Genomic DNA, 53,766 nt, shown 5'->3' on the forward strand with positions numbered 1-53,766 from the left:
TCCTTGTCTGAGAAAAAGGAAAAGTTAGGTCAATATAAAATCCAAATTGGTAGTGGAACTTGGACGGTTTGAATCCAACTTAATTAATTTTGCATGATACAAACATATTTGACGATATAATTTGCAATTTATGTTAGGAGCGTTTAATAAAACTTAATACTTATTGTTTAATGACTTAAATTAACTTTAAGTTAAATTATACTTAAATCATTTACTTAAAACTTATTATTTGATTACTTTAAGTATTAAGATTATTTAATAAAATTAAATTAAAATTTATTTTAAATTATCAAATTGACATATTTATTCTTATAAATTATAATTAGAGCAAAGGAGATCGCATAATAATAAAAATCGTGAAGTAATAATAAAAAAAAAAATCATTGAGACAATTAGGGTAAGTGAGATAAAAATTAAAAAAAAATAAAAATAAAAATATAAAAATAAGTTAATTATTTTTACTTATTACTTAAATTTGTTTTTTATTTTTAAGTTATACCATTAAATTATTTTACCAAATATAATTAATTCACTTAATAATTTAAATTAAATTATTAAATTACTTTAAGTTATTAATTTAATTTATCAAACGTCCAACCAGTGTCAAAAGAAAATCATTGATTTGAACTAAATCCTGCTTCTCAAAGCCTAGAAATAACATTTGAAGGGCAAATATAACTTCTAGAAATCGGTAGATATAATTCTGAGCATCACATTTTTTTACCTTACTTCTTAATACAACCTTTTAAGAATTTGTTTTAAAACCTACTTTTTTTTAGAACAAGTTTGAAGTGTTTTTAATTTTCATTTTTTTCTATAAAACATTGATGGTGTTTGTTTTTTTACTTAATTCTAAATAGAACTTTAATGCTTAATAGTGTTAAATATTAAGTTGTTTGTTTTTGTAGTATTTTATTTCTATTAAATATTAAAAAATAAAAAAAAAACCAATATATTATTTTTTCTATTTAGAAATAGCTATATATTTTGGTTTTTTTTATTTAGTAAAAAGTTTATAATAAGTTATGAAAAAATAGAAAAACAAACAACCTAAATTCTGAAAACAAATTATTTTCCGCAAAAAACCAAAAAAACAAACACCACCGTCGTCTTTTAAAAAGGAAGAAACAAAAATATAGATTTATACAGTTTTTTTTTTTTCGATAAAATTACTCGTCTTTAGAACAGTTTTCAAGCTGCCAAAAAAATGTCAAGATTCTGCATCACATTGTGAAGAACCTAAGTCTTCAAAATTTTCAACTTCCATCATTTTTCCTGTATTTCTCGGTAGCCAAACAAACAAACTACCAAGCTTACCAGCATGGTTGCAGCAGCATGAGTTTATACAGCTAGGGATCTAAATTCTAATCAAAACTATCATTCAGCAGCAAACTTAAGAGGCAATCATCCGAGAAATCGATCATTAACCTAGAAAATGTTGAACATACATGTTGGGGCGAACCTGTGAATCATCCATGTAGACCTGGAAATTGAATGCAGACTGAGCAAGCAGAGTTTGCTGCATTTGTAAAGTTGGATCGAGAATTATGAACAAGACAACCCCCAGAAATGGAAATGGAAATGGCCGCTACTGTCTCGGCCGCTTCTGCAATGGCTCTGCAGAGGATCCCACCTGCAAAAGAAATTGCCCGTGAAAAAAGAAAAGAAAAAAAAAAAAAAAACCTGGTTATCTTATTTTTCATAGATGCCAAAGGTAAAGTGCAATGGAAAGAAAATAGAAGAAAAAGTACAAAGAATGAAAAAAATGAAAGAAAATAAATAAATAAAAATTAAGCTTTATTTATCTTATTTTAATTCTTCTACATAAAGATTAAAAAACTTGAAAATGTATAAGTTCCCGACAAATTTTAATTATATTTTACTTTTTGTATTTTTCATAGTATTAAAATTTTAATTAAAAAAATACCGAACCTAAAAATTATTTTTCTCAACATTTTTTTTTCCCATTCCTTAGTACTTTCCTAAAACCAAATAGAGTGCTTATAGTTCTATTACCATGCAGCCCAAATTAAGGAAAACAATATAAGCTAATAACATCTAACATCTTTCATCCCAAGGAAAGTCATTACAACTTTCCTTAAATTAATGTCCTCGTACAACATTCTTCCCAGGACTTTGATAGAAAGGAAAACAGCTTGTTTATTTTTAGAATTCTAGCACATATGGTCTCATAAATATTGTCTATGAGGGTGTGTTTGGTATGCGAGAATATGAATGAAAATGGAGGTGAATCAAAATAGCCGATGCAATAGAGGAATCAAAGTCTTTACATAAGTGGGTTTTGATTTTCACATGAATGAATTTTTTATTCATATTTTTCATTTATAATTGTAACCTAATCATATTACTGAATGAGAAATAGAATGAATTTCTCATTCCCATTTCCTATTCAAATGTTCCAAACACACTATTACACCCCGTTTGGTACGTGGAAATGGGGAATGAGAATGAATATTTTGTTGTCACTCTTATTTCTCTTTGAATGAAACTGAATTTGATGATTCCAATTCTTATGTTTGAATACACCTCGAAATATAAGGTTGGAATGATTATTTGTTTCTATTTCAACATTTAGTAACAATAGGAATGGAAATAAAATATAAAAAATAAATTGACAATAATACCCTTACACAGTTCAAAATATATATATATATATATATATATATTAAAAGAACATCCTTTGAGATTTTTTTAGCTAAATAATAAGACTAAGAAAAAAATAACATTTACTCATTAAACAAAAATTAAACATAAAAAGTCATACAAAACTCATGGAAAGGAAGGGGTAAAATGGTATTTTTCACACATTCTATATCATTTCTTGCACCATCAAAATATCTACAGATAAAGATCAATTGAAGTCTCACTTATTTAAGTTATCCTAACATAGGAATAAATGAGAATGATTGAGATGTCCATTCCTACTTTTTATTCCCACGTATATCAACTCAAATTAGCAAGCCTTGAAACTTTTTGAATATTTTTCTTCTCTTCACACATTCTCAAAAACACAAATTATAAATCACATGCATATATGAATGCAACAACACTCCCAAACAATATTAAAATGTTATTCACATGCACATGATCCAACACTCCCAAACTCAAATCAACTCAAATTACTTTCAGATAAATGCAAGATTAATATACCTCAAAATGCCAATGATCAACAATCAGAAACAGCTTCAAAGATGATTCATAGTTATTTCTCTTCATCAATCAATCAAGTAGTAGACAATCAAAATTCTAATAAATTGTTGAAACTGAATAAATTGATGCTATGAAGAGAAAGAGAGACAATGTGACACCATATATTTACGTGGAAAATCTCCAAAGAGATAAAAAAAACCACGGGCCTACCACCGATTGAGAAACTCCATAATGAAGAATAAAAATTGAGTACAAGGTATTACCTAGCTCAAGCCAACCAATCCTTCTAGGACCACTTGACTAGTACCTTCACTTTTAACTTCTCACCTTCATCTTCAGGAGCACACTTGGAATCCGCTCCAAAGCTCAATCTTGGCCTCTTCTTGAATCCTCACAAGAAGAAAATGGGTTTTTGCACAAAACCAAGAGAATAAGAGATGAATGTTTCAAAAATTAACCCATGTTCATTTTTAGAAAATCCATTTTAAGAAAAATTTCTAGGAAAAACTCATGGGATTTTTTCTTAGGAGGCAAACACACTCAAAATTAAGAGGAAGGAAAAACTCTCACACGACTGCAACTCTCTCAGCTTCCAGAGATGGGAGAAAGTTTGATTTTAAATGAGAATGAAGCCCTTAATCCAAGGGCTGGAAATTGATCTTAGAATCAGATTAGTTGGATCGATCTGCCCCTGCACCTAGATCAATCCAGAAACAGGGGAATAAAAGCCTTGCACCAAAAACTATTTCTCCCAACTTTCTTAACTCATTTAAAGATGAAAAATAGGGTTGATTCATATTCAATCACCACACACTCGACTACATAGCTCAGCCTCTTAGCAAAGTCTTAGTCTTCAAAGTCGAGTAGTCCGAAGAGGGATTGGTAAACCGAGTTAAGGGACACTTAGGAATTTTGTCCGGAATTGCCAACCTAGCTAAACACTCACAATCTCCCCCTTTGGCAATTTTAGGACAAAACCTTTTACAATACAAATGAGTACAATTAAGTAAGCCCTACCCAACTCTCATGCAAGGTCACTCACTCACTCAAAACCTCACCAAATGTACTACAATACCTACAAATAAATCTCAAGAAAAACATTAGTAGCACCTGCACATATTACCAAGGCGCTTCCACAAGTTTCAAATGAATTGACACACAAATATCCACATATATCCACAAAGATCACTTGTCTAAAGATAGTCAATATGCATTCATGAGTCCAAAACCATGTCCAATATCCACAAATACACAAAAAAGTGATCATGATCAACATATCAAATATCCAAAGCAACAAAACACAAAGAAATTGTCATGATGAACTACATGTCATATCACCATCCATGTAAAGTGTAAAATGTCTCCCCTTTTTTGTCCCAGAATGAGACAAAGAGTTATTCAAAATAAACAAAGTATATAAGACTAGCAAAATGAACATGATATAAAAAAAAAAAACTATCTAAAAAGATAACTAGCTGCTATATGGCTAAGAGAGATGCTTATAGACAGTCTTCAAGAGCGTGTAGTTGATCCATGTTGCAAAGCATTTGTCCATCAATTAATGAGAAGCCTCTCTCCATATGAGATTGGAGTTGAGAAATTTGCTCAAATAACAAAGTGGATTGAGCAGAAATTTTCTCATCCAATGTATCAAACCTAGCACAAAGTTGAGCTAGGACACTAGAATATACAACTAAATCTGAGTCACTTTCACCAATTTTGCTCTTAGCTCTACTATGGCACACCTTCTTCTAAGAACCAAGGGCACCCTTAATTTGTCCCTGACTTCGATTCCAAGATGAGGTATCAATGGGACCCATTGGTTCAAGAAAGAAAGAATTTACAGGAAATTCAACCCCAGCCCTTTGGCAAATTTTTGTGATTAAAATGTCATAGGAAAGAACCTTCTTCTTAGACACGGAAGGATCTCCTTGAACAATCATCTCTTCTAAGATGCAACATGCTAGGTTGATGGGTTCTCGATGAAGAAATCGAGACAAGACAATGCAACCCTTCTTACAAATATCTGCCCGATGAGAAGAGGGATAAACTGAGAATATTAGAAAAGTCACCAACACCCATGCAGGACGAGATATGCTACCAGTGTGTACAACTGAACCTAGCTGACCTCGAACCTCTCCCCATAAGTCAATAGACACTCTATCCGATAACTCAAAGGTAATTTCCAAATCACTCACAGAGGGTGCTTCAAGCAATGGGATGCCTAAGACTTCAGCAATCACCTCTAGAGTGACTTTAACAACAATTCCAAAGAGACTTGACTTTAGGTAAGACTCATCCAAGTCATGTTCAATAACATTCGAATAAAACATTCGAACAATAGGATCACACGTAGTCCCAATGAAGCTTGCTAGAGGAAGCCAATCTAGTTCTACAAACAGTGCAGGAATTGGTGTGTCAAGAAATGATTCTAGATGAAGTTGTCTCTCAAGAACAAGAAACCTTTGACGATAAACCTTGGTGTATAGGTTTCCACAGAACTTTGTCGGGAAAGCATTGAAAGGAATCCCATCAATGGAAGTTTTCGCAAGAGCCTTAGGGATACTGGGAGGCTGGACAGGTGGATTGATGAGTAAATTCTCATCTCGAGCACTTTCTGGGGTCCTAGAAGATGACCCTTTAACAGGGGTTTTGCTCTCACGACCTTTTAGAGGCATAGTTCTAAGTAAAAATACAAAGAACCAAGCAATCAAAGATTGAAACAGTATTAGATATAAAACAATCCACTCAAACAGCCTACTGTGAGAAAATCTCACATAAAAACTAACAAGCAAAACCAGTGGAGGATGAACAAACCTGAACACAGAGGAATAGGGGCTGCGAGAGCAGAGATCCTGTGACGGAGAAGACATAGACACGGCTACAAGAAGAAGAACTCGCCAAAAAAAATGCCAATAGCAACAGATTGAGCACCAATATGCGACAAAAGTTGAAACATAGGCCGATGACTAACACCGAAGATGTTGACAGAAAGAAAGAAAATAAAGGTCAACGATAAACAAAAAACAAGAAAAAAAAACGACCTGAGCAAATCGAGATAGAATGAAGATCCTGTCGGAAATAGTGGAGAACTATAAGCCGACGGCAGGAGCTAAAAACAACAGGCAGAACAGGATGTGCTGACTGTGCAAACCTGGGGGATGAGTTGTGCTGAATGACAATGAGAGTGGAATGGGAATGACTGGAAGAGAACACCGACAACGATGATTTCCGACAATAGTGACTGGAATTAACAAACGGCGGTGAAAGCTAAAGAAGATATGCAGAGAAGAAAGGTTCTCTTCTCTGGAACAAAAGCCTTAGGGTTTTGAGAGAAATGAGAAAATTAAAATGATTTTGGGATTTTTGACTTTTACAATTTTTTTTTAACTTTTAATTATGAAAATGCCTCTCATCCATTAAACCATGTGAGTATAACCTGCTGGGGACAAAAAGGGAATTTTTCACGAATGCATGTTTAGGGATTTGGAATTTCTCTTATTGCATTTCCTTTCTTTTTGTCTGCATCTTCTCCAGTGTTAGTTGTTGGCCTATGCTTCAGCTTTTGTCGTCGACTGATGCTCCATCTATTGCTACCGACATCCTTTTTGGCGAGTTCTTCTTATAGTTGTATCTATGTCTTCTTCGTCGCAGGATTTCTACTATCGCAACCCCTATTCCTCTGTGTTCAGGTTTGTTCATCCTCCACTGGTTTTGCTTGTTAGTTTTTGTGTGAAATTTTCTCACAGTAGGTTGTTTGAGTGGATTGTTTTATATCTAATACATTTTCAATCTTTGGTTGCTTGGTTCTTTGTATTTTTACTTAGAACTGTGCCTTCAAAAGGTCGTGGGAGCAAAACCCCTATTAAAGGGTCATCCTCTAGGACCTTAAACGGTGCTCGAGATGAGAATTTACCCACCAATCCACCTGTTTAGCCTCCCAGTATCCCTAAGGCTCTTGCGAAAACTTCCATTGATGGGATTCCTTTCAATGCTTTCCCGACAAAGTTCTGTAGAGACATGTACACCAAGGATTATCGTCAGAGGTCTCTTGTTCTTAAGAGACAACTTCATCTAGAATCATTTCTCGACACACCAATTTCTACAATGTTTGTAGAACTAGGTTGGCTTCCTCTAGCAAGCTTCACTGGGACCATGTGTGATCCTATTGTTCGAATGTTTTATTCGAATATTATTGAACATGACTTGGATGAGTCCTACCTAAAGTCAAGTTTCTTTGGAATTGTTGTTAAAGTCACTCCAGAGGTGATTGCTAAAGTCTTAGGCATCCCATTGGTTGAAGCACCCTCTGTGAGTGATTTGGAAATCACCTTTGAGTTGTTGGATAGAGTGTCTATTGACTTATGGGGAGAGGTTCGAGGTTAGCTAGGCTCAGTTGTACACACTGGTAGCATATCTTGTCATGCATGGGTGTTGGTGACTTTTCTAACATTCTCCGTTTATCTCTCTTCTCATCGGGCAAATATTTGTAAGAAGAGTTGCATTATCTTGTCCGGATTTCTTCAAAGAGAACCCATCAACCTAGCATCTTCCATCTTAGAAGAAATAATTGTTCGAGGAGATCCTTCCGTGTCTAAGAAGGTGGTCCTTTCCTATGACATTTTAATCACAAAACTTTGCCAAAGGGCTAGGGTTGAATTTCTCGTAAATTCTTTCTTTCTTAAACCAATGGATCCCATTGATACCTCATCTTGGAATCAAAGTCAGGAACAGATTAAGGGTGCCCTTGGTTCTAAGAAGAAGGTGTGTCGTAGTAGAGCTAAGAGCAAAATTGGTGAAAGTGACTCAAATTCAACTGTAAATTCCAGTGTCCTAGCTCAACTTTGTGCTAGGTTTGATGCATTGGATGAGAAAATTTCTGCTCAATCCACCTTGTTGTCTGAGCAGATTTCTCAACTCCAATCTCATATGGAGAGAGGTTTCTCACTAATTGATGGACAAATGCTTTGCAACATAGATCAGTTGCATGCTCTTGAAGACTTTGTCCATAAGCATCTCTCTTAGCCATATAGCAGCTAGCTATCTCTTTAGATAGCTTTCTTTTGATATCATGTTCATTTTGCTAGTCTTATATACTTTGCTTATTTTGGACAGCTCTTTGTCTCCTTTTGGGACAAAAAGGGGGAGACATTTTACATTTTACATGGATGGTAATATGACATGTAGTTGATCATGACAATTTCTTTGTGTTTTATTACTTTGGATATTTGATATGTTGATCATGATAACCTTTTTTTTTTGTGTATTTGTGGATATTGGACATGGTTTTGGACTCATGAATGCATATTGACTATCTTTAGACAAGTGATCTTTGTGGATATTTGTGTGTCAATTCATTTGAAACTTGTGGAAGCATCTTGGAAATATGTGCAGGTGCTACTAATGTTTTTCTTGAGATTTCTTTGCAGGTATTGTAGTACCTTTGGTGAGGTTTTGAGTGAGTGGTCTTGTATGAGAGTTGGGTAGGGCTTACTTAAGTGTACTCATTCATGTTGTAAAGGGTTTTGTCCCAGAATTGCCAAAGAGGGAGATTGTGAGTGTTTAGCTAGGTTGGCAATTCCAGACAAAATTCCTAAGTGTCCCCTAACTCGATTTACCAATCCCTCTTTGGACTACTCGACCTTGAAGACTAAGACTTTGCTAAGAGGCCGAGGTATGTAGTCGAGTGTGCGGTGATTGAATACGAATCAACCCTGTTTTTCATCTTTAAATGAGTTAAGAAAGCTGGGAGAAATAGTTTTTAGTGCAAGGCTTTTATTCCCTTATTTCTGGATGATCTAGGTGTAGGGGCAGATCAATCCAACTAATCTTATTCTAAGATCAATTCTCAGCCCTTGGATTAAGAGCTTATTCTCAATTAAAATCAAACTTTCTCCCATTTCTAAAAGTAAGAAACTGCAACAGTCGTTCTTGTTCTCCTCATTCCCTTTTCTCTTTGAGGTTGCTTGCTCCAAGAAAATCTCATCCAAGTTTTCCAAGAAATTTTGTCTTAATGGATTTTCTAAAAATGAACATGGGTTGATTTATGAATTCTCTTAGTTTTGTGTAAAAACTCATTTTCTTCTTGTGTGGATTCAAGAAGAGGCCGAGATTGAGCTTGGTGTGGACTCCAAGTATGCTTTGGGATAAGAAGGTGAGAAGCTGAAAGTGAAAAGTACTAGTCAAATGGTTTGGGAAGGATTGGTTGGCTTGAACTAGGTAAAACCTTGTATTCAGTTTTTATTTGATCGGTTGTAGGCCCATGGTTTTTTATCTCTTCGGAGGTTTTCCACGTTAAAATCCGGTGTCTCATTGTCCCTCTCTCTTGTTAACATATTTTGTTCAGATTCAGCAATTTATTAGAATTTTGATTGTCTACTACTTGATTAATTGATGGAGAGTAATGGCTATGAATCATCTTTGAAGTTGTTTTTGATTGTTGATCATTGACATTTTGAGGTATATTGATCTTGCATTTATCTGAATTTAGTTTAAGTTGATTTGAGTTTGGGAGTGTTGGATCATGTGCATGTGAATTGCATTTTAATATTGTTGGGGAGTGTTGTTGCATTCATATATGCATGTGATTTATAATTTGTGTTTTTGAGAATGTGCGAAGAGAAGAAAAATATTCAAAAAGTTTCAAGGTTTGCTAATTTGAATTGAGAATTTTTTTTATTGGTCAAAACACCTATTCACCCCTCTTCTAGGTGTATTCCACTTTAAAAAAAAAACATTATTTTCGTTCCTTGAATCTCAATCATGGAACCTCATCAAGAGGGAACTTCCATTGGGAGACCACCATTTTTAACAGGCGAAAATTATTCTCATTGGAAAGTGAGAATGCAAAGTGAAAAAGTTTGGAATGCCGTTGAATTTGGTTGGTCTCCACCTAAGGTGTTGGATAGAGAAGGTAGACCAACTAATGTTATCAAGCCTAAGTTGAAATGAGATAGAGGTGATAATGAAGCTAGTGAGAACAGTGCTAAAGCCATGTATTCCATCTTTAATGTCATTAGCACGGATGAATTCCGTAGGATAACCACATGTACTTCGGCTAAGGAGGCTTGGGATATCCTCCAAGTGACTCATGAAGGCACTAGTGCTGTGAAAGTGTCCAAACTTCAAATGTTGACATCTAGGTTTGAGACCATTAGGATGGATGATCATAAAACTTTTAGAGAATTTCATGCAAAACTGATGGACATTGTGAATTCTAACTTCAATCCAGGTGAACCCATCTCTAACTCTAAGGTGGTTAGAAAAATTTTAAGATCTCTTCCAAAGAGATTTAGAGCTAAGGTCACCGCCATTGAAGAGTCTAAGGATGTGGAGTCCTTGAAGATAGATGAACTTGTAGGTTCTCTCCAAACCTTTGAGATGACCCTTGTATCACCTAGGAAAGCTAAGGAAATTGCTTTAAAAGCTATTAAAGAAGAGTCCCTAAGTTCCGAAAGTGAGGATGATGAGAAAATGTCGGAGGTTGAACTTACTAAGTTTGCTAAAAACTTCAAGTACATGAAATTCAGAAAAGCCAAGAAATAATCAAATGATGGTAAAAAATGGAGGAACTCAATTGGAAAAGAGAAAAAGATGGAGAAAGGTGTGAAAAAGGAGTTGAAATTTGAGTGCTTTAAATGTGGGGGAAAGGGTCACTATGCATTTGAATGTCCTTCAAAGAAAAAGGATAAGAATGCCATGCAAGTTACTTGGAGCGACTCCGAGTCTAATCAATCAAGTGAAAAAGAATCCAATAGAAGTGACGAATGCACTAACTTCATAGCCTTTGTTGCAAGTGTCAATGAGGAACCTTTTTTAAAAGAAGCTTCAAGTGAGTCAAGTGACTCCAATGATGATGACATGAGTTTTGACACAACATATGAGACTTTGCATTAGGAGTGTTTGAGCCTTAAACAAGAAAAGGTCAAGTGGAAGGCTTCTAAGAAGATTTTAATCAATGAGGTTGATGTTTTAAAGGGAGAAAGGAAGGCTTTGCTTGATAAAATTGCATTTCTTGAAAATGAACATTTGGAAGTGAAGAAAAAATGTGATGTGCTGAAAAGTGAAAATCAAATGTTTAAGGATGAGTTAAGTCTTAGAAAGGAAGAGTTACATCCTAGCTCTAGACTTAATGAGTTGATTAATTCAGGGCATGAACCTTTTGATAAAAGAGGCTTAGGATTTCTTCGTGGAAATGCTACTTCAAGTAGTAGTAAAACAATTTTTGTTAAGCCTTGTGAAAAAGAATTTCCTAAGAAAACTCATTCTCAAATAAAGTTTCATTGCAATCATTGTGGAAAAATGAGACACTTTTGATAAATGTTATGCAAGATTGTTTGATAATTTTCAAAGGAAGTTGACCAACCTAATGAATGGATGTCATACTTTGAAGAATAGGTTGTTGAATGAGAATAAGAGAGTATCTAAGAAGAGCTCAAAGATCCCTCATAATGGTGAGTTGAAAGGAAACACTTTAAATGAAAAGTCAAAAGTCTCAAATGTTAAACAAATTTGGGTGAAAAAGAATGAGTTGAAGTGTTTTGTTGTCCATACTTATAGCTAGTGACTCACACTCATAGTATCTTGATAGTGGATGTTCACATCATATGACTAGAAATAGATCTTTGTTCACTTCATTCATTGAATTTGGTGGAGGAAATGTGACATTTGGAGATGGTAATGTGACTAGAGTAGTAGAGTGAAAGGCAAAGGTACCATTTATGCCCCCAACATTCCTAATCTTGAAAAGGTCTTGTATGTTGAAGGTTTAGAGGCTAACTTAATTAGCATAAGCCAAATGTGTGAGAATGAGTTCAATGTCTAATTTTCACAAAATCTTTGCAAGGTGTTTGACTTGAATGATGCATGTGTGATGATTGGCTTGAGAACTTATGATAATTGTTATGTTGTTAGTCAAAAATCTCCATCATTTTCTCTTGTGTGTGGAAGTTCTAAAATTACATGTGTTAATCACTTGTTGCAACATAGACTGTTGCAAAATGAAAAAGAGCATCCCATTGTAAATGTTAGGATTGATAGGGGGGAGAAAATTTGATGATGCCAATGTTGTTGATAGGTTACAGAACCATGTTCTTCATTCTAGATCAAAACATGTGGACATTAAGCATCACTTCATTCAAGACTTGGTAGAAGACAAGGTTGTTTCACTAGAGTTTTTCCCTATAGAGGGTCAAATTGCTAACAATCTTACTAAACCTTTGGACGTTTCTAGGTTTGAATCACTTAGGAGCCCCATAGGTTTATATACTCTCTGTTAACTGCCTCTAGAACTTGTCTAGGACTCTCTTCCTGCATATCTTTGAGTCCTAGGTGTCTTCTCAAGTTCCGAAGTGTCCTTGTGGTGGTGTTCTTTTTGCTTTGGTTCAATCTTTTCTTCATTTTTCATAAATTTTCAAAAATTGTTGAGTTCATGAGAGTGACATGCTTATTCTTTTGTTTAAAAGTTAAATTGACTCATAATGATCTTAAAAGCTTCAAGATGTTTTTATCTCCATGGCTTGATTGATAAACATGATATTGAATCCTTGCTATTTTGATTTGATTAGATAAACCATAAAAGGTTAGCTTCATTTCTTTCAAGTGAGCAACAGCTCATGGTTGAACCTTGTGATTGCATAAATGTTGAGTAATGCTCTTTATAGTCTAAATGCAAACTTACGTTTATCTAATGAGCATTAAAGAGTGATTAAAGTCACCCGGAATATCCTTGAGTGTTGGAGATTGTTCTTCTTGATTGTTTGCCCTCTCTTTGAAATTTAAAAAAAAAAAAAAAAGAGGAAAAAGAAAAAGAAAAATATTAAGTTTCCCGGAATAGTTATGGCTCTTTGGCAATATTTCAAGTGTGAAAAGCCTCCATTGCAAAATTGGGACATCCCTTATGTTATGTTGTTGTCAAGGCCACCTTAGTGATCCTCAAGTAAAAAATTGATCCTAAGGGTGAAGCTCATGTTTGTGTAATCATTTCAATGCTTTGATACCAATTGAAAAAGTGAATCTCAATGGGGGAAGGGGGGGAGGGGAGGGGGGGGGGGGGAGGGGAATAGGTGTTTTGACCAATTAAAAAAAATCCTCAACTCAAATTAGCAAACCTTGAAACTTTTTGAATATTTTTCTTCTCTTCACACATTCTCAAAAACACAAATTATAAATCACATTCATATATGAATATAACAACACTCCCCAACAATATTAAAATGTTATTCACATGCACATGATCCAACACTCCAAAACTCAAATCAACTTAAACTACATTAAGATAAATGCAAGATCAATATACCTCAAAATGTCAATGATCAACAATCAGAAATAGCTTTAAAGATGATTCATAGTCATTTATCTTCATCAATCAATCAAGTAGTAGACAATCAAAATTCTAATAAATTGTTGAAACTGAACAAATTGATGTTATGAAGAGAAAGAGAGACAATGTGACACCATATATTTACGTGGAAAATCTCCGAAGAGATCAAAAACCATGGGCCTACCACCGATTGAGAAACTCCACTATGAAGAATAAAAACTGAGTACAAGGTACTACCTAGCTCAAGTCAACCAATCCTTCCCAGACCACTTGACTAGTACCTTCACTTTCAGCTTCTCACATTCATCTTCCAGAGCATACTAGGAGTCAACACCAAGCTTAATCTCGGCCTCTTCTTGAATCCTCACAAGAAGAAAATGGGTTTTTGCACAAAACCAAGAGAATGAGAGATGAATGTTTCAAAAATCAACCCATGTTCATTTTCAGAAAATCCATTTTAAGAAAAATTTATGGGAAAAACTCGTGAGATTTTCTTAGGAGGCAAACACATTCAAAATGGAGAGGAAGGAAAAACTCTCACACAGCTGCAGCTCTCTTAGCTTCCAAAAATGGGAGAAAGTTTGATTTTAAATGAGAATGAAGCCCTTAATCCAAGGGCTGGAAATTGATCTTAGAATCAAGTTAGTTGGATCGATCCGCCCCTGCACCTGGATCAATCCAGAAACAGGGGAATAAAAGCCTTGCACCAAAAACTATTTCTTCCAACTTTCTTAACTCATTTAAAGATGAAAAACAAGGTTGATTCATATTCAATCACTACACACTCGGCTACATACCTCGGCTTCTTAGCAAAGTCTTAGTCTTCAAAGTCGAGTAGTCCGAAGAGGGATTGGTAAACCGAGTTAGGGGACACTTAGGAATTTTGTCCGGAATTGCCAACTAAAAACATTCTACTTCTCTAATCCTCAACCTATTATGATCTTTAGCCCATCATCCAAACACCTGAAACCCAATTCAGGCGTTTACCAGAAATTTCAGCAACCTACTTCCAAGAATTCCAGCAATTATGTACCTTAAAAAGACATTAGCCTTAAACCTTATCAATTGGATTCCATATTCAAATATCCTAAACCATTACTTCTACTAAGACGCTTGACCCACCAACTACAAAATTGTAAACTGAAGGTTTTAATTATTGTGACGCATCAATTTTGGTAACAATCCACTTAAGATTTCCCTTAAGCGGATACTACAATGGGAGGCAGAGACATAATTCAATATAGAGTAAGAGGGACACAATTTTATTCAACTTTTTTACAGATAGCTTGATTACAAACAAATATTTTAGAGTAAGAGGCAGAGAACACAATTTTTTAATTCAATATAGAGAAGTGACCCTCTCCAAATCTCTACAATTTAAGGAAAAACTTACTTGGAAAGAATATAGCTTTTTGTTTTCCAGTCCTCTTCAGAAGAAAACTGGAGATGAAAAAGAACAAGAGAATTTTGAAAATTTTATGGTTTTTTGCTTAATATATTCCTCCAACCATAGAGACCTAGAGTCCATTTGGAAGTGATTGTCATTAAAATGCTTATAGTTGTAGCATTTCTATTACTAGCACTTCCATTAGAAACACTTTTAAGGATAATCATTTTAGCATTTGGTTATAAACAAAAAAAATGCTCAAATAAGGAGCATTTAGAGGCTTTGAGTTGGGCTTTCATGTGGTTTGAGGTGATTTCCGGTCTTAAAATTAACTTGAATAAGACTAAGTTAATCCCAATGGGAGAGGTTTCTAATGCAAAAGAGTTGGCTAGGATGGTGAGATGTAAAGTGGCCTCTCTCCCTTCTACTTATCTGAGCCTACCTTTGGGCGCTTCCCTCAAGTCTTTACCTATTTGGGATGTAGTGGGGAAAAGATTTCAGAAAAGACTCGTTATATGGAAAAGACAGTACTTATCGAAAGGAGGGAGATTGACTTTAATTAAGAGCACTTTATCTAGTCTACCAATCTACTATATGTCTTTATTTATAATCCCACATAAGGAGAGCCTTAGATTGGAGAAGCTTCAAATAGATTTCCTTTGGGGGGAGGGGAGCTCCAAAGAAAGCCTCATTTGGTGAATTGGTCATTAGTTAGCTTGGATAAAAGGGATGGAGGTCTGGGGATTAGAAAGTTGTCCACTTTGAACAAAGCCCTCCTTGGAAAATGGAGTAGGAGATTTGCTTCTGAGAATGAGGCTTTGTGGAAGTTGGTGATTATAGGGAAGTATGGAGAGGAAGAAGGGGGGTAGTGTTCCAGAGTTTCGAGGAAAGGTTATGGGGTGGGTTTTTGGAAGGCAATCCGGAATGGGTGGAAGGAATTCAACAACAGGGTTGTTTTTAGGGTAGGAAATGGTAGGAGGGTGAAGTTTTGAAAGAATAGGTGGTGTGGGGAGGATCCTCTGGCAATGGCTTTTCTAAAGTTGTTTTCAATTGCCATTGATTCAAAAACTTGGGTAAACCAGATGTGGGAGCAGGTTGGGGTGAGGATTGTTGAAACCCAGTGTTCACAAGACAGATAAATGATTGGGAATTGGGAGAGGTGGAAGAGCTGCTTAATAGGTTGCAAGGGTAAGTGATCAGAAGTAGTGTTGAGGATGTCATGGCTTGGTGGGTAACAAAGGGAGGCACCTTTACAGTGAAGTCCTTTTACTAATCCCTAATAGGGTGCTTTCCAAAGGGCTTCCCATTCGGTATTGTGTGGAACCCTTTGGTCCCAATGATGATCAGTTTTTTTGCTTGGGAAGCAGTTTGGGAAAAAAATTTAACTCTAGATCAACTAAAAAGGATGGGTTGGTGTCTTCCAAGCAGGTATTATTTGTGTAAAGATGAAGAAGAGTCGGCAAACTATATCCTTCTCCACTATCCAAAGGTGACTTTGTCGTGGCACCTCATCCTTGCTCTTTGTAATGTCCAATGGGTAATGTTTTTCTCAATCAAGGATGCCCTTCTTAGCTAGCAGGGATCCTTTGTTGGGAAGAAAAGGAAGAAGGTGTGGAGAACAGCTCCTTTATGCTTATTTTGGACCCTTTGGAAAGAGAGAAATCAAAGAACTTTTGAAGATTTAGACTTGACATACCATGTTATTTTACGCTCCTTCATGTACATGTTTTTGGAGTGGGTCAGGGTACATTTAGGGTCTAGCACTTTGTCTTTATTTGACTTTATTGATTAGTTAGGTTGTAAGTGAAGCAAGGGTGTTGTTTTTTTGTGAATCCCTCCCTTTTTTGGCATTGTATACATCGTGCATACTTTAGCCGCGTTTTAGGCGCTTTTAATACAATTGTTTTTACCTGTATAAAAAAAAATGATAGTATTTTTGGTAATGTGTTATAAAACAAAAAAGTGATTTTTGGAAGAATCTCCTACCAAGTGATCGTCAAAGAATCACTTCAAGTGGTTCTTTAGATCTTTAAAAGTTTATCAAACACCCAATTTTTGTAAGGGAGCACGTCCAAGCATTAGAAAACACTTCTAACCCTATCAAAATCACTCTCAAATGGGCTCTTAAAGAAGCAACTTCCTAACATGGAAGTTTTTAGTTTCCAACATTTTTCAAAACCATAACAACATGGAGAGAAGAGTTCTTACAGTGTTTGAGAGTTGCTCGCTGATGTAGGTCATTGATCTCAACATTCCTTCAAGTGTATCTCTAGTAAGCTGAAACTTCACTTCAGTTTCTCCTAAAGGAGATTTGGTATAATCTTGTAGCTGGAAAAGTTCAAGGCAAGAAAATGCAAGACATGGTAGAGAAAAAAAATGAGGCTATATGAACTGAAAGAGATGGAAAATCAAAACAAGGTAAGAAAGCAGGAATGCTCCCTGAAGTCTTTGTTAAAATATAGTCACAAAATAAATATATGTAACACGATTAACTTAATATAATGGACATCCCTCAGACAAATCAAATCTGAAACTAAGGTCCAGGGGCATAACTAAGACACAATCACAGGCAATCAACAAGGCATGCTCATGTTCATCACACCAATCTTAAAAGGAGTTTTGCTCAGCTTCAGAACCAGTAGCAGCAGTCTGGCCACCCACAGGCCCACCCCATCTTCAAATACTATAGCACCTGCTCCCACAGTTGTGTCACCTAAAGCTCTACCTATGTATCACCAGCGTCATCAAAATCATTTTGTCCTCAGGAGAGCCTTTATTCTCGAATCCGTATTTGATTTCTTCAGTGCTAGCAGAACGCTATTGATGAGCTACATGAAGTGACCATTATAGGTGACTGTGACATTGCGTTCAGTACATTATAACATGGGATTAGTACTGATGTGCTGAGGTCGGGACTAACTTTCACACATCTTATCCAAACTATCCTCCAACAACTCCACCCAAGATCTGCATACTGCGAAGCTAAACCTTCGGATGATATGCTCATCTACACATCTTATGAACTGGGTGCTGAACAGTCACCCACTGAGTAGGCTAGTTCAGAAACACGTTTCAAAGTTTCTAGTTGATACATTTCGTAAACATTAAAACCTTTGGCATGAACAGACTTATACTATGGTTGTCCATACATGGCTACCTATCCTTTATTTTCACTTATTGCTTTGTTTGCATCTCTCCTTTGTCAACTCTTGGCAAGGAATGAGAGAAGTGTTCTTTCAATCTTAACACTTCAATTTCAACACTCCTTTACCAGAAAAAGTTTCACTAAGACTGTGTAGTAGTGTCTCTACTCAAAATACTCTTAGTGGAAGTGTTTTTTCTAGAAGTGTTTTTTCTAGAAGTGTTTTTGAGAGTCACCTATCAAAGAAGTACCACAAGTGATTTTCAATTTTTTAAAAGTGTTTTCTAATTTTTGCTAAACACCTGATTTTTTTTTCAAAAACATTTTTTATGCTGGAAGTGTTTTCTAGAAACAGTGCTAAACGGACTCTAAGGGTGCAAGTGTTGTGCAGGCTAGTAGGTATTTGAAGAAGAGATGAGCAACAATGTCTAGATTCAAGGAGTAATTTTTGTAATTTTTCTATTTTCACATGTAACTAAGTAGTTTAATATTTTGAGTGGTTAGGAATTTGAATAAAGTTCTGTCATGGAATTTCCTAAGAGATTGTAAGTCCTACTGATGTTGGAAAATCTTTGGACAAAACAGTGAGGGTAATGTGAGCTTCAGTCTGGTTTTCACAAAGTAGCTGGAAGATATCCCTGTATCTTGTAATCAAAGACATTTTGGCTTTGCCTAAATGCATCCTTAGGAATGGCAAAGGATGATAAGACATTGGAACCAGCTTGATTTTATATCAGACCTTCATCTCTCAAAGTCAACCCTAAACTGACCTTCATTTAATGCACTAAAGGTAGGCAAATATGTAATAAAACTGCCAGATGCTTGATTGATCAACTCTTTACATTGATTGATCAATCTAGAGAAATTAATCAAGGGCCCAAGTACAAATCCATCAAAATTGTAACTTGATCAATTGAGGCCTTAAGTTCAGTCTTTGAAATCAGTTTATGTACAAGATCAAGGGATCCAGTATATGAGACTACAAGGACATCGACTGAGATTCAAAAGTCAAATTGGTCAATCCATATAAATGATTTCATTCATAAGCCTTCTTTTTGCATTGTAACTGATGGAAAATGATGGAAAAAACTGGATTCAACTGTCAACTGCTCCTCTCACAATTATGATTGAATGCAGATTCAAACCAAATTTTTTTTTATCAGAAATCAATATATACTCAGAATTATGATTGAATGCAGATTCAAACCTTTTTTTTTTTATCAGAAACGAAATATATATTGATAATAGTCAAGTTCAAGAGAAGGATGAGAAGTACTTCCTGCAAAATATAAAACCTAATCAAAGTAAGACTATACTCCTCCACTATGCAATGATAACTTTTTTTTTTTTTTTAATAAGTAAATGCAAATGTAATAAGAAAGCCAAAAAAATACACCTAAAAGTATACACGATGTATACAAGGCTAAAACGCTAAAAAAGAGAAGGAAAACACAAAAACCACCAAATTACTTACATCCTAACCAATCAATGAAATCAAGTAAAGACCATGAGCTAGAGCCTACATTAATCCTAACCCAATCCAAAAACATGTACAAAAAGGACCATAAATAGCTTGGTCCATTAGTTCGGTGTCTTAAAAGGCTCTTCTATTTCTCTCCCTTCAAAAGGACCAAAATAAACACAATAAGGCTGCATTCCACGCTTTTTTCCTTTTCTTCCCAACAAAAGAGTCACGCCAACTAAGTAAGTAGTCCTTGATAGAAAAGGACATGACCCACTGAACACCGAAAAGAGCAAAGATGAGCTGCCAAATCATGGTTGCCTTGGGATCGTGAAGAAGTAAACGGTTTGTTGATTCCTCTTCAGCTTTGTACATAAAGCACCTACTTGGTAAAGACCATCCCCTCCTTTTTAGTTGATCCATAAATAGAATTCTCCCCTAAAAAGCTTCCCAAGCAAAAAAGCTAACCTTCTTCAGTATCCAAAGATTCCAAACAATACTTGAAAGGAACTCTCTAGCATTGCAGGGAGCTAGGGAGGAGTAAAAGGACTTAACAGTGAAGAGGCCTTTCTTTGATATCCACCAATTCATGACATCCTTGGCATCCCTTCTAAGCACTTGTCCATTTAATCTTCTAAACAAAGTTTTCACATGTCTCAATTCCAAATCATTGTTGTGTCTTGTGAAAACAAGGTTCCTATGACCCACTTCCCCTATCCCATCCCACAGTTGGGCAACCTAAGCTTCTCTAAAGGAGGCTAACGAATACAGGCTTGGAAAATCCTCTTTCAAGGAATTCTCTCCACACCAATTGTCCTTCCAAAACTACACTCTTCTACCATTCCCCACCTTAAAAGCCACCCTTTTGCCAAACTCCGCCCATCCATTCCTAATGGCCTTCCAAAGGCCCACCCCATGACTCTCCTTTGAAGCACCAGAACACCAACCTCCTTCTTCCTCTCCATATTTCCTTACAATCACCTATTTACAAAAAGGCTCGTTCTCAAACATTATCTACTCCTTTCAAATTACAAATCAATGTCCAACTTAGTTGCATAGCATTAAGTGAGATTCCTCTAAAAGTAGCCGTAAAAGAAGCCCAAAAGGAGGAGTAGAAGTGAAGAAGATCCCACAACATCCCTTTTATTTTGTACTTATCCTCAAAAATCCTAGCATTTTGCTCTTGCCACACAATCCACAATATAGTGAGGCAAGAAATATGCCAAAGAGTCTTGCCTCTGATTTAATTCCTCAACCCTCTAAATGAAATAACCATCATATCTCCAATACTCCTAGGGGGGACCTAAACCAACACACATGGTTTTATAAAACACTTTCCCTTTAGGTACACAATAAGACGTTGACACCTAAACTAGGTCACATGGTTTTTTCCATGAGGATTTTCCAAATAAAAATAGTACATCCCAATTAATTTTGCTTATATAAATTGTCTGATTTAAATTAAACATCAAGGTCTATATAAATCTTCAATTCAAAGTCAATCGTTTACTTTAGAATTAATTTCAATAACCTAATTAGGTTGGTTTAATTGAAATTGATAGCATAGATTAATTTGGTAATTGACTATATTCAACTCCTCCCTTTGGTTTATCTAGAGGGAATTGGGTGAGGTGGCAAGGAGTAATATATAAACTCCTGCTCAAGGGGATTGTTCAATATAAGGTTTTCAACTATAGTCTTATGTCAAAAGAGGATAATTTGGACCCCTCCCCTATCCATCCTCAAAGAAAGCAGCTTAATCACTTCGTAATTTTTTGCTTATCAGGAATAATATGAGAAAAGGATTGGCAAGAGAGTAAGAGTACTCTCCCTTGTCGTTGAAACAAACTCCTAGTCTAGGGTTTATATTACCAATGAATAGACATATACGTGCATATATGAGTAAGTGTGTATTAATACACACCAGTTCTTATACAAATGTAGAGCCTGACTTCTTCCTTCAAACTCACAATCTGTGGTTCGTATCAACCAAGCCAACTACAACACACACTACACAATCCCACCAGTATACATACACACAAGACAGCTCTTTCATAATACCCACACTCATAAATAAACTTTGATGGTACAAGTTCTATTGCTCCCTAACCACCAACTCATGTACTAGGTTAAGAAAAGCCTTAAGCACTTCAGAATCTCTGCTCCTTTTTTAAAAATTTTAATAGGATTTACTTAGCTTGTTAATGTAAGGAAAGAATACCTTGCTTTGTTTGCATACCTTAAGACTGACAAAGGCCACTCTATTAGCAGGTGCCAAGTTCCGTTTCTCCATGGTCCAAGTCATTGATTTGAGCCGGGGTAGAATTCCCTATATTATCAAAAGAAAAATATGATTTAGGAAAGCTGCCAAAGATGATATATTCCAAACAAAAGAAAATTTTCTAATTAGTTTGAATATTCCACTGCAGAACCCTATACTTTAGCATGTGTACCAGTAACCATAAATAGAAAATAATTAAGAGAATTATACCGGCCTCCGGAAGTAGCTCTCAACAATTTCCAAATTTAAGATGATAGGTAAATGAAAAACATTTTAATGCTGTCTTATCATTACAGCTCAAAATCAATGTTTGAGCCCAAGTCATAGTCAGCTAATATCTGTTCCAAAGTACTTGAAATGTTGAAGAGAAAGTCAAAAATCAATATATAGAGATAACTTCAGGCTCCTGACTCCAACCTATGTCCATCTTATCAGATATATAGGCAGCACCAACATATATCCTTATAGTTTGACAAAATGCAAGTGTAAACAAAATTACAAGTGTGCATCACACATGCAGGGAGCATTTAAGTTCTGCTCTCCAAAGCATGATTCATGACATGATTAATGCAGTTGACCCATTCTGGAATCTTCTTGGTGCAAGGCCCAGTTCAGATTTCATAACAAGCCACACTACACCTACTGCTGATTTCAATATAGAGATTTTAATTTTTGTCCCCTTATTTTGGACACAGAATCATTTCACAATTTGCTATGAAATTACAGACAGCTATAATTGGGAATTAAATGTGACAGTACTTGATGATAACTGAGGCATAGCATACAACTTTCATGCTGTAATCACCTGTCAGCCTGCATTCACTAAAGTCATCCCACTTATGTCAATGCTTTCCCAACAAGCAAAACAGTAGTTGAGTCTTTCAGGTGTAAGACATTACCAGGGAGGGCAAAGCCCTTTAGGCTAGGAATTAAATTCAAATAAATCTAAAGCACAAAAAAGTATTTCACGCAAATCGAACAAAGGAGACCAGTGAAGGGACAATAAAATGTCTTCTCAAATACGTCCATTACGAAAATAAACTCAATAAACTAAACCTTTGGAAAAAAGCATCTGAGGAACAAAATAAATCAATTAATTCTGTGTACCAGATTATCGAGAGGACCAACATCACGTTGCAAAGAAATGGGAGCCAAGCATGAAACATTATTATCAACAACATTTGGTGTAGGAGACACGAGATCACTGTTATTGAAATGAGCAATAGAATCATCTTGTCGAGGCCACAATGATGCTGGAGTCTCTGAGGATGGGAGAGGTGTGAAAGACAGTGGCACATTTGTTTTGACCTGATAGGATACATGGGCCCCTGGCAATGGATACTGGAGAAATTCAAGTAAACAACAATATAATGAAACAGAACAAGCATAAATATTAGTAGAAATGTAAATAATCAAATAAAACACTGATGTAAATTTCTAAGAAAACTCAAACCAATCAGCTTATAATGCAATAATGGCTAGAACTCAATCTACAAAATCATTACTAAGATTCCACTGATATGATTTTTAAACCATCTAAGAACAGCAACTATATTATCCAGAACTCTATAAATTGTTTAAAAGCATCAGACTAAACAACATTGTTCCACATAATATTCAATATTTTCTTGCAGTTACTTTTATAATATCATCTGACATTTAGCAAGGATAAGTGAACGACTTCAAAGTTGACAGGGCACTATCACCTAGAAGGCAGCAATGAATCGTCTATGTATTTAAGTCTTAAGTCCATGTCTATAGACTTCTATAATCTTCACATTTTGTTAACTCTTCCTATTCTTTGGACATAAGCCTGTTTCCTACTTAGAAACTGAGCCTCCAACCTTCCAGTGTGAGGCTATGACATAAAGCACCATCAACTAAGCAGTCTAATCTATGCTTTGTCCCTCAAAATTCAACATATGAAAGTGCCTGTGTTTATAGCATGCTCTTCACAAATATGGGTTGAATTTCAAAATTCAGCTAATGAAAGTGCCCATGATTAAAATATGCTGAATCTGTCCAACTAGTGTCTACTGCATGTTTGATATACAAGTTTCAGAAACAGCATTCACTGAACCATTTAATGTCTGTGTGTGCACTAACGCACAAAAGAGAGATCACCTCGTCTCTGGACAAATCCTCCTTCCACTGGTTCTGATACTTCTGGAACAATAATATAAGAAGACTTTGTAGATCAAGTGACAAATCAGGTGGAAACAGCTTCAAAATATCATCACCACTGAAATTTTCGTGTACACTTTTTCGAATAAGCGAGCGAAGGCATGCCAAAACCTATGGTCAGAATGTCACAAATTATTCATAGGTAAGTGTAAAAATAACTCAGACACTTCAGATATGGGTTACACAAACCTGCATAACATTAAAAACAAAAGAAAGCTGTGTAGTATTTGAAAAAATATATATATGTTTACAGCATATAGAAACATAAAAGAAACAATCACACATAAATATTAAAAATTGTAATATCATCTAATATTTCAACCCTTTTAGTAATACCCTTTAATATTTCAAATTTTTGTTATTCCCTTGCTGTATAATTCTAATAAATTTGAAAAAAATAACCCATGTTATGTCAACATGAGTACTTAGGTGATGTTTGTTTTTTAGCTTAATAGAAAAAAGCTAAAATATATGGTTTTTTCTATTCAATTAAAAGCAACTTGTTGATATCAACTAACATAATTAAAATGAATTCATTATCAATAAGTTCAGTTTAGTTATGTTGGTTGATATCAACAAGTTGCTTTTAGTTGAATAGAAAAAGTCAAATATTTTAGTTTTTTCTATTCAGTCAAAAAACAAACACCACCTTAGTACAATTTTAAATCAGAGAGCCAACCACAGAATGCACATTGCACTAAAAAACCTAATCAGCACCTCTTTTAACTAAAATTCAACTAGCATATCAGAGGATTTGTTGCACCCAGATGCAAAACTTTGATCTCCCATGACATGCAAGATTCCTCCAATAAAATGGGGAAATCCCTGATGGCCCTTTATGAACTTAATTACCCAATAAAAAAAAATCTGGCCAACATACTTTTTTATGTGAAACCAGAATTTTAGTCTAAAAAATATAAAATAACAAATACGTCAATCGGAAGGAAGAGAACTATGCTGCAACATAAGAGTAAAACAAAAACCATAAGCTCCTATCCAAACAAGAGAAAGGAACCAAAAATAAAAAAATAAAAAACCCTCAACCACTATGCCCCTAAAACTCAATCAATGAGAAAAGAAGTCTAAGCAAGTTCCCCAGAATCAGTTCTCCATTGGATGGGCTACATATTTGGGGCCCCTAAGATCATAAAGGCGAAACTGAATTTCAACCTTTTAGAAATATCCCATCTCCTGCTTTGTCCCTGCTCTTTTAAGCTGACTCCAATTCCAATTGACCCAAACTAAATGTGAAAAAAAAAAAAAACTCATCAAAATCAAACTAGACAGCAGCGAGGAAAAAATACATTAATAATGCCCAACAAAAAACACAACAAAGTATATGGGTCATGTACAAAGTACTCTAAGATGCCAAGAAAAAAAAAAAAAAAAGCAAGGTGCATAAAAAGACAAAAGACATGAAGACCCAACCAATCAATAAAATCTATCATGGTTTGGGAACCCTCATCTATATACATCCTAACCCACGACAAAAGATTACAAAGAAGCACTTCTTTTATTTTTTACTTTTTGCAGTTTATTTTCACTCACTTCCCCTTGAGTTTTGAATTAAATCCTTAGTTTGAAATTTCATCAAATACATACTGACCCTTCTCATTTGTTAATTTCACTCACCTCCCCTTTGACAACTAACAAAGATATTCCACAAAATTTCAAATTAATGGTGGATAAATATATTTAGCCCAAACCTGGGGTGAGTAAAATTAACCCTATTTTTTGCTTTTATGGGTGAAAAATAAATCAATTTTTCCACTTAAGAATTAGCAAAACCCGCAATCAAAAAAAGATGTTATCATGAAAATGAAAGACTTGATTTATTTTCTTTAAGCAAAATATAATAAACAAATGAAAGAAAGATCTACCTATTGATCTCCCTAGTAAATAGGTACTGTTTGGTTAGCATCTTGGAAGCATTTTTTTTGCCTTTGAAAAGTAACAAAAGCACTTCTAAAACGCTAAACAAACCGTGATACTATCTTGATCCTTTTTCCTACATTTCTCAGCAACCAAACAGAGCAAAATACTAGACTGAACATAAAGCATGAAAATAGACAAAATGAGAATTGGGATTCTACTGGGTCAACCTGTTGATGGTTCTCCAATAATCAAAATCTTGATTTTTAATTTTCTTTCTTACATTTTCTCAGCACCCAAACATAGCAAAACATTAATAAATGCAAATACAGTGAAATTGGGATTTTACTGGGTCCACTTGTTGGAGTGATGGAAGACTGAGAAGGGACTGGAGGTGAGATTTTTGTTGAGTTGAGAGTCCGGTTTTCCTGGTTTTCCAAAGGGTTTCAAGGATTTCTTCAATGGCTTCCTCTGATTTTGTGCCTGATAGCTTGTGCAGATGCTGGTACAGTGTTTCCTCCATTTCCCTCTCGCTTTTCGGCTTGTTGAAGTGAGTATAGTATAGTGGGTTATTTGGAGGTTTAGAGACCAACAAGTAGGAAAACTACGTCTGTTTGGTGAGAAAAGAAAAACGTTTTCTCGACAAACTGGAGAAAAAAGAAAAAGATGAATCCTGTGCTCCTTTCCTTTCTAACCTTTTTCTTAAGGGATAACCGACTAAAAGGGACAAATATCCCTCAATATTGCAGAACTAACCCCTCACTTATTTAAGTCTCAAAAATGACCCAATTCGGACAAAAATACCCCCTTAGCTATCTTTTCAGCCGATTTTCCCTCCAACTCCAATTTTCCCTTGTGTTGTGTCTCTTCCTTACCCTGCAAACCCATTTGTTCCATCTGTTAACCTGCGAGAAACAAATCACGAAGGATTTTTCCGTTTATTGCAAATGAACAAAAAGACAACACAACACAAAGTAAAAACAGAAAGTAAGTTTCACTATTTCATTATTTGATTTTAGTTTTTCGAACTGTATATATGAATCTTCATCCATGAAATGAGAAAAAACCCTAAGTGTCTTATTTTGGTTCATTTTTTTTTTCAATCAAACCCTATTTTTCATCTTTCTGATATTGTGTGTTGATTCAGTTCATGAAAATGGAGGAAGAAAAAAATTCGGTGATGAAAAATATGAAACAGAAGAGGTATAAAATTTTGGGAAAAAAGATAAGTGAAAGAAAGCCAGGTTTTGAAACCTCGTCATCGTCATAAAAAAATAAGAAGAAATCAACTGATTCAGTAAGCATTAATTTTCTACTTGAAATTTTGATTTTTAATTTTATCATTTTTAATCGATTATCCTTTTTTTATGAATTTATTTTTCATGAATTGATAATGTAATTGTTGAAAATTTTCTCAGTGAGGTTATAGTCCAAGATTTAAAGCAATATTTGAATGATTAGAAAAAACTAAACTTAACTACTATCAAGTTTACCATCAAAAGGTTTTGAAATTTTGTGTAATGAAGTTATTTGTTATGAATTTATAACGTATTTGAATATAATTTTTATGAAATTATTTTATCCAAATATTTAGAATTTTGATTTAAATATATATGTTAAGAAAAAATTGAACTTAACTGCTATCAAGTTCATTGTCAACAGGTTGCAATTTCAAAATGGGTATTAGGAGTTGTCCACCTTTATCGAAGGATTATATATGTATATGACTTATTGATGGGCATCAATAATAATGCAAGATTGCAAGTTGCCATTAAACCATTAACCAAATTGTTGCCGCATATATTGAATGCAATAGCATATTATAGGTTTCATGGTGACACAAAAGTTAACTACCAAGAATGGGAAATTGAACGACTGTAAGATATTCCTCAACAGGAAAATGAGTAAGTGATCTTAAATTTACTTTCATAACTTATACACTTAATCCTTAATAATATCCCTAACATTGATTATCTGTGTACCATGTAGTGGTGATTGTGGCATGTTTGTTATCAAATATGTTGAATACTTAATGCACAACCATCCATTGAAGTCATTAACAAGTGCTCGAATGGACTGGTTTCGGGAAAAGATTGCAGCAGAGTTATTTTATATGAAATACTTGCCTATGTAATGAATTCATGTTGATATTTCACATTTTGATAATGTAGTTGGACGGTTTGTTATATGTAATTGGATAGCTTCATATATGTAGTTAGACATTTTGATAAATGTAGTTGGACAGGTTGATATATCAACTTGGATATTTTGATGAATGTTGTTCGATAGTTATGTATACAATTGGCCTTTTAAACTAAACTTGAATGTTGTCAAGTTGTTATGTGTACAAACTTGAAGGTAGTTAAGTCCACAGTCTTAATAGAACACCTGAACTTAACTACTATCAAGTTAACTGTGAACAAACTTGACAAATATTAAGTCGAAATCTATTCCAGAATAACATATTTAATCTGGACTTAACAGGTATCAAGTTGATCTTCTATAGACTCATAGGAAGTTGTGTCTACAGTTTCCATTTTAACTTGAACTTAACTATTGTCAAGTTATTTTATGAACAAACTTGAAGGTAGTTAAGTCCACAGTCTTCAGACAAAACCTGAACTTAACTATTGTCAAGTTGTTTTATGAACAAACTTGAAAGTAGTTAAGTTCACAGTCTTCAGACAAAACCTGAACTTAACTATTGTTAAGTTGTTTTATGTATAAACTTGAAGGTAGTTAAGTTCACGGTCTTTAAACAAAACCTGAACTTAACTATTGTAAAGTTGTTTTATGTATAAACTTGAAGGTAGTTAAGTCCACAATCTTTAGACAAAACCTGAACTTAACTATTGTCAAGTTGTTTTATGTACCAACTTGAAGGCAGTTAAGTCAACGGTCTTTAGACAAAACCTGAACTTAACCATTGTCAAGTTGTTTTATGTACAAACTTGAAGGTAGTTAAGTCTATAGTCTTCAGACAAAACCTAAACTTAACTATTGTCAAGTTCCTTATCAATAAACGTGAGAACAGTTGAGTCCATAGTTTGAGAATAAAAATGTAATTTTTATTCATACTTTATACATAACTCATCATAACATATATGCATAAAAGTAACAAATATCTCCATTTCTATGGGTATGCAAAAAAAGGGGATCATTATTACAATATTCATCTATGTGCTTATTTTATCACCTTATACAAAAAAAGTAACTTACATTTCTGTTCACATGGGCACCAAAAAAACAAAAAAGCTCACTATTACAATTTTCATTCCATATAAGTTCATAAAGTGCCAAAGCTATCATGATATCAAGGGATTGGTCGTTTGCATGTTTTCCGATTATGCCCATATTGACCACATCGACTACAACGAGATGTGTGCTTGCCCTCTCCACCAGAAGAAATTCTTACTTTCCTTGGTCTTCCTGTTGGACGTCTCGTTTTAGGTGGTAACACAACTTTGTCACGAATATGATTAGGTACTACCCAATCTATTTCATTTCCAGTTGGATAAATACACTCTGAATATGAAGATAACAATGCTTTAGTAGTAAAATACTTGGAGCACAAAGTGTAACATGAAATGTTGTAAAATCTACAAGCAGCAATAGCATGTGCACATGGAATATGATCAAGATCAAATTGTCGACATGTGCATGAACGAGTGTCTAAATTCACTTGAGCACTAATGCCAGAATAGTTAACATTACACTCCTTGGAGTTGATAGGTTCCACTAGATATGTTGCTGACATATTATACCTCGAATGAAGTTCTCCATCAGCCCACATGGTAAGTTCAGTTGACATTGACATTGCTTGTTGTTGACGAGTCACAAACCATTTTTGAAGTAAGTTTCTCAATTCTTCAACCAATTGCAAAACTTGAAGATTTCAACCATTTTTCAACACAGCATTAAAGCTTTCAACGATCCCTGTCGTCATGATATTATATATTTTTCCAGTAGAATATGAATGTGCCAATCGATCAACACCTATATCCATCAAATATCTTGCTGCTCTTGGGTCAATCATCTCTAGTTGCCCAAATATAAAATTAAACTCTGAAACATGATAAGCATGGGCAGCATCATGGAACAACTTATGAATTACAGGATTCTTGAACTTTGTCTTCAAATTTTGTCCAACGTGATAAGTGCAGACACCATGCCTCGCATGGGGAAATACTTTATGTACTGTTTTTTCAATGCTACCATGTCGATCTGATATCACAAACAAATCATCAATGTGTCCAAGTGCATCATGCAGTTTTTGTAAAAACCACTCCCATGAGGCATCATGTTCTGAATCACCAATCCCAAAGGCTAAAGGGTATATCTGATTGTTGTCATCTTTACACGCTGCAATAAATAAAGTCCCTAAGTACTTTGCTTTCAAAAATGTCCCATCAACTGCAATCACAGGCCTTATTGATGTGTGAAACCCAACAAGAGATGCACCAATCGACATAAAAAAGTATTTGAATTGATTATCACAATCAGTAACTATATCAGTAATGGTACCAAGATTTTTTTGCTCTAAAACATAGCAATAGGATGATAAAGTGTTATAAGACTCCTCAGGTGATCCCCTAATAGAACCTAGAGCAAGTTCTTTGGCTCTCCACGCCTTATCACAACTGATTTGGACACCATACTGCTTTCGAATGTCTACTACAATGTCTTTTGGTCAAAATTCACAACCAACCCCTTGATATGTTTCTTTTATACTCTCACCAATCAACCAACTACTTGCATGTCGATTGTCACGAGACATCATACCTAACCGACAAGTGTGTGTTGAATAGAATTTCATTATTTGAAACATATTGGAAATCCCCAACTTGGTAGCACGAACTCGCCACTTGCATTCTTTATCAAAACATTCAACAAGCAATAACTTAGTAGTGGATTTAGTTGTTTTGAACTCAAACTTCCTTTTCAGAGCCATCATATACAACTTCCTTTATAATTCTTTCTTATTTGAGTATATTTGGTGCTCTTCTAGATGGTCATCACTAATTCCACTAACTATAGGTTGTTGCATCATGTTTTGTCTTTCATTTGCTACATCTTCGATTATTGTGGGATTGTCATGTATGAAACCATCATTTGTATCAATCATGGTCAAGATTTCTGCACTCTGAGTTGAACTAGTTCTGAATGAGCCAATTTGGGTCACTTGCTTATCACTAGTAGGGTTAGTATTCACCTTATAATCCTCCTCATTAATTGTAGTCTCATTCATGTTCCAATCATGAACTTTATACCCTTCAAGTGACTCATTTTGAAATCTTGGTTCATTTTCACCATCAACAGTAAGAGTTTCAACTGAATCACAATGAATGTGTCTACTTTTTTGCATCAACATTGAGTCTCCATTCAATTCTTTATCAATCTCAGAAGGCATATGACATTCAAAATAAAAATTGCAAATTGATTTCTGATTGTGATTATCAATTCTCTTTTCAACTATGATGCACAATGGAACAGACAGCTTACCATTTGTACAATTTAAACCAATAAAGAATTTCACATCCCCATTATCAGTTAGTTGTATAAGACTTGTGGGTATGTTGACATTGAATACATACTTCATTGAAAGAAAACAATTTGTTGGATCTAGCTTCAGAATATGATGGACAACCCCTAATAACTCTTTATATGATATAGTTTTCGGGATCTCAATGCCTTTACCTTTACTTCCTTCGAAATAGAAAACATTTCCATCTCGTACCTATTCTCCTTCATATAAAAGCATTATTCCTACTTCATCAACCACTAAAATAACAAAATAATTCAATTAGTGGCATCAATAAACAATATTAGAATATTTTTTAGTTACATCATAGCATTAGCACCAATAAGTAGGTATTAATTTTAAAAAACTCATTCATTATTAAATACATATTATTTCATTACACATATTTATTTTTTTAATAAACAACAAATAAATAACATTATTAATCATCTTTACTACCTCAAATAATACCAATAATGCTAAAGAAATACAATGTATATAGTTATTAAATAAATTCAAACATTGTAACTCTAAACTATTTTAAACAATAAAAATATATTTATTTACTAAAAGATTGGTTATGTTATAATTCATTTAATCTCAAGGGTAATTTGCAAATGATTCAACTCAAATTGAGTATAATTAAATAAAATAACAATAATATAATGTTACTATAAAATAACTATATACAATCTTAACTTACGTCAAGTTTAACTTAACACACGTCAAGTTCAACTTAATATCCGTAAGGTTTTGATATATAACTAAAAAAGATAACTTTATATATTATATCAAAACCCTATTCACACGTATTTACATCTATATAAAGAACAAATATGCAAACAATACCAAAACCATCATAAAATTCCACAAGTTTTATTACTTACCATCATTTGATTTTTTCATATAGACAATGTTTCTCCACACTACACTTTTTAAGCTGGTGGTTTCCTTCTTTTAATCCCTTTTTTCATGGCTGTAAATGATATTAAAAAAATTATAACAATTTCAAACTTATTTAAATATTTACTACATCTCATTAAATGTTTGAAAATATTCAATAAATAAAACATGAAAGAAAAAAATATGGAAAAATAAAAATAAACGTACACTGTTTATCCAACCACAACTTAAAGCGCTTTAAGTTGAAGAAATCCGAAGAGAAACTGTGTGAGACTTGAAGAAATGCACTGAAAAGAGAGAAACGGAATAACAGGAGAGAATGAAAAAAAGGAGAAAGTGGAAGAAATAATAAAAAAGAGGTGAATGGAGGGAAATAAAATTAGAATGGGAGGGAAAAAGGAGTTGATGTAGCTGAGGGGTATTTTTGTCCAGATCGGGTCATTTTGGAGGCTATTAAAAGTGGGGGGTTAGTTTTACAATATTGAGGGTTTTTTGTCCCTTTTGATCAGGTTTCCCTTTTCTTAACTCGTTTTTATTAAAAAGATATATTGATTGATTTTATTTCTAAACAATCGAATATAAAATAGAAAAACATTTTGGACGAGAAAAAAAAAAATTTGGTAAGAAAGCAAATGAGGGAGATAGAAAACCAAAGAGTCATGAGAGATATCTTTCAAGAGTGCGCTAGAGAGGAAAGATGAAATGATTCAAAGCTTATGACATACAGCCCATTGTTTTAAGGTTTTAATGTGAAGAGAGGTGAGGTAAAATAATCAAGAAAAAAAAATTCATAATGGGATTTAACCATTTTTGAAAATTGTTTTTCAATGATTTATAGAATTAAAATTTATTTGAAAACCTAAAATATTTTTTACCTACATAAAAATAACTTTGGGAAAAGTGGGTTTTGAGTCTTTTGACTCACGAATTTAAAAAATTATAAAAAAAGAACCCGATTTTTATAAGTCGATTTTATATTCATTAATTTAAAAATATTTTAAAATATACGCTTTTTTCTCATAAGTTAAATAATTATTATCTAAAATAAATTTTTATTTGATAATATTAAATAAAATTATCTAAAATTAATTTATCATTTTAATTTGATAAAAATGTTTTATAAATAAATATATTATAAATTTTTTATTATAGATACAAATTATTATGGAAAATTTCTTTAGGATTCTCAAGTGATAAATAAAATCTTTCAAATCTCCTAATTATTAATAATTTTATATTTTGTATTATATAAATCCTTTTATCTTCTCATATTTTTTTAATAAAAATGAATAAAAATTTTATTAGTTGATATAAGAATACAATTAAAACTAAAATGCATAAAAAAAATTACAATTAAAAACTTAAAAAACTTAGAAATTAAAAAAAAAATACTCTTATTGTATTTTCATCTATTTCTCTCAATATCCATATTTTCTACCCCAGAGTGCTTTAACCAAGTGAACGTTTTTTTTTTTAATTGTTAAAATTTATTATTTTATTAATCTCAAATCAATTCTCACGATAAATTTCTTTAAAAAAAAAAATTGTTAATTAATGTTACTAACATTCAAGTAAAAATGTCATTTTAGAAAATAATTATTCAATTTATGAAAAAATGTATATATTTTTAAATATTTTAAATGAACAAATATAAAATTAATTTATAAAAGTTAAAATTCTTTTTATATATATATTTTTCAAATTAATGAAAGTTTCCTATTGCTGATATACAGGAATAGGAATTTTTGGAGTAAAATGAACACTATTTAGACTAGGATTTGAAGTAGAAGGTCTTGCATATATAAAATCTTGATTAAATGAATATCTAGAAGCGGGACTAATTTCTACTTGAATAGTACCATCTGTATGTTGTATGATTTTTGAAGGAGTTGTTAAAGGTTTAATTGGTTTTGGAAGAGTTAAATCTTTTAATTACCATTGACCTCCTTGAGTAATTTCATTCTATTTTAATTTTTTAGGAACAAAAGCTTGAGTTTTATTAGGATTATATTGTGATAATAATGTTTCATTTTTGACAGATTGACATATAGCTCTAGGATTTAATTGAGCTGTCATGACTTTATAATATATCCTATAAATTATTGCTATAGTTTAAGCTTCTTTTACAAAATTCATATTTTTGGTTTTAACGTTTAAGGTTAAACTTGAAAGAATACTTGGGTCATTTATATTCATGGAAAAGTTTGGAAAACAATTAAAATAAACGGGACCATTAGCAAGGTTTGAATCAATCATGCTAAGGACGGAATCAGTAAATCTTGTTGACCTAGCGTCTCTTAAACAAACAAAAACAGGAATATCTAGACTTAAACGAAACAAAGGTTTTATGGCAACTTGAACTAATCCTATTTGAATATAATTAAATTTCTTCCTATGATAATTAATAGTGTTTTGGCTCAATAATTGAAGACTTTCTAAATTTTGATTAAGAGATATAGTTTTTTCTTCAGTTTTTATTGAATAATTTTGACTAATTTCGAAATTTCCTTGTTGATATATTGTATTAATTTTCATGTGATGAATTGACCAATTATGTAATTGATTTTCTATTTGTGCTATATTTATTTCTTGACTATTAACAATATTTTGTGCAAGTGATGTATATGCAGAATTATCTTATGAAGATGCAGAACTATCATTAGACCTAAGAGATCTGGAAAAACTACCTCTACTTAATCTCCTTATAATATTACTCATTGTAACAGAAAATAATCACAATTTTATCCTTAATCAATTCAGATAATTTCTTGAACAGGGACCACCACAAGCAGATCAACACGGGACTTACGCTCCTTCTACCCTAAAACACCGCTATCACAGGCTGACCAATCCATTCACAGGAAATTCAACCCGAACTAAGTCAGGACTAAATCTATGATTAATTACTATTCCAACTCGTAACACCACTCGGGTCTCAAGCAGAACGTGGCTCTGATACCATTTGCACCCAGGACATACAACAGTTCATGCATGCAATAATTAATTGTCTAATGAGCTTTAAGCATAAAAACGAAAATATTTAATGTATAATTCTGTCTAATTTATTGCAGAAATTTAAACATAAAAACACATATATTTGAATCTGAAAATTTTGTTTATTGAAAATATACCTTGATTATAGAGAGTTGATGAATACAAGCTAGTTGACAGTAGAGGGATGACTCAGATTGATGAATACAACAGACTGAATGAGGAAAATTATAAGAGAAAAAATTTTGAACTCTCAATTTCTTACTATCTCAAGCTCTCTGGCTCTCTAAGTTCTCTTGCCTCTTTTGCCCTCTGCCTGATGAAGAGGGATGTGGCTCTATTTATAGATGATGAAATCGGACTTGAATCTATCTTGATTCTTCAATCTTGAATAATTTGAAATCACATTTATTGATTTATATGAGCATGCATAAATACCATCACAATCTTTTTTATTATCAAATTCTTCTTCTAGACTTGACTCTTCACTTGATATTTCTTGTGTTATCAGTATTTGATTATCTTCTTCTGAGTCATAATTTTCACTTGATTCTTCATTTTCTTTATCAATCATTAATCCTATCATTAAATTTTTAAGTTTATCACTTATTTCTAATGAATTGATCTTGTTTTCTAATTGGCAATCTCTAGAGTAATGTCCTACTTTTCCACATTTATAACATGTGAGTGTTTTCTTTTTTAAAGTTGTTTTATTTGAAGATTTTGATTTAGTAGGAGTAGATTTTACAAACTTCTTTTGAAATTTTGACTATGTGTATAGGTTTTTACCTTTTATTTTATTTTGTTTATTTTTTCTTTTTGAAGGAGCAACTATTGTATCATAACCATAATATGAACAAAATTTTCCTAATTCTTTTTTACTGTCTTGTTTTTCTTTTTTCATTTGACTCTTTAATTTGAGATCTGTACAAAGAGCTAAACCTTCATTATTGACAAAAGTAATTAGTTCTCCATAAGTTAACGACTCATAAGGAATTCTACCATTATGAATATTTCTTATTCTTTGTCTAACATTTTCTGCAAATAAAGTGGGTAAACCAGATATAAATTTTTCTTTCCAATAATGATTTCCACAATCATGTCTAGTCATAACTTTGACCAAAAACATATCTTTATACCACTTGAAATCTTGAAGTCTTGGGCATCTAAGATTATTAAGGATTTCAGAAGTTCTTTCTTGAAAATAAACTAGATCTCCTATAAAATGTTTTGTTATTGCAAATATTAATGTATTGACAACATCTTCTTCATAAGATTGGACTGATGTTCCTTCTTCTTTGACTATTGTCTTTTTTGCATTTAATATGTATTCTCTGTTATTTTGACTCAAATAATGATCCCACCAACCTTTAAATAAACCAGTGAATCCTATTACTAAGGCGTCAACAGCATGAAAGTCAGAATTACTAGTCTTGATTCTATAAGCATTAGCAGTCATCATCATTTCATGAAGTAAATTAATTATTTGATGTTCACTCATTCCATCTATATTCTATTCATAAAAACTACTACCATCATAACTAGCAGCTAATTGATAATTTCTTTCTTCTAATTGAACATCAAGAAAAAAAGGTTTTGAATAATAATTTTTTTCTACTTACAAAATTATTAGAAATTGTATTGACTGTTGCAGGGGGGTTTTCTATTAAATCAGGAGACATTTTGAATTGTTCTTCTATTTTATTTATTTCTTATTTTCCTTTTGTTATAGTTTGAATTTGATTCTTATTTTAATTAATATCGTTAATATTGAGTTTATCAAATCTAATTTGTATTTCTCTTAACATTGTTTCTGTTGGTGTGACTAATTGAATATTTGATTTTGCAGCATTTATAGGAATAATAAAAGGTTGTTCTAAAGATTTGGAAGATGATGATGATAATGATAAAGTTGAGGAAATTTTTGAGGATTTTGATGTTAATGTTTCTGTTTCTCCTATCTTCCCTCTTGGGGCAGAAGAAAACAAAAATTTAGAAATTTTTTTTGTTTGTTGACTTAAATGTTGAAGAGAATGATTTGTGTAATTTAATTGTTGTTGAACTTGTCTAATATCCTTGTAAATTATGGGACTTTGTTCATCTTTGATTCTTGGAATTTTGAAGGGTGATGCAGAAATTGAATTATTGTCAAAATTATATTGATGATTATTTAAGGGTGGTTGTGAACCTAATTCTGAAGTTATTGTTAAAATTCTTTTTTGAATATTTTCTGAGTGTTTTATTGCTAATTGGTGTCTTTCTTTATCTCTTAAAGTTATAATTTGTTTTCTTTGTTTTTTAAGTTTGAAAAACCAATAGAAAAAAGGAATAATAATTTTCTTTTGATTCATATATTTTTCATATTGTTTTCTTAATGCATTTCTAGTTTGAGGAATAAATGTTTGAAAATAAGTGCTTTTAGTATTATTATAAGGGGCAAAATAATATGATTTTATTCATTCTACATTAGGAGTAAAAGGAGTCTTTTTATAATTTTTCTTGTGAATAATATTGACTTGATTAAGATATATATCCAAATGAGTAGGTGACGTAGGAAGAGAATCTGATAATAAAAAAGATTGTGATGGTATTTGTGCATGCTCATATAAATCAATAAATGTGATTTCAAAATATTCAAAATCTCCTTTTAATATCATTATTCGAAATTATGTGTCTCTCATAAACTCAATATATTTTCAATTTTGGTATGATAAAGACAAAAACATTAGATATTTGTTTTATTCTTCTAAAGAGATACTAAAATTTGAATTTTCTCTACTGATGGAGCAAGAAAGGATTACATTTGGGAAATTTACTCTTCCAGTAATTCCTAAAAGTAATCTGTCATTCAGGATTCATAAAGATATAAAAGGAGTAGACATATCACAAAAATGCATTTTAGACAACCTCTGGAATGCAAAAAGTGATATTCAAAAGTTGGAAGCTTTAAATGTCTTATCTTTTTATTTTAAATAGTTAAATCATAAATTAGAAAGTTTTTCTAACACTTCAAGTTCTGATGTACATTGCATCCCAATGGATACAGATCTTGAAAATTTCATTTGCAGGAAAAAAACAAAAGAATCTAAAGCTACATTTTTAAAATCTTTTCAAAATGAATTTCAAAAGGAATCTTCTAATCAAAATGAAGTTCCAAAACTTTCTGAGGAAAGCCAAGAATTTCAAATTTCTAGATTTTCATTTTTCAAGCAAAAATTTTTGGATCTTCCTCAAAACATTAGACAGATGATCAGTGAAAAGGCTCAAGCTACAGAGGAAGCAAAGCAAGAGCATATCATGCAATTTCTTGCTAACTGTAGCACTTTTGGAATTACTATTCAAGGGATAAGCTTTACTTGGATTTCTCATTATGACAACACTTACAATAATTGTCCAAAGACCGATCTCTTGTGTAAGGAAATTCCATTAGAAAGGCATGACTGTAAATGTGCTCTTACTTACAGTATTTGCAAAGCCAATATTGACCTAGACAGTTACAAATCAATAATCATTAAGTTCAACAATGATTCAATAGAACTAACTTCTTCTCTTCTCATGGATTATGGAGTTCTTTATCAACTAATTTTCTCCCATCCTGATCAAACCGATGGATTTGGAAGAAAACTAACAATTTGTGTTTTAAATGCCTTCATCAGAGATTTTAAATCAGTTGAACTCATTATAGAAAGAAAACCTCCTGAATGGTCGAATGATGGAGGAGTTTACCTTGCTCAACACCTCATCCTTCTCAAAGCCAATCAAAGAAAACATCAATTGTTTGGTACAAAAAGTCATTGGCCTTGTACTAAATTTAGCCTCAAAAAACAAATCAGACATTGGAGGTCAAGAATGATTTCAAGAAATCTTGATTCTGAGATTTATAGTTCTTCTAACTATAATCTCATTGTTGAAGACAACATTCAAAAAATCATTTCTTCAACTAATCTTCCAGAAGTCCCTCTTCTTTTCCAAACTCAATTTACTTATCTTGTTGATAAGTACAAAAAGAAATATGTTCTTGAAGAAGAAGCCCGACGAACTTTTGAAAAATATCTCTTAGAAATGCTCAATTAAGAGATATCAAGAATCTTTTGTACATTTGTATTTATCTAGTAGTAAAAAAAAAAAAAAAAAGTAGTGAATAGTAGAATTTGTCTACTTTTGTCTACTACTTTACTTTGCAAGCAACGTGGAGAATGGGAAAGCAAAGAGAATTTTTTCTCTTCTCAAGTCTCTGACAAGGAAAAGAAAAAATATTCTCCCTTTGCAGACTTCATTGCTACAGCTGTCTCTATACGTGATGGATTTCAAAATTTTCAAGATTGAAGAATCAAGATAGATTCAAGTCCGATTTCATCATCTATAAATGGAGCCACATCCCTCTTCATCAGGCAGAGGGCAAAAGAGGCAAGAGAACTTGGAGAGCTAGAGAGCTTGAGATAGTAAGAAATTAAGAGTTCAAAAATTTTTCTTTTGTAATTTTCCTCTTTCAGTTTGTTGTATTCATCAATTTGAGTCATCACGAATATAAAATTAATTTATAAAAGTTAAAATTCTTTTTTATATATATATTTCAAATTAATGAATTAAAACCCACTTTTCACAATAATTTTTATGTATAGTATTTTTTTAATCATTTTTTATATTTGTATGAATATTTTTAAAAACAATCCTTAAAAAACAACTAAAAACAATTTTAAAATGTTCTTTAAAAACATCATATTTTTTCATTTTAAGAACAAAAAATCAGGTCTTATTTGGTAATTGTCTTAATAATAATTCTCAAAAATAGTTTTTGAAAACTGTTCTCTAATATTTTATAAAACAAAAATATATTTTGAGACCTGAAATATTTTAACATATTTTTAAATATGTTTAAAAATAATTTTTATATCTGATACTTTATTTTTAATCATTCTACATTCTTATATAATTATTCTATAAAACAATTATCAGAAAACAAGTGAAAATAACAAAAAAAAAAAAACTTAAAATTGTTATTTGAAAACACTATGTTTTAATCAATTGTCATACAATTTTTTTTTTTAAATAACAAAAAATTATTCATAAAAATAGTTGTCAAACATATTCTTATTACAAAACGTTTTTTTTTTCCAACAACAATAACTTTTTTCGAAAACAATTACTAAAGTTGTCAAACAATTTTTATTTTTCAACTTTTTCAATCCAACTCCAAAAATAAAAATAATAAACCCTTATTCTCTAATGGCTAACATTGTCACAATCCATTATAACCATCCACCACCTCATTCTAAGGCTCACCAATGAATAGAACGTAGCATCTTTTAATATTGTGTTGAAAATATGATATGAAGCATAAAAGGTAGAAACCAAAGATTTTTGTCGAGACCATGCAGTCAAGGCTTCCATTTGGGTAGACTCGAATGTTAACTATCGTCCAACCGATTTATCAATATTTTATATTTACGTTAAAACCATTTTGAAATCGGGTTGGGAATTTCTAAAAATTTGATCTCTTCTTGAAAAGAACAGTATATATATATATATATATATATTCACATGCACTATTGGTCTGCTTGGATTTTGCACGAGCATTTGGTTACATGGTTTCTAAATTTAGAAAATGCTAGGTTCTTTTTGAGTTCTATTTGGTAATTGTTTTAAAAAATAGTCTTTAAAAAATAATTTTTAAGAATTATTTTTTAAAATTGTTATTCAATGTTTTGTAAAACAAAAGTCTGTTTGAAAATATAAAATGTTTTTAATATAAATTTAATATTTTTAAAAATAATTTTATATTTGATGTTTTATTTTTAATCATTCTACTATTAGAATAACTATGGACTCACACATATTAATAATTGTTTATGATTAAACTATTTATACATATTCAATTTATATTTATTATGTATGGACCACCTTGTGTGTAGAGCCCAAGTCACATGTGTCTTACATGATGAGCCCAAGACACATGTGGCCCAATAGCCCAATGGGTATGGTCTCTAAGGCATAGAGGAAATTAATAAAAGGGAAAATGAAATTGATTTTTGGTGTCTTTTTAAGTTTTTTTCTCTAAAAATACAAAACGTTCCCTCTCTTGCCTCCCATCACAAGAGATACAACAGAAAGGTGGTTTCCTGCTCTATTGCCTTAGAAGAACCATAATTCTTCAAGACCGACAATCAATTCAGGTTTGTCTACATTCTCTAATCTAATCGGCATGTTTTCTTTATATGATTTAACATGAGATTTTTGGTTTTGGGTTGATAATGAAGCTTACAACAAGTGGTATCAGAGTCACACATGTTGAATCATTAAGAAATGCATATTGATTCAAAGTTATATGATTTTTCTTCCATAAGGCATATTAGGGCAAGAAATTTCTTAACAGAATCTAGGAATTTCTAGGTTTGGTTCATTTTCTGAATCTAAAAAAAAAAAACCCAACTGGCAATTCCGCTGGCAAACCTAGCCAGCAATTGCGTCGGCAAACCCTAGCGATGCTTGCAGTGTCGATTGCATGGTTCTCTAATTGTGTTTGGACATGTGGCTCTTCAAAAGACATGTGCCACTTTTGAGGATATCATTCAATAATAGTTGAAAAGTGTGCAGAGATTATGGCTATGGAATAGTCTAAACCATCATTGCATATTCTTGTAACTATAATCCATTATACTTTTCGACTTGGATATATTTACTGTAAAACTTTGGGAATAAGACAACAATGCAAGAATTTTTTTTTTTTTAAATTTCCTATTTAAAACAAAGAGTACACGTAAAAGCCCTGGACTCCTGAAATCTAAGGACAAAAAAAAAAAAATATCTAAAAAGTAACAACAAAACATGTTGAATCATTAAGAAATGCATATTGATTCAAAGTTATATGATTTTTCTCCCATATGGCATATTAGGGCAAGAAATTTCTTGACAGAATCCAGGAATTTCTAGGTTAGGTTCATTTTTTGAATCTAAAAATAAAAAAAACCCAACCGACAATTCTGCCGACAAACCCTAGCGATACTTGCAGTGTTGATTGCATGGTTCTCTAATTGTGTTTGGACACGTGGCTCTTGAATAGACATGCACCACTTTTGAGGATATGATTCGGTAATAGTTGAAAAGTGTGCAAAGATTATGACAATTGAATAGTCTGAACCATCATTGCATATGCTTGGAACTATAATCCATTTTACTTTTTGACTTGGATATATTTACTGTATAACTTTGGGAATAAGACAACAATGCAAGATTTTTTTTTTCAATTTTTCCTATTTAAAAAAAAGAGTACACATAAAAGCCCCGGACTCCTAAAATCTAAGGACAAAAATAAAAAATAAAAAATCTAGAAAGTAATGGCAAAACATGTTGAATCATTAAGAAATGCATATTGATTCAAAGTTATATGATTTTTCTCCCATATGACATATTAGGGCAAGAAATCTCTTGACAGTATCTGGGAATTTTTGGGTTCGGTTCATTTTCTGAATCTAAAAAAAAAAAAACAAAAAACCCAACCGGCGATTGCGCCGGCAAACCCTGGCGATGCTTGCAATGTCGATTGCATGGTTCTCAAATTATGTTTGGACACGTGGCTCTTGAATAGACATGCACCACTTTTGAGGATATGATTCAATAATAGTTGAAATGTGTGTAGAGAGATTATGGCTATGGAACTGTCTGTACTATCATTGCATATTCTTGGAACTATAATCCATTTTACTTTTCAACTTGGATATATTTACTGTATAACTTTGGGAATAAGACAGCAATGCAAAAAAAAAAAAAATTAAAAAAAAAATTCCTGTTTAAAACAAAGAGTACATGTAAAAGCCCTGGACTCCTGAAATCTAAGGACAAAAAAAAAAAAAAAAATCTAGAAAGTAACGACAAAACATGTTGAATCATTAAGAAATCCATATTGATTCAAAGTTATATGATTTTTCTCCCATATGGCATATTAGGGCAGGAAATTTCTTGATAGAATCTGAGAATTTCATGGTTGGGTTCATTTTTTGAATCTAAAAAAAAAAAAAAAACCCAACCGACGATTCCGCCGGCAAATCTAGCCTGCCATTGCACCGACAAACTCTGGCGATGCTTGTAGTGTCAATTGCATGGTTCTCTAATTGTGTTTGGACACGTGGTTCTTGAATAGACATGCGCCACTTTTGAGGATATGATTCAATAATAGTTGAAAAGTGTGCAGAGATTATGGCTATGGAATAGTCTGAACCATCATTACATATGCTTGGAACTATAATCCATTTTACTTTTTGACTTGGATATATTTACTGTATAACTTTGAGAATAAGACAGCAATGCCAAAAAAAAAAAAAATTAAAAAAAAATTTCCTGTTTAAAACAAAGAGTACACGTAAAAGCCCCAGACTCCTGAAATATAAGGACAAAAAAAAAATATCTAGAAAGTAACGACAAAACATGTTGAATCATTAAGAAATCCATATTGATTCAAAGTTATATGATTTTTCTCCCATATGGCATATTAGGGCAAGAAATTTCTTGACAGAATTTGAGAATTTCATGGTTGGGTTCATTTTCTGAATCTAAAAAAAAAAAAAAAGCCCAACCGACGATTCCGTTGGCAAATCCAGCCCACCATTGCACCGGCAAACCCTGGCGATGCTTGCAGTGTTGATTGCATGGTTCTCTAATTGTGTTTGGACACGTGGCTCTTGAATAGACATGCACCACTTTTGAGGATATGATTCAATAATAGTTGAAAAGTGTGCAGAGATTATGGCTATGGAATAGTCTGAACCATCATTGCATATGCTTGGAACTATAATTCATTTTACTTTTTGACTTGGATATATTTACTGTATAACTTTGGGAATAAGACAACAATGCAATATTTTTTTTTTAATTTTTCCTATTTAAAACAGACAGCAATGCAAAAAAAAAAAATTTAAAAAAATTTCCTGTTTAAAACAAAGAGTACATGTAAAAGCCCCGGACTCCTGAAATCTAAGGACAAAAAAAAAAATCTAGAAAGTAACGACAAAACATGTTGAATTATTAAGAAATGCATATTGATTCAAAGTTATATGATTTTTCTCCCATATGGCATATTAGGGCAAGAAATTTCTTGACATAATCTAGGAATTTTTGGGTTGGGTTCTTTTTCTGAATCTAAAAAAAAAAAAAAACCCAACTGACAATTCCGCCGGCAAACCCAACCAGCGATTGTGCCGGCAAACCCTGGCGATGCTTGTAGTGTCGATTGCATGGTTCTCTAATTGTGTTTGGACACGTGGCTCTTGAATAGACATGCGCCACTTTTGAGGATATGATTTAGTAATAGTTGAAAAGTGTGCAGAGATTATGGCTATGGAATTGTCTGAACCATCATTGCATATCCTTGGAACTATAATCCATTTTACTTTTTGACTTGGATACATTTACTGTATAACTTTGGGAATAAGACAACAATGCAAGAATTTTTTTTTTTTTCAATTTTTTCTATTTAAAACAAAGAGTACATGTAAAAGCCCTGAACTCCTGAAATCTAAGGACAAAAAAAAAATATATATATATAGAAAGTAACGGCAAAACATGTTGAATCATTAAAAATGCATATTGATTCAAAGTTATATGATTTTTCTCCCATATGGCATATTAGGGCAAGCAATTTCTTAACAAAATCTTGAAATTTCTAGGTTGCGTTCATTTTCTGAATCGAAAAAAAAAAAACCAATCGGCAATTGCGTCGAAAAACCCTAGCGATGCTTCCAATATCGATTGCATGGTTCTTAAATTATGTTTGGACATGTGGCTCATGAATAAACATGCGCCACTTTTGAGGATATTATTCAATAATAGTTGAAAAGTGTGTGGAGATTATGGTTATGGAATAGTCTGAACAATCATTGCATATCCTTGGAACTATAATCCATTTTGTTTTCCGACTTGGATATAATTACTGTATAAATTTGGGAATAAGACAGCAATGCAAGATTTTTTTTTTTTTTTTAAAAAAATTCCCGTTTAAAACAAAGAGTACACGTAAAAGCCATGGACTCTTGAAATCTAAGGACCAAAAAAAAAATCTAGAAAGTAACGGCAAAACATGTTGAATCATTAAGAAATGCATATTGATTCAAAGTTATATGATTTTTCTCCCATATGGCATATTAGGGCAAAAAATTTCTTGACAGAATCTGAGAATTTTTGGGTTGGGTTCTTTTTCTAAATCTAAAAAAAAAAAAAAAAAAAACCCAACCGATGATTCCGCCGGTAAACCTTGACAATGCTTGTAGTGTCGATTGCATGGTTCTCTAATTGTGTTTGGACACGTGGCTCTTGAATAGACATGCGTCACTTTTGAGGATATGATTCAATAATAGATGAAAAGTGTGTAGAGATTATGGCTATGGAATTGTCTGAACCATCATTGCATATCCTTGGAACTATAATCCATTTTACTTTTTGACTTGGATACATTTACTGTATAACTTTAGGAATAAGACAACAATGCAATATTTTTTTTTTTTCAAATTTTCCTGTTTAAAACAAAGAGTACACGTAAAAGCCCTGGACTCCTGAAATCTAAGGACAAAAAAAAAAAAAAAAAATCTAGAAAGTAATGGCAAGTGAACCAGATGTGAGATATGTAAGCTTCTTTTCGTGGAAACGTCATTTCAATCGCCGGATGTCAAAAGGATCCACTTGGTAGAAAACGGGAAGGATGGGTCGACGGCATTCGCAGATTTTTCCTTTTATTGCTACATTTGTGTTTAATATTTTAAAATAAATGAGCTATGTATATTTGTTGCCAAATAACTTATATTATGTAATTTTATTTATTTTTGAAATATGAAAACACGTTATTATTGTGTAAAATAAACGGCCAAAAGGAAGATTATTTTAATATGATAATAAATAAAGTAGTCATAAATGTGTGAAATATAAAGTTTACCTTGCATACTATATGTCAATTCAAAGAAAGGCATATTGCTTCGATTTTATTGTCATATTTATGAACTAATTTTATAAAATAGTACCAATTACAAGTTGATATTTTTGTCCAAAGACTAAATATTAATGTTTGTGCTAGGTATCTTGTTATAGGCGCGCGCGCGCACACACACACACACACACACACACACATATATATATATATATATGTGTGTGTGTGTGTGTGTGAAATTTTTATTTATTCATATATGTATGATATTTTTTGTGACTAATTGTGAACTTTATTGTTATTGTTCAACATCTTCTATATCTGCTAATGTTAATAACATTCTTGTGCTTAATGGCATAAACTTCAAGAAATGGAAGGAGCACATTATGATTGTGCTCGGGTGCATGGATTTGGACTATGCATTAAGGGAGGATCGCCCTGTAGACCTTATTGATGCTAGCACTACTGAGTAAAGGGCTGCTATGGAAAAATGGGAGCGATCCAATGGCATGAGTCTAATGATAATGAAGCACTCAATTCCAGAAGCTATAAGGGGTGCAATACCTGAGGAGTCTCGAGCCAAGACATTCTTAGACCAAATAGTAAACCGATTTGCTGCAAACGAAAAGGTCGAGACAAACAGTATTCTTAGTAAGCTTGTCTCAATGCGGTACAAAAGAAAAGAGAATATAAAGGAGTACACAATGGAAATGTTCAATCTTGTGACTAGACTCAAGGCACTAAAGTTAGAGTTATCAGAAGACATACTCGTGCACTTGGTCTTGATATTTCTGCCTACACAATTTAGTCCATTCAAGATCAATTACAACACACAAAATGAAAAATGGACTCTGAATGAGCTTATTGCTCAATGTGTGCAAGAGGGATAGAGATTGAAACAAGAGAATATAGAAAGTGGTCACTTGTCTTCCACATCTTAGGGACATGGTACCAACAAGAAAAGAAAGAAGGACAATAAGGGAAAACAAACTGCATATTCTGGGATATTTGAACAAAAGGTGCAGAAGAAACAAGATAAGAAGATCGTTTGTTTCTTTTGCAAGAAGGCTTGTACCAAATACGCTGCTTGGCGTGAAAAGAAAGGTACACTTCTCAATTTTGTTTGTTCAAAAATTAATTTAGCTATAGTGCCTATTAACACTTGGTAGATAGATACGGGTGCAATTACTCACATAAGTGTCACAATGTAGGGTCGCCTAAGGAGTCAAATGTCAACTGATGATAAAAGATACATCTATGTCGGAAATGGCAACAAGGTTGCAATGAAGGCTATTGGTCTTTTTAGATTACAGTTAGATTCTGGTTGTACTTTGGATTTAGAGGAGACTTTTGTGCTATCGTGATTTAGACGAAATTTAATTTTTGTTTCTTGTTTGGACAAATATGGATATTTTTGTTCATTTGGAAATGGAATGGTTAGTCTTTATCTAAATTCAAGTGTTATTGGTATTGGTAGTCTAATAGATAAGTTATACAAATTGAACATAAAGGCCTCTAATGGTAATGAAACATTGCATTCTAGTAATTATGACATTAAGCGAAAGTTAACAAATGAGAATTCATCAATGTTATGGTACAAGCGTTTAGGTCATATTTCAAATCAACGTATTCAAAGGCTTGTGTCAAAAGGAATTCTTGATCCACTTGATTTGTTAGACTTTCAAGTCTGTATAGAGTGTATTAAGAGTAAACAACAAATGTGAAGAAAAATGATGCCAATAGGTGTGGTGACGCCTTGGAATTGATACATACAGACATTTGTGGTCCATTTCCTACCCATTCTTGGAATGGACAACAATATTTTATCACTTTCATTGACGATTACTCACGTTAAGGCTATCTTTATTCGATTCATGAGAAGTCTTAGTCATTGGATGTGTTCAAGAATTTTAAAGTCGAAGTTGAGAACCAACTAGGTAAGAAAATAAAGGTCGTTAAATCTGATCGTGGAAGTGAATATTATGGTAGATATGACAGATCTGATGAACAACGTCCAGGGCCATTCACCAAATATTTGATGGAGTGTGGTATTGTCCCTCAGTACACCATGCCCGTTCTAAGCCAAAATGGTGTAGCAGAGAGGCGAAATCGTACTCTTAAGGATATGGTAAGGAGTATGATCAGTCATTCCACCTTGCCATAATCACTTTGGGGCGAAGCTGTCAAAATTGCAGTTTACATTTTGAACAGAGTCCCAAGCAAAGCAGTAGCCAAAACCCCATATGAGCTATGGACTAGCAAGAGACCTAGTATTAGGCATTTGCATGTCTAGGGTTGTCCAGCTAAGGCTAGGCCATACAAGCCAAATGAGAAAAAATTGGACTCAAGAACTGTGAGCTGCTACTTTGTAGGGTATTCTAAAAGGTCAAGAGGTTTCAAGTTGTATGATCCCTCAACTAGGTCTTTCTTTGAAACGGGTAATACTAAGTTCATTGAGGATGTTGAGTTAAGTGAGAGAGAGTCATTAAGAAATGTGGTCTTTGAAGAGGAGTTTGTTAGTAGTCCCATTATTGAAACTGGACATGGTCATATTATGTTTGATGGCACTATCCAAAATGTACAACCAATAACACATTTTGTAGACACACCTGAAATTCCTCATACTCAAGTTGTGGAACCAATTCAAGTTCATGAAGAGGTCACTCAACAACCTCAAGAACCTCAAGTACAAGTGCCACTGAGGAGATCCACTAGAGAAAGGAGAAGTACAATTTCAGATGATTATGTTGTATATCTCCAAGAACATGAGTTTGACATGGGTCTGGAAGATGATCCAATTTCAATTAGTTAAGTCAAACAAAGTTCTAATTCTGAAAAGTTGATAAAAGTCATGAAGGATGAGATGAAATCAATGAAAGACAATGGTGTTTAAGGCCTAATAGAGTTGCTTGAAGATGTAAAACCGATTGGTTGCAAATGGATTTTTAAGACCAAGCAGGATTCAAAAGGTAACATTGTAAGGTATAAGGCACGCCTAGTCGCAAAAGGTTTTACTCAAAAGGAAGACATTGATTATAAGGAGACCTTTTCATCGATTTCGTCAAAGGACTCCTTTAGAATCATCATGGCACTTATGGCTCATTATGATTTAGAGCTGCATCAAATGGACGTTAAAACTGCGTTTCTTAATGGTAACATTGATGAGATAATATACATGGTGCAACTGGAAAAATTTGAGTCTGATGATTCAAAGCAACTTGTATGCAAATTAAAAAAGTCCATATATGGTTTAAAGCAGACATCCCAACAATGGTACTGAAAGTTTGATCAAGTGATTACTTCATTTGGTTTTGAAGGAGAACATCGTTGATCAATGCATATATCTCAAGTGTAGTGGGAGCAAATTCATTATCTTGGTGTTATATGTAGATGATATTCTACTTGCAAGTAGTGATGTGGAACTTTTCATGAAACCAAGCGACCTATCCAGTAAATTTGACATGAAGGATCTTGGTAATGCATCTTTTGTGCTGGGTATACAGATTTATAGGGATCGTTCAAGAGGTATACTTGGGCTATCACAAAAATCCTACATCGATAAGTTGCTAAGTAGGTTTGGCATGAACAATTGTGCGCCAGGAGACACACCTATGGCAAAAGGCGATAAATTTAGTTTGAAGCAATGTCCACGAAATGAACTTGAGAGGAAAGATATGGAGAGGTTTTCATATGCCTCGGTAGTAGGAAATCTAATGTATGCACAAATTTGTACGTGTTTGGATATTGCGTACATTGTTGGAATGTTGAGCAGATATTTGAGTAACCCAAGTATGGATCACTGGAAAAAGGCAAAACAGGTTATGTGGTATTTACAGAGAATTAGAGATTATATGCTCACATATCGAAGATCCAGTCATTTAGAGATCGTGGGATATTCAGACTCCGATTTTGCGGGATGTCTTGACAGCAGGAGATCCACTTCAGGCTACATCTTCATGTTGGCTAGAGGAGCAGTTTCATGGAAAAGTGTTAAACAAACACTTATTGCTTCCTCCACTATGGAGGCAGAATTCATAGCCTGCTATGAGACATCAAACCATGGGATATGGCTACGGAATTTTATCATTGAGTTGCGCATTGTTGATAGGATTGAAAAACCATTGAGAATCAATTGTGATAATAAGGTCGCATAATTGTATTCTAAGAACAACCGATGTTCGTCAAAGTCCAAACACATTGATATCAAGTTCTTGGTTGTGAAAGAAAGAGTTTAGAGTCTTCAAGTATCAATCGAACACATAAGCACAAACTCCATGATTGCGGATCCGCTCACTAAGGGTTTGCTGCCCAAAGTATTTCATGAGCATGTCACACATATGGGTGTTGTACATATTAATGATATGCCAGTATAGTGGGATTTTGTATTTGGGTTTTGTGTTTGTTTTCTTGATGTATTGTTATGTTTGTGTTATCTGTACAAACTTTAGTTTTAAAGACTATTGTGTTTGAATACTCTGAATTGAAATGATGACTTTCAGAAGCAATTTAACATTAAGTGTTGAAAGTGGAATTTGACTATTTTTAGTCATAAAGTAGGACCAATTGGAAATAGACATATTAAAGATCACATTTTATGTAATTTCCATGCTACACATCCATACTTGATCCATGTTGCTAATTTTATTAATATTGTGATCATTGATGGGTCTAGTTATAGTTATGATTAACGAAGGCCGCTTTGATCCTGTGTTAGCATAATTAGTAGACCGGATTGTTTAAGGATATTTGGATGGGATAGCAATGATGAGCTCAATAAAGTATTATCATGAACATTATTCAGTAATATATGTGGTCAAAGTGGGAGATTGTTAGAATAACTATGGACTCACATATATTAATAATTGTTTATGATTAAGCTATCTATACATATTCAATTTATATTTATTAAGTATGGGTCACCTTATGTGTAGAGCCCAAGTCACATGTGTCTTACATGATGGGCCTAAGACACATGTGGCCCAACAACCCAATGGGTATGGTCTCTAAGGCATAAAGGAAATTAATAAAAGGGCAGAGGAAATTGATTTTTGGTGTATTCTTAAGTTTTCTTTTCTAAAAATACAAAACATTCCATCTCCTGCCTCCCATCATAAGAAATAAAACAGAAAGGTAGTTTCCACCTCTATTGCCTTAGAATAACCATACTTCTTCAAGACCGACAATGGATTCAGGTTTGTCTATATTTTATAATATAATCGACATGTTTTCTTTATATGATTTAACATGAGATTTTTGGTTTTGGGTTGATAATGAAGTTTACAACATCTATATGTTTGTATAATTATTTTTTTAAAACAATATTCAAAAAATGAGTAAAAATAATATAAAATAATAAAATATGTTATCTGAAAATACCTTGTATTTTATTATTAATAACATAAAATAAAAAGCGTAAAATGTTTTAATATATTTTTATTATTTTTAAATATGTTTTAAAAATAGTTTTTATGTGTGATGTTTTATTTTTAATCATTCTACATATTTGTATAATTATTTATAAAAAAAAATTCAAAAAACAAGTAAAAACAATAGAAAATAATAAAAGAGATTATCTTAAAACACCTTGTATTTTATTCTTAATAACATAAAATAAAAAACGTAAAATGTTTTAACATATTTTTAATATTTTTAAATATGTTTTAAAAATAGTTTTTATATCTGATGTTTTATTTTTAATCATTCTACATGTTTGTATAATTATTTTTAAAAAATAATATTAAAAAACAATTAAAAACAATAGAAAACAATAAAAAATGTTAGCTAAAAACACCTTGTATTTTATTCTCAATAACATAAAATAAAAAACGTAAAATGTTTTAACATACTTTTAATATATTTAAAAATAGTTTTTATGTCTAATGTTTTATTTTTAATCATTCTACATGTTTGTATAATTATTTTTTTAAAACAATCTTCAGAAAATAAGTAAAAACAATATAAAACAATAAAAATATATTACCTGAAAACACTTTATATTTTATTCTTAATAACATAAAATAAAAAATGGTTTTTAGTTACCAAACATGTTTTTTTTTAATTATTATAAAGAACAGAAAACTATCACTGAAAATAGTTATCAAACCATTGGTAACTGTTTTTAAAAATAATTTTATGTTATTTACAATAAAAACCAAAAAAGCACGTTTAACAACCACAAAACATAAAATAGTTTTTTATTCTCAAAAACATAAAATGATATGTTTTTAAATGATATATTTCAATTATTTTCACTTGTTTTCTAATTACTAATTTAAAAAATAATTATTCAAATATAAAAAATAATTAAAAGTAAAACGCTAAATATAAAAGTTATTTTTAAAACATATTAAAAATTATTGGTATAAGCGAGACATAGCATATCCCATTTGATATAATACCTCACATTATCGTGTTTATTTTATATTATATTTAAGATATTATATCCCATTAAAAAAATCATATTTTAGGATATGCATATCATATCCTATAGGATATGGTATCTTAAAATTATACATATTATATCAGATCTTATCCCACTAACCAAATACGGTCTTAATAATATATATATATATATATATATATATATATATTGAGGTTTAGATATTGTTAGACCTATAAGGGGAATGTTTAGCAATTTTGTTTCGTGTGCTACCTCGTGATGATCTTATTAACATAAAAATAAAATAAACAACAACTAATAAAACATTTTTTTTGAATACAAATAGGGGATTAGGTTAATTTTCAATAATTGTTAATTCACGATAATCAATATAGTGTCAATCTCATGCACAATAACACAAGATTTCCAATTGCACAATAAACATAGGATTTAACATTAAAAAAAAAAAAAACCATTTACGTGTAAAAAAACCCATGAGTGATCTCTCCATCATAAATTTAAGAAAATAGTATGTAGTTTTACTTGATTGGATACACTTACTTCTTAAGGTCCTATAATCAATGATGGATGGATGGAGGGCCTTTCGACTCAAGCATGAAATCAATGTTGAGTCATCAATAATCGAGAGGGGCACCACTAAATGAGATTAAGACAAACACCTTGTATGGGTTGGGGAAAAGCCCCTTGACTAACAAGCGAGAAACTTAACTTTGAGAAAGAAAGGGGCACTAATTTTAATACTTCTGAAGTGCTAATACCCTATCTATAGTAAGGGGCCTTTTCTTGCTCATTAGCGCTTTAGAAAGACACCTATACTCCTTTTTATTATTGTTTATTTTCCTTTAAAAAAATAAATAGAAAAGTTAAATTATTTGAATTGATTTTAATTTTTTAAAATAAAATTTACAACCAAGTACACTATAATAATTTTTTTAATCTCACTTAATTTATTATGAGAATAATATTTATTTATTTATTCCTAATTGATATTCATCAGTAAATGTGTAATTTAAAACAATATAACTTTAAAAAATAAAAATAAAAAAGCTATGTGACATATTCTCCACCATAGAGTTAAGAATTTGCAACATGTTGATATCCTACTAAAAGGTAGAAAATCCTTTATCCTCTTCTAGACTGAAAATGATTCTAATAGGGGTTTGTTTATTAGGTATTATTATTCTTGGATCTTGATTATCAAATGTTTCAGCAAAATTGAATTTAT

At 32.6% G+C, this 53,766-nt stretch overlaps 1 protein-coding gene across 6 annotated transcripts; it reads right to left on the minus strand.

Moving 5' to 3' along the window:
* Positions 1-1,244: 1,244 nt before the first annotated feature.
* Positions 1,245-26,554, minus strand: LOC100255422 (uncharacterized). Of its 6 annotated transcripts, none has more exons than XM_002270893.5 (6): positions 26,170-26,554; positions 23,889-24,059; positions 22,872-23,105; positions 21,723-21,812; positions 17,088-17,207; positions 1,245-1,633 (listed from the first exon to the last, which is right to left on the minus strand). In XM_002270893.5, exons 1-6 carry the CDS (start codon positions 26,341-26,343, stop codon positions 1,589-1,591), a joined length of 834 nt encoding a protein of 277 aa, XP_002270929.1. In that variant the 5' UTR covers positions 26,344-26,554; the 3' UTR covers positions 1,245-1,588. The 6 variants fall into 6 exon arrangements, with proteins under 6 accessions (XP_002270929.1, XP_019077458.1, XP_010653147.1 ...); XM_019221913.2 differs by having other exon boundaries at positions 21,705-21,812; positions 26,170-26,541; XM_019221911.2 differs by lacking the exon at positions 1,245-1,633 and adding an exon at positions 3,435-3,550 and having other exon boundaries at positions 21,705-21,812; positions 26,170-26,543.
* Between the last annotated feature and the right edge of the window lie 27,212 nt (positions 26,555-53,766).

The sequence above is a fragment of the Vitis vinifera genome, chromosome 8 (assembly GCF_030704535.1).
Source record: "Vitis vinifera cultivar Pinot Noir 40024 chromosome 8, ASM3070453v1".
NCBI lineage: Eukaryota > Viridiplantae > Streptophyta > Magnoliopsida > Vitales > Vitaceae > Vitis > Vitis vinifera.

Excerpts from the sequence above, each read along its gene's own strand:
- LOC100255422 (XM_019221910.2), bottom strand. The coding sequence starts at position 26,343 with ATGGAGGAAACACTGTACCAGCATCTGCACAAGCTATCAGGCACAAAA. Across the intron at positions 23,106-23,888 it reads AGGATTTGTCCAGAGACGAG|TATCCATTGCCAGGGGCCCA; the intron begins GTGATCTCTCTT and ends GAATTTCTCCAG. Across the intron at positions 21,813-22,871 it reads TTGGTCCTCTCGATAATCTG|GGAATTCTACCCCGGCTCAA; the intron begins GTACACAGAATT and ends TTGATAATATAG.